Source organism: Trifolium pratense, linkage group LG6, assembly GCF_020283565.1.
Source record: "Trifolium pratense cultivar HEN17-A07 linkage group LG6, ARS_RC_1.1, whole genome shotgun sequence".
NCBI lineage: Eukaryota > Viridiplantae > Streptophyta > Magnoliopsida > Fabales > Fabaceae > Trifolium > Trifolium pratense.
Window position 1 is genome coordinate 39,433,525 of NC_060064.1, and position 72,089 is coordinate 39,505,613.

Consider the following 72,089-nt stretch of genomic DNA (forward strand, 5'->3'; position numbering starts at 1 on the left):
TATATATATATATATATATATATATATATATATATATATATATATATATATTGTGTTTTTAATAGGGTCTATTCTTAATATTCGAACAGGGTCTCGAAATAGTCAGGGACACCCCTATATATATAATTGATATTAGATATCAATGTAAAATTTTACACTGTCGGTGCATGTCCCATTTTTTCTAAATCGTAACACATCAAAGCTTAAAAGAAAACTCTAAAACAAGATTGTACATGATAGTGGCTTTACTTTTTTACCGGAGCTAGTTGATCGTTTAAGATGTGATGTATTTGAGAGATTTGGTGCTAATGCAGTATATTCTAGCTGCTGCGAATTTATTCAGCCATAAACTACGTTGCTATGGCACAATTTGTACCAAAGTTTCTAGATTTTATGTTACGAAATTTCTACTGCTGATTAATTTCCTTCGGCATACAAAATGAGTTCGTTTTTCCCAACCGATTTTTTATTTTATGTGTAAGTTAGAAATTAAACTTTGATTACCTGCTTAAGAAGCCCAAAACCCATATCATCCTGATCAATTTATGAAAAAATTCACCCATACTTAAGAACACTAATTAACACTAATTTTTTATTTCTGACTTTGTGTTTAATCCACCCGTGCGAAGCACGAGTTCCACACTAGTATGAAATACGAAGTTGAATGATAAGTGACAGTATGATTAATTGTTAACAATTCATATGCAGCACACTGAAAATTTCATCACTATATACAATTTTTTAAACGAAATCGGCTAGGACAAGGCAACAAGAGAGGTGCACCAATGGACCCAAAAACAAAGAGACTGTATTAGGGGCTTCCTTTATTTTCCCGTTAAAAAATTGGTGAGATAATATTTTTTTTTTTTGCAAACTTGATTTTTTATAACACTTGATCTTATTTTTCTTTTATAACAAATCATTTTATTGGTAAAAAAACCATTTTACAGATTTTTTAACGTTTTTTATTTTTAATTTTTTTTAGGGTTAATTATGTTTTTTGTTTCCTATAGTTTTTCCATAATTTTCGTTTTAGTCCCTGAAGATTTTTTTCGGACTTTTTAGTCCCTGAAATTTTTTCCGTCAAGGTTTTTAGTCTCTACTTTTAATCAAACTATTGTATATTTTCACATTTTTTAATGATCTTTTATATTCATGTTTATAATATTATAGGAACATCTCCGATAAAAAATTAGATTTTTTTAACATAAGATGAATTATTTATGTGCAAAAAACTAAAAAATTTATATTTAATTCATGTTAAAAAAATTAAACTTTTGTAAGATAGATTCATATAATGTACTAAACATGACCACAGAAAAAATTAATTAATTTTGAATGATACGCACGAGTTGAATGAAAAGTATGAATGAAAAGTAAGGACTGAAAACTTTGACGAAAAAAACTTCAAGTACTAAAAAGTATAAAAAAAAAATTTCAGGGACTAAAACGAATCTTCAGACACTTTGCATATTTAACCATTTTTTATAAAAAAAAAAAATTGTTTTAAACATTGACCCAAACACCCAATAATATAATTGGTCCCAAAATATAAGGGAAAATTAGTCAAAAAAAACTAATGTATTTGGTTAAAAATTTAAACTAAATACATCAATTTTATTTGACCAATTTTTCATTATATTTTATATTTTGGGACGAAATAACTGAAAGAAATACATACCGTAAATTTGTTTTAAACATTGACCGATTTCCATTTCCGTCCCACATGTCATAATTAATATATGCTCAGTGCTGTCTCTTTCCGATGATTAATTAATTAAGTTTCTCGCTCAGCTTAATTAGCAACTACTACTAAACTATGCATTGCGTGTAAAGAAACTAACTCGAGTTGAGTTAGTCAACGAATAAAATACAGTATCAAAGTAAAGTTAACGTTAGTACTAAATAAATATCTTCCTATATTTCTATTACCAAACACCAAATTAAAACAAAAACGAACGTCGACGATGATGATGTCTTCATCAGGTGGTGGTGCATTCAGGCTTCGTTGGGATGTGTTTTTAAGTTTCAGAGGAGAAGATACACGTCACTGTTTCACAAAAAAACTGTACGAATCTCTTCACCGTGAAGGAATTCGTGCTTTCATGGACGACGAGGGTTTGGATCGTGGTGATCACATACAAACAAGTTTGCTTCAAGCCATTGATGACTCTGCTGCTTCCATTGTTATTATTTCTCCTAACTATGCTGATTCTCATTGGTGTCTTGATGAACTCGCCAGGATTTGTGATTCTGGGAGGCTTGTTATTCCTGTTTTCTATAAGGTTGATCCTTCTCATGTTAGGAAACAGTTGGGTCCTTTTAAAAATGGTTTTGATTATCTTGAAGACAGATTTCAAGATCAGAAAGATAAGGTTTTCAAGTGGAGAGATTCTATGCTTAAACTTGGTGGATTTGCTGGCTTCGTTGTAAAAACTACTAATAGGTATCTCTCTCTCTCTCTCTCTCTCTCTCTCTCTCTCTTGTGTGTTCTTTTTTTGTCATTTGTTAATCACCAATTTTTACAGTAGTAGTTGAGAACTATGGATCACATAAGCTCTAACTTTGAATGGATCCCTCGCTAGTGGACGGTCCGATTGGTGTTCCTTAGACGGGGTGTCAATTTTATCCATTATCTATACAAATCCATCAATTTTAAATATGAGTTATTATGCATAAGGAATAAACTTATGTATGGTGCATAAACAAATCTCCACCATCAAATTCAATCTAACAAATCTCCAAACGCACCATTTCCCACCCCCAAATCAACAACAACAATCCATGAACGTCATCAAATTGCTTCGTAGTTAGTTTTAAACTAAAATCATGCCAAAACCATTTTTGCTGTGGAATGATTTCACATTAGATGTACTTAATCATGCCAAAACCATTTTTACTGTGAAATGGTTTCAGAGGGTTGTAATCCAAAACCATTTTGCTGTGGAATGGTTTTGTGTGTTATTTATGCAGGGTGCATAAGGAATTCGCTTATACACCATAACCGTTCCCTTTTAAATCCATCTATTAGACAATAAACTTGTTAATGGATTGGAATCAATCCATCCATCTAACTAAATGGATGGATTTGATCATCCAACAATTTTTACAAACCCAATGGATCATTCCTTCGTAAAATAAAAAATAATCCAATAGATCAATTTCGCTATAGTATACTCTCAAGGATTGTTCTTTTGACTCTGCTATACTCTTTTTTTGTTTTTGTTGCTCAGTGATGATGGCGAACATAAGAATCTGATACGGCGATTGGTACAAAGGGTTTTGAAGGAGTTAAGTAATACTCCAATGGTTGTGTCTGAGTTTGCAGTGGGGATCAACAAACGTGTTGACAAGGTGATGGATTTATTACAAGTTCGATCCAACGGTGTCAAGGTTTTGGGGTTGTATGGGATGGGTGGTGTTGGTAAGACAACCCTAGCCAAGGCTCTTTTCAATAGTCTCGTTGGTCGTTTCGAGCGTAGATGCTTCATTTCCAATGTGAGACAATTTTCTTCTAAAGAAGATGGTTTGGTTTCTCTTCAAAGCAATGTCATTAAAGATCTTTCTTCTGAAGAAGGTGCTCGGAGTTTTACCGGTGATGTCAATGCTGGTATATCTGTTATCAAAAGAATAGTTCGTGAAAATCGAGTTCTGCTAGTGTTGGATGATGTTGATAATGTAAATCAGCTTGATGCTTTGATTGGTAAAAGGGAGTGGTTTTATGAAGGAAGCTGCATAATAATTACAGCAAGGGATACAACTGTTTTGCCTGAAAAACATGTCAATAAGTTGTATGAAGTTACAGAATTGGATACCGAAGAAGCTCTGGAGTTATTCAGTCACCATGCACTAAGGAAAAAGGAACCTCCACAAAATTTTTTGGATTTTTCAAATAAAATTGTGTCTCTTACAGGAAGAATGCCATTGGCTTTGGAAGTTTTTGGTTGCTTGCTGTTTGGTAAGAGGAAGGTGGAGGAATGGGAGGATGCTGTTGAGAAGCTGAAAACAATTCGGCCTGGGAGTCTTCATGATGTGTTGAAGATAAGTTATGATGGGTTGGATGAACAAGAAAAGTGTATATTCCTTGATATTGCTTGTTTCTTTGTTCAAATGGGAACGAAGCGCGATGATGTGATTGATATATTTAGAGGTTGTGGTTTTAGTGGAGAGATAGCTATGACAACCCTTGTAGAGAAATGCTTAATCAAAATAAGACAGGACGACAATACTTTGTGGATGCATGATCAGATTAGAGATATGGGAAGACAGATTGTTCTTAATGAAAACCATGTCGATCCTGGGATGCGTAGTAGATTGTGGGATCGTGCTGAAATCATGTCTGTTTTGAAGAGTAAGAAGGTAAAGATTCAGAAACATTGCAAAATACATCTTGTGTAGGATGTGAAGTGCTTCAGCAGCCATAAGATGCTTTAAGCTGCAAAGCCTTAAATATAATTCAAAAAGTTTCCAAAATCTTTCATTGATATTGTATTCAAAAATGGTTTTTTATTTATGCTGGTGCTCTTGTGCAGCCAACAGCAGGTAGTGGAGAATTGGCTAGACAAAATAAAATATTAGACAAACAGACAAAATTGGCCTTTGAGACCATTTTTTATTAAATGCAGAAACACAAGAGACTAATTAATTATATTACTAACACTGTTGGGTTTAGTGTTGTGCTAAGGTGACTTCTTTTGGATAATATATAACATTGCATGCTGTTGTTTTATAGATTATAACAATTCAACTGTCAATTTTGATAAGCATACAAATACTTCTATCTATTTTGTTTTGTTTTTGGAAAACAATTGTTATAAGGAAAGGTTGAACAACGATAGTCAACCAACAAATATGATTGGTTCATTTTAATTTTATCCCTTTGATTTTTGCCATAGAAGGAAGTAACTAAATTTGGATTGCTTGCAGTCACAAATCCCATGCATTGACACAATCACCACATCGGTCACCCTTAAATCAAGATCAGACCGTCAAAATTTCATGTTTAGTATTTTAGGGTTAAAATAATAATACTGTCTGATATCGATCTAACAGCCACTCTTATGTGCTGACAACAGGATTGCGTGAAGTAACTATATATGTAACAGGAAATATAAGTATTAAGTATTAGGTTATTAGTATTTTATTTTAAATATTAGTTTTATTATATTATGTCAATTTACCTTGGTAGCCCTTGTGGTTGTATGCATTGTGCCTGATTCGAAACTTAGTCAATCAAACATTTCAACAAACACCTCCCTTAAAAACTCTCATTCAATACTATGCATACTATGTTTGCATAATCTCTCCTTGGTAACAGATTTTATTCTAAATCATTAGAATCCCTACTATTGAGACTTGGATTTTATCGGTTCGTCCCTAGAATCCCTAATTTATCCGTTACACTATATGATGATTCTTTAATATACATATACATGTCAGTATTTTGTGAAATTTGTGAGAATAATTCTTCGTGATATTCAGCCCTCTTCTTTGTTTTCTAATGTAGGGAACAAGATGCGTACAAGGAATTGTACTGGACTTTAAGGAAGGACCGAGTTATCCTCATCAACATCAAGCAGAGAAATATAACAAAGTTATACTTGATACAAAATCCTTTGAACCAATGGTTAGCTTGAGATTGCTTCAGATCAATAATTTGAGTTTGGAAGGCAAGTTTCTTCCAGATGAACTGAAGTGGCTTCAATGGCGAGGATGTCCTTTAGAAGGCATACCTTTGGATACTTTGCCACGTGAACTGGCTGTCCTCGATCTCTCAAATGGCTGGAAAATTAAAAGCTTGCCGGGATTGGAAAGACACAAGGTATATGCTTCAGCTATATTATTCACATTTAATTCCGTTAGTGAATAAGAATATATGTTAAACCAGTTTTGAAACATCAAAGTTGACTTCAAAATAATTTTTTAGAAACACAGTTGTTACAAATACTTCATAACAAGGCGGCTTCAAGATCCTCTCCATTTCTCACAAGAAATGAAGCGCTTAGATAGACACACATGAGAGATTGATGGAACCAAATTCAAATTATTTTTAAAAATGAGTTCTGCCAATATCTCATTTGTGTCTTTGGGAAATGGATTAGGTGCAGTCACCTTTTCCGTGCAGTCACGACATTTCTGACTATCCGATCAAGATCGGACGGTTAAAACAAATGTATATTTTATGTTTATTTAATAATATTAAATATACTGAGCTTGATCGGACGGATGGTCTGTGACGCCTGACTGCTTCACTGCAGTGAATTTACAACTGCACCAAATCCTGGTTTTGTGTCTAAGTTGTTCTAAATGAATCCCACCGTTTCTTTCCCGAATGACACCAATATTTTGAATGTACCATATAGTAATAAAGGTAATGTAGAGTATATTGAGATATATCTCAGGATTTATTTCATATTACTCTAAATTTCATGATATCCTATTTTTGTTGTTACCATGTTCATAATATCCTTATTTAATAAAGGTCTTTTGCTTACAACAAGTTCTTTTGCATATTTCTCTTTGCTATGTGTGTAAAGGACTGAAACCCTATGATTTTGACATCTATACATAACACGACATTGTTTAGCAGGTACCAGAGAACCTAATGGTTATGAACCTCTCCGACTGCTACCAACTTGCAGCAATCCCTGATTTATCTTGGTGTCTCAGGCTAGAGAAAATTAATTTGGAGAGCTGCATTAATCTAAAAAGGATTCATGAATCAATTGGCAGTTTAACTACCTTGCGTAATTTGAATTTGACGCGTTGTGAAAAGCTTATTGAACTTCCTAGCGATGTCTCTGGACTGAAACATTTGGAGAGCCTCCTTCTTTCTAGGTGCTACAAGTTGAAAGCATTACCAGAAAACATAGGCATTCTTAAATCTCTGAAAACACTTTTTGCGGATGACACTGCTATAGTAGAGTTGCCAGAGTCCACTTTCCGCCTGACCAAACTCGAACGACTTGTTTTGAATCGTTGCTCGTATTTGATAAGACTACCAAACGACATTGGAAAACTATGTTCTTTGCAAGAATTATCTCTTAATGAATCAGGTTTACAAGAATTACCCAACACTGTTGGATCCTTGAAAAATCTTGAGAAATTAAGTTTGATTTTGTGTAAATCTCTCACTCGAATGCCTGATTCTATAGGAAATCTTGAATCGTTGACAGAACTTTTGGCTTACAACAGTGGAATTAAAGAACTTCCTTCCACCATTGGTTCTTTATCCTATCTGAGGACGTTATCGGTCGGAAAGTGTGAACTTCTCAGTAAATTGCCCTACTCATTTAAAACTATGGCCTCAATTACTGAACTTGATTTAGATGGAACCTCTATCAGATATCTTCCAGATGAAATTGGAGAAATGAAACAACTGAGGAAACTTGAGATTGGGAATTGTAGTAATCTTGAATCATTACCAGAATCCATTGGCCACCTAGCATCTCTTACTACATTGAACATAATCAATGGAAATATAAGAGAATTGCCAGCGTCGATTGGATTACTAGACAATCTTGTTAACTTAACATTGAACAAATGTAGAATGCTTAAACAGCTTCCAGCTTCTATAGGAAACTTGAAATCTCTTTGTCACTTAAAGATGGAGGAAACAGCTATGAAAGACTTGCCTGAAAGTTTCGGTATGCTCTCAAGCTTGAGAACACTGAGAATGGCAAAGAGGCCTCATTTAGTTCCCATATCAGTGGAGAACACTGGCTCTTTTGTGCTACCATCTTCTTTTTGTAATCTGACCTTGCTATATGAGTTGGATGCTCGTGCCTGGAGACTATCTGGGAAAGTTCCAGATGATTTTGAGAAGCTATCCTTATTAGAGACTTTAAATTTGGGCCAAAACAATTTTCACAGCCTTCCTTCCAGTTTGGAAGGTCTTTCTTTTCTCAAGAAGCTCTCACTGCCAAATTGCACAGAGCTGATTTCTCTCCCTTCACTTCCTTCAAGCTTAATCGAGCTAAACGCTGATAATTGTTATGCCTTAGAAACTATACATGACATGTCAAATTTAGAGAGTTTGGAGGAGCTGAAACTCACAAATTGTGACAAAGTGGTAGATATTCCAGGTCTTGAATGCTTGAAGTCCTTGAAAAGATTGTACTTGAGTGGTTGCAATGCATGCTCCTCTAAAGTATGCAAAAGACTTTCAAAGGTTGTATCTCCTTCCCTTTGCCTATAAATTCTGATTCAACTAAGGGCCATTATTTACACATTGTTTTTCTATTTTCATTTCCACAAATAAAGCATTATGGTAGATTCTGAAAATTTTGGTTATTACTTGTAACTAAAGGACTATTTGTATGACAGGTTGCACTGAGAAATTTTCAGAACTTGAGCATGCCAGGAACCAAGTTACCTGAATGGTTTTCAGCAGGAACTGTAAGCTTTTCGAAGCGCAAAAATCTCGATTTAACAAGTGTAGTTGTAGGTGCTATTGTTTCAATTAACCACAACATTGACATGCCTATAAAGAGAGAAGAAATGCCTTGTATCATTGATGTTGAAGCAAATGTTTTCAAACTCGGGAAACGAATATTTAATAGAACTTTAAACATACATGGGATGCCAAGGACAAATGTAGATCACATACACTTGTGTAGGTTCCAGAATTACGATCAACTGGTAGCCTTTTTAAAAGATGCCGATACATTTTGTGTGACCACGAGAAGTCCTCCTTTTGATAAAGGATTGAAGTTGAAGAAATGCGGAGTTCATTTAATCTTTGAAGGGGATGATGATTATGAGGGAGAAGAAGAATCGTTAGACATACGCCTACAATCTGTCTCGGAAAGGCTGACCAGGTTTTTTAACACTTGTGATGAAGGTGTTGATGATACTGAGAGTGAAGATGATCGGTGTCAACATGAATTGGAGCAAGAAAAAGAAGAGACTGGAACTAGATTACTTGGTTTAAATTTTAAAGGTAGTTCCATTATTTCCTTCCTGCTTAGTCTATTCTTTGTGCTGTTGGGTTGGTTTTGGTTTAAGTTTATGTCTAGTGCTGTAAAAAGAGATTGACTTGTACAAGCACCAAAATAGCTTTGATTAAAACAACATTCCCCTTGATAATTTGCTACTATTTTTTTTATAATCAAGAATAAGTTACTCTCTCTCAAAATACATGACCCAAATAGAATAAAAATTTGTTGCAAGATGTTTGACATAATGAATTTTGAATGCAATATTTTTTTTACGAATATATTCTGTAATCGTTACTACTTTCACGACTCCTAAGTAAGTGATTAATATTTTTAAGGACAATTAAGTAAAAGTTATATTTTCTCTCTTTAATTATTACATTTTGCTTAAACTATGTGAAATAATCAAACAGACCATTTAAATTAGGACGGAGAGAGTAACTTCTTGTGACCTCTTAGACTTCACCTATACTTTTTGTGTATTGTCAAATACTAAATCTACCGTGAAAAACTCTCCATACCACTCTCTATCCGCCCCTTTTCTGTTCTAGGAATTTTAGGGTTTGAAAAGAAGAAAGGAAACAATTGTGTTGACACAAATGGTTAGACTTTCAGCCGACACCAACAATTGTGACTTGAGTAAAATAATGTATATGTAAACTAATTTTACACCGACGGTGTATATAAATTAAACTCTTAATATATTCAAGTGAGAGGGTCGACGTACAATTTTTTAAACAATACCAGCTAGTGCAAGTTAACAAGAGAGGTCCATCGGTGGACCCAAGAATAAAGGGACCATATTATATTAGGGGCTTTCTTTATTTTTACCGTTTAAACATCGGTGAGATAATATTTTTTTTCTTTTACAAATTTGTTTTTTTATAACACTCGATCATAATTTGATTTTTTTAAAACAAATAACTTTATCGGCAAAAAAACCATTTTACAGATTTTTTTATACTTTTTCAATTCTGAGGCATTCTCTTTTTCATGCGATTTCATGCTTGTTTGCGATTTCAATCGTTGGTAAATGTAATCTAAGTTAAATGTTTACATGAACTGCTAACGTAACACGTACCTATAAAATAGACTTCAAATCATACCTAAATTGAGTTTATTAACATAAGTAAACTCAGTTTGCATGACCTTCTGTAAATTCAGTTCATACTCACACTCGGTTTAAGGGATTCACGTTAATTCAGTTTATATAAATGTATGTTAACTCGGTTTAGTCAATTGTGTAAACAGGTTATTTTGGGGGGTAATTAGAAAAAGATTATTAAGTTACGACATATACTAGTGTCTATATCTGTGTTATGCACGCCTATAAAGTTCTTGTTATCTACTATATTTAATAAATAATAATGAAAGGTGCAAGTATCTGTGCCATTAAAATTTTATTTGCATAATAATGCTGTGAGTCTGGAGTGTCAAGGTAAAAAACTGGGGCACGACACCACTGGAAATGACAAATGAACAAAGCAATTTTGTTTTGATGGAATGAGCAAGGAAATATAATAATATAATTTGGTTTGAAGGATGAGTTCATTATCTTCTGCTTGAATAGAAATTAACCTGCTTAAAGGTGGAATGAATAAATCTTTATTTTAATAAAAAAAAAGAAAAAGTGAATGCTTATTTAATACTCCTTCCGTCCAAAATTGAGTGACACAATTGACTAAATTGTACTATTCACATATATTGTTTTGACCATATTTCTACTAATAAATAAAAATAAATATTAGCATATAAGATGTTGTTGGATTCGTCTTGATGAGTATTTTCAAAATATCAAATTTTTATAATTTTTACTATAATATAATTAAAAATATTAATCGTCAAAGTTATGCATCGACATGTGTGAAACAGTCAACTCAATTTGGAACTGAGGGAGTAATATTTATAAACTTGTTATGCACAAGACACCAAGCCCGATAGAAGCATTACTCTGCAATGAGTCATTAGCAAGAAAGTAGGTTAAAATTTTATTATACTTTATATATTATTATATTGTGTTGTTGTGATTGTTACTTGCGAGCAACTAGAAAAGAAAGAAAGCTCTAATGAATTAGATGATCATTATATAATAATATCATATGCTTTAAATATTGTAATTATGCATGAACTACTACCGGAATCATTAGTTGTTTTTGTAAAAGGGGGGGTCAGGGTCAGGTATGTGGGTCAACTGAATAATGCAAGTCCAGAACGAACAGACAGAACAACCCAAACAACTGAGATTTTCTATGCGTAAGGAAGGTTTAATTAGTATATGAATGAAAAATAAATTCAATAAACAAATTAAAGCTGCTGAACCTGTATATATATATTATAATGTTTGAATTGTTGTCCCTGGCTTTTGGAATTTTACATTTGTTTTAGTTATTTTCTATTGATTTTTTTTGTACAATACATGGATCCTATACGATACTAATATATTAAAGATAATTAATACTATTTGGATTAATTTACTAAAAGTTCACATTTTTAAGATGAATGAGTGGATGTATAAGATTCAAATTCCAGTACATGCATATTATATATAATATTCTTACTAACTGAGTTATGTTCACATGGATCGGTGGATCATTTCTTATTCACCGACTTTATAAATTTAATTTAATCTCTGTATAACAACTTTTATATAATTCTAGTCATTAAGTTGTTTTTTTTAATATATAGTGGATCATTTATGTTTACTGCATGACATTCTCTAATAGTTGTAGGAATCTCATTCCAAACTCTAAGTGAATGCTGACCCCAAGCTATTTAAGCTTAGTGTATGTTATATTTTGCGGTGAAAAAAAAAAATGTAAAAATTGTAAAATTAATTTTGATTAAAATTGAGTTGAAGTCAAGTGATTTTTGTTTTTCTTATTATTAATCTAGAGTTAGTCCGTGAGGTTAGAAACGTCTGACAAAAAATTATTTCCACTATAAATCAAATTCGAATTCTTTCGAATGATCTGTCATCGAGGCAACTCATTAACCACTTGAGTCAAATATTTTAGTTTAAGTGATTTATTTTTAGATCATTAAAATGAGTTAAGCAATAAATTTTGAGGGTAAAATATCAATTATAAAATCAATTTTAGAGATAGAATTAATTTTTGCTTTAAAGAAACAAGATCAATTCTATAGTTTATACATATTGAGTGTATGTTTGATATGCTAAAAATAAAAATAAAGGACCGAAGTTGCACCGTATTTGGATTTAAAAATTATTTTTGGACTGGACAATCTTAGAACAAGTTATCTAATATAATAAAAAAATATTTGGCTAGAAATTGTACCCTTAAGGTGAATAAATAGTGCTCAGGGTTCGAATTTCAACTCTTACTTATAATACAATGGTTATACCAACTGAGTTAAGCTCACAAGACTGTATAATTCTACAACATATGTCCTTAAATATAAGATTGCTTTGAAAAATTACGGAGACTAAGAAAGTTGATTGTGAATTGTCGATAAATATAATTAGTATTACATTTACAATTTTATCCTTCAAAAAAAATAATGAGTTTATTATATATCGTAGAAAAATAAACATTACAACAAGGGTGCGTTAATAAAAAAATAATTAATGCTCTTGAAAATTTGAAAGAGATTCAATAAAAAAGACAAAGAATTTTTTTAAGAGGGTCTTATATTTAAGAACAATCGTATGTCAGTATCAATTCCTTACTTTTTACAAATCTAAAAGTGAAATCAAACGTTAGTTGGTCAAAAGATGATTGATGATGAACTTTATAGGAAGGGAGGACTGCAGTTCGATCTCCACAACTTCGATCGGGTGGAAGTTGTAAGCACTTGTTGTCATATTAGATTGAATATTAGTGGTAAAATAAATAAATAAATAAAAGTGAAACCAAATATACTCGCATATAAGTCACTAGATTTGGTCCAGAGATGAGAAATTTAAATAGTTTATATGAGGTCTAGATTCAATCCTCGTTACCATATACTCCACTCGGTCATTAACATAACAAGAGATTAACTTTTTAAATACATAAAAAAATTAATGTATTTATACTATATTATATTATAGACTAAATATATGTATTTTACTTCTTCTTATATTAATGGAGTATAAAAAAAATATTGTACTTGCATATATGCACGAGTGGTCTAATGAACGGAATCTATGAGAAAAACAAAAATAAAATCATAAATGTGATAAATAATGGAAGGAATATCAATATCATCATCATACTCTTATTTCTAGTGGTGGTAGTGTTTCACAATTCCAGATTTCATCAAAAACGATAAAAACTCCAACCATCATCTTCTTCTTCTTCTCTTATTATCATTATCATTATTATCATCACACGCGACTCTCGTGAATGAAGAAACTAACCAACCAACCAACCAACCCTACCTCTCTCTAAATTCGCGCTAAAACCGAATTAAAAACCACTAAAACTCATTATTAAATTAAACCATACTTAATTAACTCATAATAATTACTCCCTAGTCAATTAGTAAAAAGATTTGTCTTAAATTTACGCTAGTCCCACCATAGTCCACAAGTCAACAACACCTCGTGGTTTCTCTGTCTTCTTCACAGTTTCGTACCATCGCGTCAATTTCACGAACATAATTATCATTCATAATCACAACACTAATAAAGTTTAGTAGTATTCTTAAACACTGTTTCTTCAATTCAATTAAGGCATTCCATCACCATCGTTCATCGCTTCCAAGCCAAGGCAAAAATAACACCTCTCTCTCTCTCTCTCTAAGAAAAAGATTCTTTCTATATTCTTTTTCTTTCTTCTTCTCTTACTCACTGAACTCTAACTAACTTCAACTTCTTCACACTTTCCCTTTCTGGATCTGTTTCATTCTTCTCTTTCAACGCGATCTTCTCCTTTTTCTCAACAATGCGTCTCTGATTCTTTCTCTTCAGGTCAATTTTTCATTCTTATCTTATCTTCATATTCTTCACGCATTCAACTTTTCACCGAAGAATCAATTCAATTATCGTTTCAATTTCATGATTACGCATTTGATTATCGTTGAATTGAATGAAATTAGACTTAATCGTTTTGTTTTAGGTTTGACGAGAAGTGGTAATGGCAACGAAACAAGGACTGAAATCAAAACGATTTGGATCGATTGGTGTGACGAAAGGTGTGAATTCGCCTTCGTCTTCAACAACATCTTCTTCTAAACAGTTTCATGAAACCTCCAATGATGCTCAGAGTTCGCCGGCGTCTTCGTCAGTGAGAAGTAAGCCGCAGCTTTTTCATCCGGAAGTTGTGCCTTTGGAAGAGAAAAAAGTTAAAGAAAATGTTACTGTGACTGTTCGGTTTCGGCCTTTGAAGTGAGTGTTTTTGTTTTTAGAGTTATGTATAGTTGTTGTGAATTGTGATTGTGTTGTGTTATTGGCTGTTTATGTTAATTTGATTGAGGTGTGGTTTATGTGTGTGACAGTCCAAGGGAAATTCGTCATGGCGAGGAGATTGCTTGGTATGCAGATGGAGATACTGTAGTGCGAAATGAGTATAATCCGTCCATCGCATTTGCTTACGGTAAAATATGCAAAACTGATATTTTGGATAGGATTTTTGTTGTTTAAATTTATTCATTTGGTATTTAGGGTGAAGTATTGAGTGGTTTTGTTTTGAGGTTGAATGAATGTACATAATAGAATAGAATACTTATACAATGTTAGTTCACTTTGAAGTGATGAAGAGTTTCATGTTTACTTTTGAGAGTAAAATGTCATTGTCATGATAGATGCCCTATAAAATAGAGTTAAGAAATTATCACTTTCACATTGATTTAATTGATGAAGTTAGAACTTGGAAACATAATATTTCTTTGAGGAGGGGGGTTATGAAAGAAATTTTGTGTTGAGTGTCTCATAATGCATGGTGATATGATCTGAATATTAATTATAATTGGTGGACAACTTTCACCTTGCAAGTCAGTTTTATGTTGTGGCATTAGGCTAAACACAAATTTTAAGATGGTATGTGTGTTGGTAGTCCTGTCATGAGAGTGTGTTGAGAATCCCTTATTGCATAGCTGTATAACCTGGATAGTGGTTATAAGTGGGAGGAACTCTGACCTTTCAAATCGATTTTTTAGGGATGAGTTAGATCCAATCCAAATTTTAAGATTTTGTTAGAATGAATCTATCTAAAACAAAACTAATAAGAAATCGACTCATCAAACAGAAACAAATCAAATCTGCGTAGGGATCCATGTGCTGAACACACCCAAGAGAAGCAAAGTGAAAAGTCAATGCACCACTTAGAATAGATACTTCTTGTAAAATTCCGAGCTTTCCGTATTCTGACAAAAGGCTGCAACGTACAGCATTTTCTCTGCCAAATAACTTTTACATCATTGCTTCTGCTGAAGTGAAACATTTGAAATCAATAATCAGAAAATGCTCAAAGTTTTGAGGACACGGCCAAGGATCACCAAATAGTCTTAAAGCATGGCACCCTAAAATGTAACATGCTTCTGGACAAGGTAGAAACTAATGCACAACTATTTGAGTGTAAACAATAGGGAGGCTGATTCACAAGTAACATTAGTACTAATTATCTTGTTTAGCACAGATGCCCAAATGAAAGAATATCCTTACCCATACATAGTCCACACAATTTAATGCACGCCCCTATCACCTATTTTGAAGTGAGTTAGACTTAGTGGTCCAAACAAAATGAGAATTGTTCCTCCTTATTCCTTGATGAGACGTCGTGATTTCTGGATTGGCAATTTGGAAACCTCTTTTGAGGTAAATCGTAATGCCATAAGGAGGAAATCTCAATGGAAATATTGTAATACTTTTACTATCAGATTTTCCAGCTGACCAAATGATCCTTCCTTTTTTTTTTTTGACAAAATGATCCTTCTTTTATCTCCCATACCTGATCAAAAATTGTGTTACGATGCATCATCTAGGCTGAGGAAAGATTTTAGTTAGTTATCCCATTAGTTAAGAGACTAGTTAGGTAAATAGGGGAATTCATATTGGCGAGGGGTCATTTTATACAATTAATAGTGTCAGTGAAAATGTGGATCCTTTGTGAAGGATATATCCTTGGGGGGGAACTCTGTTCTCCATTTTCTGTTATTAGAGACTCAGAGTTCAATAATACAGCTCCAATCCTTTGGTTATTTCTCCCTAGTTTTCCATATAGTTTTCTTGGAGTTCCTACAATAATTTTGGAATCTTCTCAGTCATGTGAGTGATCCCTGTGTGGAATTCTGTTAGAGATGGATGGTGGGCAAAGATGCAAGCCTGGATCAGCAAATCTGACCCCCTAATGAAGCAAGTCACTTGAGGATATTAACATAGAAGGTTACCAAACCAAGAAAATGCCTTTCTTTGTGGATTCAGGTCAACCCACTTTTTTTTTTGACAAAAGGTCAACCCACTTTTTGTTATGTTAATTTTCAAGCAAAAAACACACAATCAAGTCGCATCCTTTTAAGTGCAGTCAATTTCATGGATCAGTAGTAGATTGTCTTTACTAACTGTAGGAAATAGTGAAGCAAATACTATTATGCTTATATATATGTGTGTGTGTGTGTAGAGAGAGAGATTATATAGAGAGCGAAAATCAGAATACACACACATAAATCAGAAACTTTATTTGTTATTCCTAATTATTTATCATTTTTAATGTTGTACATTAGATTATTAATTTTTCTTCTTTTTCCAGATCGTGTCTTTGGTCCCACGACCACAACTCGTCATGTCTATGATGTTGCCGCTCAGCATGTTGTTAGTGGTGCTATGGAGGGCATCAACGGTAATTAGCAGATTGAACTAAGTTTTTGAGATCGATTCAGCACGGACAAATCTTTTTTTTACTATTGCTTTGATTAAATCAGCGTTTTATTTTCTTCAATACATTACATTTTGGATTTCTGATCTGAAATATACTAAATCCAATTCTTAGGTATTGATAATAGGGTAAATAATCATTTACCCCCCTGCAAAATAAGCAAATTTTCGTTTACCCCCCCTATGCAGATTTTTTTTCTGTTTACCCCCCTGCAAAAAATAGATTCCCTCATTTTGCCCCCTGGTGTACAGCAGGACATGTGACTGTGCAAATTTGCTGACGTGGCTTGTACACGTGGAAAAAATCATTTATATTTATTTTTTAAATTCCATGTCACATAATATATATTTTTTTAAAAAAATTCCTACAAAAAAAAACGAATTTTTTTTTCCCAAAATTAAAAATAAAATTTCCTACAAATAATTTTTTTCCTACAAAATAAAAAAAATAAGATTTCGTACAAAAATAACTTTTTTTGCCTAAAATAAAAAATTAAATTTTCTTATTTTGTCCCCAAAATAAATAATTTAACGATTTATTTTCAAATATCTTTTAATTAAAAAAAATAGAATCTTTATTTTTGTCTGCATAATTTAGTGCTGCAGATATAGTGCAAGCTAAGGTTGCTGCACAATTTAATATCACATAAGAATTGAAGCATAATTTTGCTTTATTTTTTTTGCTGCATAATTTAATATATCACATATAATTTTGGTAGAAGAGGAAAACACAAATAAAACTTCTTCTTCTATTTTTTTTTTAATTCAAAGAGATTAACAAAAAAAAATAAAGTTTTGTTTTTAAAAATTAAAGATTATGTTTTTTTTGTTAATTCAAAGAGATTTGAAAATAAATCTTTAAAATATTTAATTTGGAAATAAACTTTATTTCGGAGTAAATTTTTATTTTGGGAGTAAAATAAGAAAATTCATTTTTTTTATTTTGGGAGGAATTTTTTTTTTTTAAATTCGTTTGTAGGAAAACAAATATAATTTTTAAAATTTTGTAGGAAAAAAATTTATTTGTAGGAATTTTTTTTTAATTTTGGGAAAAGAAAATAAGAAAATTGGTTTTTTTATTTTGTAGGAAAAAAAATTATTTTTTATAAAAAAAAATCTGACGTGGAATTTTTTAAAAAAATATAAATGATTTTTTCCATGTGTACAAGCCACGTCAGCAGATTTGCACAGTCACATGTCCTGCTATACAACCAGGGGGCAAAATGAGAGACTTTATTTTTTGCAGGGGTGTAAACAGAAAAAAAATATGCACAGGGGGGTAAACGAAAATTTGCTTATTTTGCAGGGGGGTAAATGATCATTTACCCTTGATAATATAATTCTGCATGGTTTGATGTTGCTTATTAGCTCTTAAATGGATACTATGTACATTCAAAATTATAGCTGTTGTTTTGACACTGGTAGATCCATTAAAAGATTTAAGTGCACTACGTGTGTAGTAAAAATATGCATAGTTTTGCAGCCAGGATATTGAAGACAATTTATAAAATTTCTGAAGGACTGCCATTTTGATACAGTTTGGATCCTTTTGTGTAAAAGTTATATGCTTTTGACTTTGTTGATCAGTCCTCGTCTTCTTATAATTGTCCGCAAAATAAGGTTGCAAACCTTGTATTGATAGGTAGTCAGATCATGATATAACCTAATTGGTTTGAGATTTGACATCTTAGCAATTAGTTCACATAATTGTCTTAGTCTAAAGAATACAGTAGGTTCAGACCTTTGTAGATTTCACGAGAAAAGAAACCTAGGTAACTTGATAGTTGTGGTGGAGGGGCTAAGGAGTGGAGTGATTAGGAGGTCAAGAATTTGATTTCAACTTCCAGCATAATATTAATAACAATACTAACATTTTCCGCTAAAAAAAACTTATGATTCAGACCATGGAATATTTTAGTAGTCTCGTGCTATACTTCACCTCTCAAATAGAATATAGTCAGTCATGCAATTTCTTTGATGTAGAAATCTGTTAGTTTAACTCTTTTCTCCTTGAAGTTGGCCATTCCAATTAAAAGTCATTGTGCGCGGAGAAATATTTGGCTGATGGACTTCTAGATTATTTTTCATTTGCCTGACATATTGGGTAATTAACAAATGAGCTTCTCTCTGGTTTTCATACAGGTACAGTATTTGCATATGGAGTAACAAGCAGTGGGAAGACTCATACAATGCATGTGAGCCCACTTATTTTCCGTCTGCATCTTGTTGATCTGTCTAATTTGTTACTTGTCTTGAATTTGGTAATTTAAGGTTGTTATTTAGAATATTTATCACTTCCCATCTCCTCTGAGAGGTACACAAGGAGTATTGGTATTTTGTTTAGATTATTAACAAGTGCACAGTAGCATTGAACTGAGGAAGCTAGGGATTTTAGCTAGTTAATTGTTATATTGTATTCGATCAAAATCTGCACGGTCTGCATAAAGCTCAAAATAATTTGTTCAAATCCACAACTTAACAGCTATTGACCTATAATGATAGTCTTGAATATAGAGTAACAACTTAACAGCTATGCTGAACAAGTTTAAGATTTTAAGTCCATGCTTACTTCTTTTGATCAGTTTTTCATATGACTGGAGACCATCGTGTTATGCAATGTTACCACATAAAAATTAATTGATACTATCAGTTATTGCGACAAGTTATGATAATATTGAGTTAACCTATGAATTTGGATTACTTGCTGATAATGTTAAGAGGTATTCTTGCTCATAAATTCATAATTGCAGGGTGATCAAAGATCTCCTGGAATCATACCTCTTGCTGTGAAGGATGCTTTTAGCATTATCCAAGAGGTATGGAAAATACTGGTCTGTTTCTTGCACTTTTATTTTAGGAATTATGCAATCTGATGTTTCTTCACACCAGACTCCAAACCGAGAGTTTCTCCTTCGAGTTTCGTACTTGGAAATCTACAATGAGGTATGCTTCTTCCTGATTTGTAGCTTTTTTCCTGTGTCGCTATGTTGATGTCTTCTACAAACATGAAAAGAAATTTTATTAATGCTGCTTTGTTCTTCACACTGTTATTCTCAAAACTACCTTTTAGGTGGTTAATGACTTATTAAATCCAGCAGGACAGAACTTAAGAATCAGAGAGGATGCTCAGGTACTGATCATACCTTTTCTCATCTCTTTTATTGTATCTTAGTTTTATATTACTTAATTAATAGTCAAGATTGTCTGCTCTGGATTACTTTAGTTGCCAAGTGCTAAAATGTTATTTTTAGTCAATTAAGCCAAGTAACATTTGATGCACAAAAGAAAAATTGGGTTCTAGATGATTTAGAGATATGCCAATATCTTGTAATATCTTGATATTGGTGAGTATTTTTGTTTATCTCACAGGATTAAGGTATTTTTTTTAACCATTAGAGTATCTAGAAAGATAAGTTTTGAATTTTCTTATGTCAAAAAGGTTATTATTTTGAAGGAAAGTCTGTATCATTTGTATATTGATTGACATGCAGGGCACCTTTGTTGAGGGAATAAAGGAAGAGGTTGTACTCTCCCCTGCTCATGCACTCTCTCTTATTGCAGCTGGAGAAGGTAAATGTTCCAGCTAGTTTTTTTCTAATTGATCAATTTAATTTTCTGGTCTGGTGTACTATCAAAGTGTTGGATATTTTTATTCCGTCTTGCGTCTTTTGTAATTAAGTAATGATGTTTATGTATTATAAAATTGGGAGTTACTATGAAAAGTGACACAATATTAGGTTATCTTTATGCACTAAAATAACAGGTATATTGTTTGACTACTTTTAATATGACATTGTCAAACAGTAGCTCCATATATAATATTTTTTGGCTGTTATTAAAAAGACTGTTTTTCTGGGTTTTACAATTCTGCTGGATGCCTCCAAGACTTTCTGTTCTTTCTTTGATGTGTTTGTTCTTGATAAAATTTTAATTTGACAACAGAGCACAGACATGTTGGGTCCACAAACCTCAACTTACTCAGCAGCAGGAGCCATACAATATTTACCCTGGTGGGTCTATACTATCTTAATGGACTACTCATATTGTTTCAACACATTGTTATTGTATTCTGTACTAAATATATCATACATGCTATATATTATACAATCATAAAAAAAATCATATGAAAGTTTATCCTCAAGGTCTATATATAGGCTAACTATCCAATAGAGCCAATCTTAATAGCTAACAAACCGGCTTAATGATCAAGTAATTAACCCTATTCTAAGACTGAAAAATATAATCCAAAAATAGAATAAAGCTCCCAAAGTAAATAATGGTTTAAATATCTTTTTCATCCCTACAAATATACCACTGTTGTGCTTTTGGTACTTGGTTTGTTTTAGTCTCTGTAATATGTCGGCCATATTGATTTTAGTCCTTATACAGTCTATATTTGAGGGACTAAAATGAATATGGTCGTCCATGTATTATGAGGACCAATTCCAATATAAACAAATGTTACGGAGACTCAAAAACAAAACAAGAAGGGTGAAAAGTGTATATTTGTAAAGACTAAAAACAAAAAGCGATATATTTATAGGGCCGAAAACATTCCTTTTATTCTTTTTAATTTGTTTTTATTTTATAACAGACCATAGAAAGCAGCCCATGTGGTGAATATATTGAAGGAGAAGCGGTAACACTGTCACAATTGGTAATTATTTTAAACTTAATGGCCGAACTTCATTTGCTTTGTACACATGATCTCTACTTACAAGCTTTAACATGGGTAATGATTTCAAGTGTTTTTGTTTATATTGTATATGTACATGCAGAACCTCATTGATCTAGCAGGTTCAGAGAGTTCAAAAGCTGAAACAATTGGCATGAGAAGGAGAGAAGGATCTTATATCAACAAAAGTCTTCTAACTCTTGGAACTGTGAGGTCTCAAACCTTTCTTCTGAGTATAATTTAGAGATGTGATATATTATGTATTCCTTACCGAACTGCTTGGTCCTTGATGTGATATTAGTGCCTTTATGACGCGATGATCTAGATTTTGATCCTTGCCACTCCACTTTTTGTGGTAAGAACTATAAAGTTGAATTTTAGCACATGATAGGTGGGCCTATGCGTTCACCCTTCAAGCCCAAAGGGCTCTTGCATGAGAGGGTGTGTGTGTTAGTGATGTATTATGATGAATAAAATTATTCACGTTTCTTTACCTAAAATCTTAAGCTTTTGTAATAATTGTTTATTGACAGTTAGGGCTACCAAGTGGATTGGTTGTATATTGGACACTAATAAATGGCTCAAAACAAATCAGTTTTTATATTTGTTTTAGACTTTTATTAAGTCCTCATTTATTCATGTACCAAAAAAAAAAAAAAGTCCTCATTTATTCTGTTGTATTCAGTGGACCTGTGTGCTTATACCTGAGAATATGAGATTAAGTGTAATTATCTTTGTTGCACAGGTTATTTCAAAATTGACCGAAGCTAAAGCTAGTCACATACCATATAGGGACTCCAAATTGACTAGAGTGCTTCAGTCTTCTCTTAGTGGTCATGGGCGTGTATCTGTAAGGCTTCCATGTGTAGATTTTTGTCTTCACATTAATTTGTGAAAAACAAATTTAATAATACAAATCTTTGTGGTAGACCTGCTATATAAGTAGGCAAGTATGATAGTTTGTTGTCATCTAAATGCAGCTCATTTGCACAGTAACCCCTTCATCAAGTAGCAGTGAAGAGACACATAATACATTGAAGTTTGCTCACCGAGCAAAGCATATTGAAATACAAGCAGCACAAAACAAGGTAAGTTAAAACTACTTTTGGTTAAATCAGAATTTTGTTATTGCAAAATAAAAGAGTATAACTGGCACAAAGTACAAAGTATATGATTCAACTCCAAATCGTCTTTTACATAATATCATCCCACAGCTACATAAGATACAATTTTCTGATCAACAAGTACCTCAATTTCTGTAAATAGTAAAACTAGGGTTTTGAGTGTGCATCACTCAACTGCTTAGAATATATACATAAGAGGTACATGCTGCATACATTAACATAGTCGTTGTACACTAATTACATGCACTATTTCGTAAGCACAGATTTCTATGTGCTATATATTAGAATATATTTCGTAAGCACAGTATTAAATATCTTAGAATATTTTGATACTATTATATTGGAGTATTTTAGTTTACGTCTAGGATAATATTACTTAGTTATGATCATGATTTGTTTCCGTATTTTCTTATATATTAAAGTGTAGGGCTCTTGCATGTCCTTATTTCTGTAGTGTTTAGTCTTTTGTATCAAGTTAATATCAAGCTAGTATCCAATTATTATCAATAACATTCAAAATTCTATTCTTATTATTTCTCTCCCTTTTATCTAAACTCATATCTTTGACATGGTATCATAATTTGGTTCTATCCTTTGGGTGAGGTTCAATATGAAGGTGACTGGTTTTACCTCAAGATACAAACTTAAGCCCCTTGATGAAGCTGAATGAGAAACCAAGTCCTCAATATTACCTTTTCAGATTATAAAGAAGATTGATGTCTGATGAGGTTGCTTAGAAATTAAAACTACCCTAGATTCAGTTGCTGTGATTCGTTTCCTTATGTTTCTTGAGCATTTCTGCTTGTAGATATTTTAGCATGCTGATGACTGATGTTTTTCTTGTTTGTGATCCCTTTTATTATATATGATTCTATCCTTTATGTTCCCTTTCTAATTGTTTTGAATATATACTAAATCTGCAGATAATTGATGAGAAGTCACTTATCAAGAAATACCAACAAGAGATTCAATGCTTAAAGGAAGAATTGGAACAATTAAAGAGAGGCATTGTCACAGTTCAGCCGAAAGACACTGGGGATGATGACATTGTGCTCCTAAAACAAAAGGTAGGTATTGCTATATATAAATCACAGCCTTCTATGTTGTTTGTTTCTTGGGACATTTTTTTATTAAAAAATTCTGGATTAAAGTTAGAACTCAAAATGTGAATACTTATTATTAGAATTTGGGTTGGGCCTCACTCAACCCTATAGAACCGGCTTGTATGGTGAGGATTGCCTCTACTTATAAACTCATGTTTAGGCCATCTCATATCTGATGTGGGACTCTTAACACTTATATCATGCGTCCAAAAAGTTGGTCATAAATAGAAGTTCACTTTGTTATGCCCTCCAGAGAAGGGAGTACTGCAGTGTACTAGTATTTTTAAACATTTTACAAGTTGAGCACTAATAAAAATTGCAGAGTAACACAAATATGTAACTTTTGTATATAATTTTTGTTATTGACTTTCTAGCCTTCATTACTGGTCTGTAACCACTGGCAGTACCGAAATGAGCCCGCATATATATCAAAGGCAAACAGTTAATTAGTGTTTTTTTTTTGTTAGAAAAAACTCTAATAATGTACGGATTTGGAAACAAGATTTATTTAGAATTGTGTAGTAAATTTACTGGTTTGAGTTTATTGTAATTCTGATTTGAATGCTTTTCAATTGTTACTGTTTAAAGTTAGAAGATGGTCAAGTTAAGTTGCAATCCAGATTGGAACAAGAAGAAGACGCCAAAGCTGCTTTGTTAGGCAGAATTCAACGATTGACTAAGTTGATTTTGGTCTCCACAAAAGCATCACAGTCAACGAGATTTCCTAACAGGCATGGTCCTCGTAGAAGACATTCCTTTGGAGAAGAAGAGGTATTTTTCATTTTACTGTTTACCACCACCCCCTACATTTCTAGTTTTATATACGTTTTTCGTTATAAATTCTTGTTTGCAGCTGGCATATCTTCCATACAAAAGGCGGGATTTAATCTTAGAAGAGGAAAATATTGACTTGTATGTTAATCTGGAGGGAAATGCTGCATCAGCTGATGATTCTCCAAAAGAGGAGAAAAAGGCAAAGAAACATGGACTACTAAATTGGTTGAAATTACGTGTAAGTTGTCCATTGCTGTTTGCTATTTCTAATGATAGGGAATTACGATTTATGAGAATATGATTGAAATGCATGCTACTTTTCCAAGTTGTATAGCTCGCATATTTATTGATTAAGAAGATTGATTTGAATTGTTCCCCTTTCATCTTTTATTATTATTAAACCTATCAGACTTATGTGACTGATCATCTTAGCTGTTGTGTGCTTCTCCCATTCTTTACCATCCTACTTTTTTTGGTAATTAAGAACCTAAAATCTTCTTTTAGATCATTATATTAAAAATAATGTAACAAGTTGGTTCAGCAATGTTTTTTTTTATGTATTCATTGGTATTATTCGGCAATTCTAATGAAAATTTCAGAAATTGCAACGAATTTTGGTTCTTTATTAGGAATTATTTTGATTATGTTATAGGGAAAATTGACATTTCAGAGTTTTAAAACTTATTTGACAGTATTTAACTACATAAAATTTCAAGCTTTCTCTAGGACATGCATTTGTTACTGGATTATACTTTTTGTAAGTTATTAATAATCTTTTAGCTCAAGTAACATTTTGATGCATGCTGGGTATGTGTGCATGGTTTGGTACCTTGTTGAACATCTTACATAACCCTAATAATTTCATTATAGTTACTCACAATGTGAATTTTTATTTCTTTAAGTTCGTGTGTTCACTATTTTTATCAGAAACGCGAAAGTGCCTTAACAGGCACCAGTGATAAATCCAGTGGAGCAAAATCTACTAGCACACCGTCTACACCTCAAGCAGACAATGGTAACCATGTGGAGTCGAGACTTTCCCATTCTCTGGCTGCAGAAAGCTCTCCATCTGCTGATCATATATCCGAGGCAAGAGAGGATAAAGATATTCACGAGGATAGTTTATTGGGACAAGAGACACCTTTGGTATTTAATGAACTTCTGTTTTATGTTTTTTGTTGCTGGTTTGGAGAAAAATTCGAAGTTATAATATTTGTAAAATGCTATTCACTTTAATATTAAATTAATCAGGACAAAAAACATACTGTACTTTCTATACATATGTTTTGACGAAAACTGGTGAAGTGATTATTGCCTCAACCCATAAGTCACCCGAATTCTTTCAACAAACAACTTCAATTATGCTAGTAACTCATGTATTCTTTAGCATCCAGTGTTGTCCTCAAGTGTAGTTCCGTGCATAAATGTTCCCTTTCTTACCATAGAAATTTCTCAGTGTCCAACGTTGTGTGTTTGTATGTGTCAAATTATTAATTGCTTCTTTTTTTTTTAATATCAACTATTACTATTACATATCATCTGATAGTCATTAGACCGAAAAGAGTTGCCACGCATTATCTTCAGTTAGAGAAATATGTATCAAATCTTTGTAAATTGTGAAGATATAACTTTTCTAATCTAAAAACGGAGAAATGTAACCGATATGTGGACTGTATATTATGTGTTTATCTATATTTTTACCTTATTAGATGTCACTTTTGTTTTTTGATTTCTAGACAAGTATGAAATCGGTTGATCAAATTGATCTTCTGAGGGAGCAGCATAAAATTTTATTGGGAGAAGTAGCTCTTCATTCCAGTGCATTAAAGAGGCTGTCGGAGGAAACAAGAAAAAATCCTCAAAATAGTCAGATTCATGTTGGTTACTATCACTTTTCTTTTATTTGAATTATCATTGTAGCTGTTTTGCCTGAGTTTTTTTTTTTTTTTTTTGCAATAATAAAGGTGGAGATGAAAAGGTTGAACGATGAAATTAAGGAAAAGAGTGAACAAATAGATTTGCTGGAAAAGCAAATGTCTAATTATTTCATAGCTTCAGAGCAGACAGATCAATCAGGAGTATCACAGGTATGCTGACTTGACATCCTTGTTGCTTTGTTTCACTTGTTTGCAATCCAACTCAATACTCTGGTTGTTTTGTACCACAGGCTGTTGCTGAGCTAATGGAACAATTAAACGATAAATCCTTTGAACTTGAGGTAACAGTTATTTTCCCTTTGAACTTGATCAAATTAAACGATAAATGCCGGATGGAATTCAATGTCTTATTTTACAAATGGAAGGCCAAGTCCATTTTATTAGACTTGAATAAAACATTTTTTAATGTTATTTCTTGATAAATACTCCATATTTTACTGGCAATGAACCTTTCCTAATACTAAAAGAAAGTAAAGCAACAAATTTCTTGATATAATTGATATTTTGAAAGCTATGCCTCTAATCATGCAATATAGTAATGTTCTTAGGCATCTTATCTGTTTCAAAAGCTAAAATTACTAGCACACGAACATGTGGCCTTACTAAGGATTATTTTCTGAGGAGCCCGATATTAACTAAGGCACAATATTCTGCTAATTCAGGTCAAAGCAGCAGACAACCGTGTAATTCAAGAACAGCTTAATCAGAAGGTTTGTCTAGCTTTATTTTTTATGAGAAATCCTATTCTTTTTATCATGTTTTAGCTAAGTGTGAAATATGACATTATCAGATCTGTGAATGCAAAAGCCTGCAAGAAACAGTTGCCTCTTTGAAACAGCAACTGGCAGATGCAATAGAATTGGGGAACATCAGCCCTGCAGCCAATCATTCACAACGTTTCCCTGTAACCAAGGACTCTGATGGGGAACTCCACTTTGATAAAGGAAACATGAACAGTACCAATGAAGGGATTCTTTTGCAAGCACAGGTATACTTTTTCACCTTGTGCTATCCTAATCAGGTGCTCTTTAAGTACTTAATCTCTCTTTCCTCTCTAGAGGAGTGGCTACGATTAGTCAATAACTTTCCAGCAATTTCCCTTAAAGGCTGCCTACAATGTACTTATGATACAACAGTCATGGCAAACTACTTGCTATAATAACTTCATTATTACGGTGCAAGGCTAATAACACTCTCCTTCCAACACTCACTCTATGATGAGGTGAAATTTATGTTGATCCCACCACTGTATGATAAGGTGCAATCTGACATTGTTTATATCTCTAACTCCCATTTGGGAATGTTTTCTCCCAAGTTCTTTTCATTTGTGAAGCAAACCTTTTAAATTTTGAATAGTAATTAAGTTGCAAGTTTTACAAACTAAAAGTGATGACGAGAAATGACCAATTGGTGATGTTTCTACTTGCATTATGTTGTACCGTTAGTTAACAACATCTTCAAATGGCATAAAGTGTTTCGTATATAGCTAAATTATCATTCCATCTAATATAGTGCACTTTTTAATTAGGTAAATGAGATAGAACAGCTGAAGCAGAAGGTGACAGAACTAACAGCGTCAAAGGACCAGCTTGAAGTTAGGAATCAGAAACTAGCAGAAGAGAGTTCATATGCTAAAGGGCTGGCTTCAGCTGCTGCTGTTGAGCTTAAGGCACTGTCAGAAGAAGTCGCCAAACTCATGAACGATAATGAGAGATTAGCTGCTGAGCTAGCTGCGTCCAAGAATTCACCTACTCCACGTAGAACTAGTGGAACAGTCCAAAATGGGAGAAGAGATAGTCATGGTAGACTTAGACGAAATGATCAGGGTGGTTCAAACTCAGATGTCAAGAGAGAACTAGCCTTGAGTAAAGACAGGGAACTTTCATATGAAGCCGCTCTTTTAGATAAAGATCAGAAAGAGGCCGAGCTTCAAAGAAAGATTGAAGAGTCAAAACAAAGAGAAGCATATCTGGAAAATGAACTTGCCAACATGTGGGTTCTTGTGGCAAAGCTAAAAAAGTCACAAGGAGCAGAAAATGAGGTTTCAGGGTCTACTAATGATAGTTTGCAATTGGATGGTTTTGATATTTGATGTGATTTTGTATAGTGCCTTTTGAGTTGATCAATTATTACAATTTGCTTAAAGTAGGAGTGGCTTGAGGGAAAGATGTGTGAAGATTGTTAGCAGGAAAGTTTGTTTTTCTCTTCCCCCTCCATCACAATCCTTTTTGGTCCATAGCTAGGGATTCTCATTTGTACATCCAAAGTTTCAAAGAACTCGCTTATCGCTTCCTTTTCCTGGCCTTCTTTCTTTCTAGCGCTCCTTCAAATGTTGTGCTGATTTGGTCCCTTTTATGAGCATAGCTAATTTGGTTTAAGCAGAGTGTTTAAAACATTGAAAGTAAGGCATCAAATTTAAATGTGCATTCACACGGAATTTCCGTTTTCCCCGTTATGCCTCTGATAAGTGGACATCGTGATTATTAATTTAACTAAAATTAAGAGATTTAGCTTATGTGGATAATAATAAATTTCATTAGCAATTGTTTGGAAGAACTTAAAATTCGAATTCTGAATGAAAATTTGTTGACTTGAACCACTGGACAACTCTTTGTCCTCTGCACAAGTAGTCTAAAATACCAAAATAACATTTTGCCTACCTAATATCGTACAACACAAAATTTATTCAATACTTTAAACGTTTGTACTGTCTTGTACTGTTCTGTTTTTTCGGTATTTATATTTTGCAGATCAAACGGACCCAAGTTTGAGTTAGATGATTTTTTATCAAAAAAATTGTTTAAATTAGAAAAACACCTAAACTAATCCTTTGAAACAAAAACTTATATTCTTGCGAAGTTTTTTTTTTTGTTTCTTTATATTCTTGCAAAGTTATAATCATTCTAACCAATAATGTAACTAGTAGCAGTATACTCTTCATATTTCCACACACCAATCTCATGTGAAGTATGTATTGAAACTTCGTAGCAAATCATTTTGGTATATTTTTACGAATTCACCATGAGTCCATGTCATATAACCATGCGTGACTGAAGCGACTGCCTTTCTTCTCATCCGTTATCCTTGCAATTTGTCCCCCAAAGATCAAACCTCAAATGCACTTCAACTTTATTATATTTTTCTAATCGTGTTTCTTTCTCCTTTAGTTTCTAGACAAAAATTTAACGTGTATTTTACAACATCATTGATGGAGAGCCCTTCCATATTAACCATAAATTAGTAGTTTTATCATTTGTTTTACTTAACCATGTGCAACAACATTTGTCGAATACTCTTCATCTTCTTTACCACACACCAATCTCACATGACATGTGTATTGAAACTCCCTAGCAAATAATTTGGCTATATTCTAGGGATGACAATGGGTAGGGTATGATACTATAGTATCCATCCCCATACCAGCGGATTGAAAAAAATATCCGTACCAATCCCCATATCCGCGTGGGTAACAACTTTTGCCCCCGTCCTCATATCCTATGGGTACCTAGGTACCCATACCCGTTACCCGCATTTTTACTAAAAATAAATTGATCAATTATAAAATATCATATAATTTTAATAGAATTAAATTTTTTTTTAAAGATTTTAATATTGACTAATGAAAATTATAAACAAAATTATTACTAACCTTATGTTAAAGTTCATATTTATGTTAAATATTCACATTATTTTTATATTATGTTATAAATAAACATTTTTATTAAAAATATGTAATAGTTTAGTAGAGTTGTATTGTTTTAAATTGATTTACATATATTATAATATACTAATATAAATAAAATAAATAAATAAATATATATTATGCGGGTATGGGACGGGGTGGGTACTAAGGTACTCGTACTCATACCCGTTCATTTTTGCGGGTAATTACCCATACATGTGCCCGTACCCAAAATGCGAGTTTTTACCCTACCTGTTGTTGATAATTTTTGCGGGTACCCTATGAATATGGGTCAAATTAGTATATTCTTACAAATCTACCATGAGTCGAGGTTATATAACCATGCGTGAAGCTTTTGCCTTTCTTCTCATATGTTATCCATGCAATTTGTTCCTCAAAGATCAAATCTCAAATCTCAAATACACTTCTTCAACTTTATTATATTTCTTGTTTTTGTTTTAAACCAAATGTATCATCTGCGCGCAACTATAGAGACTAATCTCTCAAGGTAACTGAGATCTTGACGTCTCCCAACAAATTTTTTTCATACGCACCGGTCAAAGATCAAACCCAAAACCAAATTGTTAAGGGACTCAAATATCTATCACTTGTTCCACACTATGTTAGTAACCTTGTGATATTTTTAATCATGTCTTTTCTAATATGTTATCCATACAATTTGTCCCCAAAATATTAAAGAATTTAATTTATATGCACGTCATTATAAAATTATTTTACACATGCATCCAATAATATACTGACACATCATGTATGGTATTTAAAAACACATGATATTTCACATTCATTAAATGATATGGCAACGCATCATTAAATGTATATGTAAAGAATCTTTACACCAACAATGCACAACAATTAGACTCAATATTAAATCTCAAATACACTTCTTTACAAATTTGTTTCGATAACCCCAACCCAAGTAAAAATACAAATCTCCCCTTTCTTTCTAGCAAGAAACCATTCCCAAGAGATGAAAATAATAGCTTCAACTACCTCCTCCACCACCGGATCTTTTTTGACGAAAACAAATAATGTCATTTCTATCCTTCCCATGTCTTTTATATTCTAAGCTTGTTCCATCAAGCTAGCCCTAAACCTAATTTTTTTTCCCGCTATTTTTAATGCAGTTTTATATTAAAAAAAAAAAATACAAATTTGTCAAACATGGGAATTGAACCCACCACCCTTGCTTACAACAAAGTCTTTTAACCACTATAGCATCCGCTTAAATTGTGATTAAATTTATGAATCTCATCTCTTAACCCTCTTAACCACTAGACCTAATAAGAAATTACTATTAAAAATAAAGTTTGATAATATATATAGTAACGTTACTATAAAAGATACTATTTGTATTAGAATATATAGATAGATTAATAATATATAGTAACATTACACGTTGATATATATACTATTAGAATAGATGAGAAATCACAAAAATTATTTTTTTTAACCGGATATATTAATTCTTACTATATATTATTAATTCTTATTATCTCTTATATTCTAAGTTTGTTCCGAAATGCTAACCATAAACCTAATTTTTTTTCCCTCTCTTTTTAGAGCAACTTTATATTAAAAAAAATACAAATTTGTCTAACATGGGAATCAAACCTGCCTCCCTTGCGTACAATAAAGTCTTTCAACCACTAAAGCATATTCTTCAATTGTGATTAACATTAGGAATCTCATCTCTTAACCCTCACATATATGACATAAATTTATTTGACATCATTATCATTTTTTCCCTCTTTTATTGAGTGACCCACATTCTTAATTTTGCTATCAATTAACTTTAATCTATGCGTATCAATTGATGTTTGGTTGCTAAAAAATTTTTATTTGCGTCTATAATAAGCTAGCTCACATTTTTAATTTTGCTATCAATTAATCTTAATCTATGTGTATCAATCAATGTTTGGTTGCTAAATTTTTTTTATTTGCACCTATAATAAGCCAACTCACATTCTTAATTTATGCGTGTGTCAATCAACGTTTGGCTACTATAAAAAATTGTTTTGCGCCTATAATAAGCATAATTTTTGCACCGCACATGTTGGAAAATTTTACATTAGAAAATTCTTAGTTAACTAATTTTGGTCAATTAAAGGAAAATTTGTTTATTAGTTTTGTAATTTTTTTTTATAATATTTTTTTCAACCCATTACCTAATTTTCAACCCTATTTTTTTGGGACACCTTTCATTTTTCACATTAAACTAAATAAATTTTCACCAGAAACTTTCACTATTTAATTCAATTCCAAATATTTCAAATATACAATTCCAAAATAAATTTAGAAAGATACGAATAAAACTCTCATTGTAGACTATAAGAACGTATTTCGTAATATAACATAATTTTAGTTGTATAAATTTTATCCAAGTATTTTTAATTGTTACATATTACGACTGATTAGGCCCGTGTGTGCACGGGTTTCAAACGATTATATCATATGTCAAGTCACCCCGATTCATCCCAATTTTTTTACATGGAATGAAAAATTAAACTATTCTGGTTCAATATAATTCTGGAATTAATTTACGTGCACAATGTGTATCCATTAAATTAAAAAAAAAAAAAAAATAATGGAAGGAGTGTGTATTTTTTAAATATTTCCTCGAAAAAATATTTTGAAGATAAGATACTAATTTGACAACAACAAATAAAAATATGAAAGATAGTTTAGAAAGTGTACCATTTTCTGCACCATCCTCTTCTTCTCCCACCAGCACTCTCATAACATAATGCAAATCACTCTTCAATCTTCAACAACCTTTAACAGCTTAACTTCTACTTCAATTAACACTTCCAAAAATTAGGGTTTTTCTTTCCCAATCCCTAATCTTTGAAAACCACATTCACTGTAAAACCCTGTTATTTCAACCATGAATTCATCTTCTTTAGCTTCCTTCATCCTCACACCACCACCACCATGCAAATTCCACCACCCCATTTTTCAAACCAAACCACAATTCAGTTTCCACTATCCCCATTTCAACAATTCCATTTCCCTGAAATCAAAATCCAATTTTTTCACTTCACTTCAATCCACCAAATCATCATCAAATACCAACACCCCAGTTTCAATCCCTGAAGAAAATGTATCTTATGTTCCAGTTGAAGAATTCATCGACAAAGATTGGTCTTTGCTTGATTATAGTGGACCAAACATTGACCGCATTATATCATTTGGGAAAATTGATGAGAATTCTAGGGTTTTAGTTTCAACTGGTTCTGAAGAATTTGTTGATTGTTTAGTTGGTAATTCAAAATTCAAGTCTATGCTTGTTTTGCATGATTCACTTTTGATATTGGCTCTTCTTATTGAGAAATATGATAATATTAAGTGTTGGCAAGGAGAAGTTACAATTGTTCCAGAAAAATGGTCTCCTTTTGATGTTGTTTTTCTTTATTTTTTGCCTGCTTTGCCATTCAAACTTGAAGATGTTCTTGGTTCTTTGGCTCCAAAATGTTTACCAGGTTAGTTTTGATTTTTTGCTTTAGAAAGTATGAAGCACGGACACTCCTGGGATTAGCCATTAGTTATGCCCCGGTCAGACACAGTGTCTGATGATTACCCTAAATTATGTCATTTTCTCAAATTATTATCGGTGTCGACGTGTCGGTGTCGGTGTCATTTCTGGTGTCCATGTTTGTGTCCGTGCTTCATAGAAACATTGATATCTGTTTACTCTTGGAATAGGCAATTGTTCTTTCATGTTTATGTTAGTTTCATTGCATATTGAAACTGTACAGCGTTGTCAACTGTTGATTGGGAAAATAGAAATTTGTTTAAAGTCCACTATGGAGCAGTGCCATATAGTATTAGTAGTGCCGCTATAACTGCTATTTGACAATATTTCATAATGAATTGTGAAGCAATTGGGATTTGTTAAAATCCGCTATGCATTAGGCCAACTATAGCAGCTATTTTAACAACATTTGCCGGGTAGAGAAAGTAATAAAGCTTGTTTGCAAATTTATATCTTAGGCCGGTTTGGATAGTAATTTTGATGAGAGGCTATAAAGAATGAAGTAATGATTGAAAGATTTTGAAGTGAACTTTTTTAACTAAAGGTATTCGTTGAAATTAGTTCCTTCATTGAACTTCTTGGTAGACTTATTTTAATAGAGTCTATCATAGACTAGAAAATCAATCTTAACACAAGATTTTAAATCACTGTTGTAGTCACATTGTAATGAGAGTTGTGGTTAATGTGCCCCTCAGTAACAATCGCAGAAACAATAGAAACCTTGATGTCGCATTAGTTCCGACCTTTATTTAACACAGTCTAAAATGGATCATTGTGTTGCCTTATTAATATTTACTTTGACTATGATGCCACCAAATTTGCAATAAGTGCTCTCAAGATTATACCTTCTTTTAATTTTGGTTTTGACATGTAGGCGGAAGGGTGATTATCAGTCATCCTCAAGGGAGAGAAATACTGAAACAGCAACGACAACAGTACCCTGAAGTAGTAGTTTCTGACCTTCCTGACAAAACACATTTACAAAGTGTTGCAGCTGCTCATTTCTTTGATGTCGCTGAGTTTGTGGATGAACCTGGCTTTTATTTAGCTGTTTTGATCAAATCTAGGACTTAAACATTAGCGTGGATCTTTTAAATATGCAGTTTGATTGCACTTTCATGTGGTTTAGTACTTTATGATTGTTAGCTAGAGTTTTTTTTTTTTTTTTTTTTTTTTTTTATGAAAACAAATTTTAATTTGTACTTTATGAAAACAAATTATAAATGAATTAATTTTATTGGCATCTCAGGTTTCTCGTGTAAAATCCATTGTGGGTGTTATTTTTCTTGTAATGTTGAATTTTGGGATTGTATATTTTCTGATATAATATGTTGCCTTACATGTATATTCTGTTTAAAATGGAAGGGTAAAAATATCAGTCCATCATGTAAGACATACAGATTTTATCATATTTCATTCACATAAGTACTCTCACTCTCACTTTCTATCTCGCCGCATCACCGCTGTGACTGTTTCAAAACACTGTCTTTATTGTTCATCATTTCTAGTTCTGTGAGAATGATACTCTTAAGCTCCATACTATTAATCAATGGCGTTTGTCCCACACAAGGGATCACATAGTTCATAGTTTTACCTCTTCATCTGTATTTGAGTATATTTGCATCCATGTTGTTTCCTCAAATTTATTACCTTTCTGTTCAAAAGAATATCACATGTAATTTTCCTCAAATTAACTCCCTTGTTTGGTTTGATAGAGTTTTTCTATCCTTTAAATCTTTCAACAAAATCTTGAAGTTCTTCTTAAGTATTCAATTTGTTTCCTTTATTCTTCATTAATGCAGCACCCAGGTAAGGTTAGTTTGCACACAACATTGAGACGGTGGAAGCATGTCCGGAGATATGTGGTGGTGGAGTGGCGAGCGGGCTTGGCCGGAGTTTTGGAAATGGGTTTTCAAATTGGTCTCCTTAAACGAATGAGACAGTATTTAACAACCTGTTTTAGGTTGTGACGAATCCAAAGACTAAAAACTTAGAGAATTTATCGTCTATCATGGATCAATACTTCCATCAGGCAAGACATCGTTTAGTAGTTTTTTCTTTCTTTCTGAAATTAAAAAAGTTTATGGTAATGTACAAAAAAAAAAGTTTGGGGTATTATTATATTTATTGACAAAAAGAACTATACCATTTGATCCCGCAAATGAAAAAAACGCGGGGGGGGGGGGGGGTTATTATGAATCCATCAATTTAGATGACACCCCTTTTGAGGGATGGATCGAAGGGTTATTTTTTTTTACTTCACAAAAGAGCATGCTGATATTGTTTTACAAATTTATTTTTTAGAAAAAGGAAAATGGATTTATATTTTGATTATAGTATTTCATGTTGCACAAACTTATATAACATAATTAGGAATATTTTGATTATATTATTTAGAATTAAATATATTTTTTGTCCGTATAAAATTAGAGAATTTTAGTTTTCATTCCTATTCCTATAAAAAATATCACTATTATGTTGGTGTAATTATTGTTGCAATATATTAATTCAAAAAAAAAAAATATTGTTGCAATATATTGGTGTGACCGGCAAAAGTTATGGTGCATAAGTAACCAACTTATGCATAGTGCATAAGTGAATGTCCATCATCAGATCCAAATAACACATGTAATAATCCCCCTTCTTAGCTCACACTCTCTCAGGTCTAAGCATCACGCATCATCTCGCCAAATTCATTGCTACTTGTTTATGCAATTCTTCATCCATTTCCCCAAATTCTAGGTTTGCGATTTCAATTTTAAATCTGAACCCTTTTTTTTCATCTTTAATTTTCGTTTTTCATCTTTGAACGAACGAAGGAACTCGATTGCGACTCGATTGACAGGAATGCCACCGATGTTAAGACGATGCTTGGTTTCCAAAGCTCGTGAGAGTAAACTGCCACAGTAAGGAAATAAGCCTTTACCAGTACATCCCATGTAATTGAAACGTGTGATTGAATCAGGGATAAAATGAGTTGGGAGCATAAAAAGTTCTATTGCGTTAACAAACGCGAATGATGAATTTTGAGGTGTGAAACTGATTTTGAATCTTTTTCGGGTTATTTTAACGAAATAATCTTTTATTAAACCAGTGTGTTTCGGTGTCTTTGGGGTTGAAATTTTGTAACAGAGTAAAATTGAGAACGGAAACGTTGAATTTTGCAGTGTAAAGCTTCCATCACAGTTTTGGTGGTGGTCTGTGTTGTTTCTGCTCTACCAGTGTTTTGGCTCCCTTTAGTTTTTATTGATTGCTTTGTTGTAATACTATGTTTGATCTACCACCTGAACATGCCTTATGTTTTTGGTTGGTTTTAATAAAAGTCTCATCTTTTGCTGCTCAAAAAAATAAAAATTAGAATTTATGGGTTTTGGTAATATGAACAATTTAGCGTTGGTTGTCTAGAAATTAGATGCAATTATGAATTGTTGATCGGTGGACTTGATGTGTCCCTATTTACTGTAAGACATCCTTATGTTGCTAGTAACAAAGCGAACCAGAAAAAAAAGTATTGAAAAACATTGAACCAGGTTTCATAGCGTTATACACCGAAACCATTAGTCTAGTTAAATGGTTTCATGGCGTTAAACACCGAAACCATTATTATAGTTAAATGGTTTTATATGAGCATTAGTGTCAATATGTTATACACTGAAACCATTAGTCTTGTTAATTGGTTTCAAGATGTTATACACTGAAACCATTTGTCTAGTTAAATGGTTTCATACTGTTATACACTGAAACCATTAGTCTAGTTAAAAAGTTTCATAGCGTTATACACTGAAACCATTATTCTAGTTAAATGGTTTCATAGCGTTATACACTGAAACCATTAGTCTTGTTATTTGGTTTTAAGATGTTATACACTGAAACCATTAGTCTAGTTAAATGGTTTCATAGCATTATACACTGAAACCATTATTTTAGTTAGATGGTATCATATGGGCATTAGTGCCAAGCTGTTATACACTGAAACCATTGTTATTAAGTAAAACATCACATAACCATTTTACAAAACCATGCTACATAAAGCAAAAAATCATATAAAGCAATTAGGGTTAGTTTAGTTGAGAAAAATTTGGATAGGATGCATGAGATATTGGATTCGATCATTTTTTTATTGTAAAGAAAAATCGATATATATATATATATATATATGTAATTAATGTATGAGATTTTATTTATACTGTGATTATGATTAATAAAACTTAAAATTAAATTGTATGTTTGACAAGTATGCTTTATACATGAACCATTCGTTATTATGTTGGGCTTCAAAGGAATAAAAGTTATTATTTAATTGGAAACGGGGGGCGCGCTAGAAATTTGGGGGGTGCGCTAGAAGTTTGGAGGAGGGAAAAAAATTGGGGGCGCGCTAGAAATCTAGGGGAGGAAAAAAATTTGGGGGCTCACAAGAAATCTAGGAGAAAAAGGAAAAAAAACTGGGGGGTGCGCTAAGCAAATGGGGGCGCGCAAGTAATGGGGTAGTATATGGGGGCGCGCGAGTAATGGATTGCCTAATTTTGGACTTGGGCTGACTTTTGATGTAGGAAACAAATATGTTGGGTGTAGGAAGCAAGTTTATGCATGATGCATAAGTTTGGGCTTATGCACCATAACCACACCCGGTGTGACCAATCCATCGTAGCTCCGTGTAATCAAATGGGTCTTAGAGGGATCATTGTCAACATGACAGATATCTCTTGTGAGATTTCCAAATTAGAATCACATGCATACTTTTAAGAGGGGATTAATCGATGGGGGTTTCGATGGTGAAATTCTTCTTCACGTATGAGTTCAAATGGGTATAAAAAAAATAATCTCAACCTTACTAGGTTTTCAACGTTTATAATTTTCTTACCACAAATTATGGAATTTCTCTTTTATAATGTTAAACATTAGGTGACATTTTATTTTTTTAATAAGAAAAGAACGAAGGAAATGTGTTTATTGAGAGTAAACGTAAGCAAGTACGAGGAGTACAAGAAAATATCCAAGAAGGGTCCAGAAAGATAGAGAACCGATCATACATTCCACACCCAATTTAACAAATTCATTCCCTATGTATTGATATTTTGGGTTTGGTTTCCTCATGCGCGTGCCTCTCCATACTTCCGCAATTTGTGTAGAGATGAGGCCACGTTGCCCGGATCATGATTAATCATTATTGGCTCATCATTGTGTCAGCATTATTAATGATCACATCATCATTCCTTACGATGCGCCCTATTTTCGGCCCTCACTCCCTTAGTGTTTTGGGGTACAGTTATACCTTCAATGGGCCATTTGTCTTGATCTAATAGATTTGGCCCATATGGGTGGAATGGCCCATTCGGGCGTTATTGGGCTCGGGCGAAGAGTACCATGATATTCCGCCTGGTACAACATGAAACCCTAAATTGATACAAATTCTTTCATCTATATATAAGTTTAATCGCACAATTCTATCGTAACCTAACACATGGTCATAATATCTCCTTAGAATAAAGTTGTTAAAATATCGTCTTAAATCTTAAACTCATTCTACGATTTTAGGTATGATTTTTGTGTTAAATCATAACTAAAATAATTTTGAGTAAAATCAAAAGTCAAAATGTATAAGTATGTTTTGACCTAAAATTAATAAAATCACTTAAACTCGCATGTTTTGACCTAATGATTCAACAACTTAATTTTTTTAGTCAATTAAAATGTTCAATTTTATCACAGTAGTAATAAACCACAATATCATATCTAGAAAGATCATAACTAGAAAGACTTAATTTTTTATAATAGTATATGTTAATAATTATAGGAGTAACAATTATTTACGCTTGTGATTATTTTTTATAATAGTATTCTCTCTATTCTTTTTTAATAAGCAAACACTCATTTTGAATAATTGATTAGTTAGTCTATGGACTGGGCAATGGGCTTAAAGGCAAAATCAAACTAGCCCGATTAATATGAGAAAGGAAACAGGCCCAAAACAATTAAATTCTAAACGTCCATTTGGCGATATAAGGCCTGGGCGAGGTGGGCAATGACGGATAACGCCCATAAGACGGATTTACACACGATAACAAAATATCTTCATCCTTCCCTGCCTTAGCGATTAACTTGGGAATGAAGAAACCAACTCCTTGAAACTGCCATGGCTTGGAGACCAAGGTTTTATTCCTACCTTCACGCTGCATCACCGGAAAAGGCGCTGAAGACCGGATTTGTAGGAACCCTAGCTTGGAGAAGAAGGCTTTAATGGTCTATAAATAGTTTCATATTTTCATCTGTAAAGAGATCGAATTCTGACTTATAAAACTCCCAGGGTTGTTGGGATTGAACTGAGTGTATTCACACCATTTAATCAAAAATACAAACCCCCTTGTTTTTTACCAGAACATTTTGGCGCCCACCGTGGGGCTGCGGTAAAATCATTTGATCCCAGCCTATCACAGCAACTAGACGAAAAATCAAACATCTTCACATGGCTGGAGAGCATGGAAACAACGATAACTCTAGCGTTAACACCTTGCAAGCCGCCGTCGTAGAAATACGGCGCTTACAAACTCAGATCGCGGCTATCGAAGCCGAAAGAACTAATGAGAAAGAGAAAGCGAAATTGATTTCGGAGGAGGAGGAGGGAGAGGGCGTCATGGACGTACAGCCTTTAGCACAACACTTGTGGGATGCCCAAGTGGTGGAAACAATCAAGGTTCCTCACCTTCCTACCTTCGACGGAAAGACGGATCCAAGGGAGCATCTGATGGCAATCGGAACACAAACCGCCATAATCAACGCTCCGGAACATCTAAAGTGTAAACTACTAGCCGGCACCTTCAAGGATGTCGCCCTACGTTGGTACATGAACCTTCCTAAGAACTCAATCGAGAGTTATGCGGACTTTCATAAAAAATTCATCCACCAGTTCGCTGGATCGAAACATGTGAAAGTTACATCAACAAGTCTTTTTTCCATCCGCCAAAACCATGGTGAGTCGTTGCGTAGTTTCCTAGCCAGATTCAGCGAAGCCACCATCAAGGTCTCAAACCCAAACCAGGAGATGTTTGTGGCAGCCTTCCACAATGGGCTAAGAGCAGGACATTTCAATGAGTCCTTAGCCCAAAAGCCAGCCTCATCAATGCAAGAGGTGAATAAGAGGGCGGAGTGTTATATAAAGGGCGAAGAAAGTAACGCCGAAAAAAGACAAAGAGACGTTAAGGAGAAAGAATACGTGGGCCGTGCCCCTAGAGCGCCTGAACACCCACGACTAAAAGCGGGAGGCCATCAAGGAGACCCATGGCAAAGGCATCACGGTAAGCCCTACCGCCAACCGCCCAGAAGAGAATTCAGGAACCATCCCACCAGTGAGGACCTCACGCCATTGAATGCCTCAAAGGTTTACGTCTTAAATGAAATTCTGGCCACTGGTTTGGCAAGCCTCCCCCCGAGGAGAACCAGTAACATTCCCATGGGGCTTGACGATAATGCCTGGTGCGCATACCACAGGTGTAGAGGTCATTCCACAGAAAAATGCTTCCGCTTGAGAGATTTAATCGAAGAGCTGATAAAAAGCGGACACCTCCGCAAATTTATTGACGATGCCGCCCAAGGGCGAGTTGTCGTACCAAAAGTCCCCCGACAGGAGCCACGGGACCCCCCAGGGCCAAATAGGGAGCCTCCCAAGGGAAGAATCTCCGTAAATACAATAGCGGGAGGATTCTCAGGCGGGGGTGAATCAAGCTCAGCAAGGAAAAGGTATGTACGCCGAGCCATCTCGGAAATATACCTCGTAAGACAGCCCCAACCGTTAGACGTACCAGATTTGGCGTTCACTGCAAAGGATGGGCTGGAGGTAGCGCCTCATGACGATGATCCTTTAGTGATACAAGTCCAAATTTTGAACTGTGACGTAAAAAGAGTGCTGATAGACTCAGGAAGTTCAGCGGATATTATGTACTGGGAAGCTTTCAAGGCCATGCAATTGGCGGAAGAGCAGTTGCAACCCTACTCAGGAACCCTGGTTGGGTTCTCTGGCGAACAAGTGGATGTAATGGGCTACGCCTCCCTTCTTACCACGTTTGGAGAAGGCAGCAACGCCAAAACTATCAAGGTGCGATACCTGGTAGTTAAAACTCCTTTTACCTCCTATAATATTATTATAGGAAGGCCCGCCTTTAACACATTGGGGGCGGCCATGTCCACCCTATACCTAGCAATAAAATACCCCCTGGATAATGGGGGAGTAGGAACAGTAAGGGGCGATCAGATTCTCGCCAAGAAATGCTACGAATCTAGCTTAAAGATACGACACCGAACTTCCAGCGCAAGCGGAAAATTCGAGAGAGGACAAGCCGCAATTCCAGGCGGCATAAACATCATAGAAAACGCAGATATGGATCCAAGGGAAGAATTTCAAGATCGAAGGGTAAGCCCTATAGAAGACCTGGAGCAGGTTCAAATTGGCGACCACCCACACCAGACAACCAGCTTGGGAACAGCGTTGCCTAGCGAGGAGAGGAGACGAATCATCAAAATCTTGAAGGATAATGCTGATCTATTCGCATGGAAGCCTTCGGATATGCCAGGGATTGACGAAGGGGTGATAACACATAAACTTTCAATATCACCCAGCACAAAACCAGTCTCCCAAAGAAAAAGAAAGGTGGGAGAAGAAAGACGAGTCGCTATAGCGGAAGAAGTAGAGAAGCTAAAGGAGGCCGGGTTCATCGAAGAAATCAAATACCCCTCATGGTTGGCAAACGTCGTCATGGTGAAAAAGGCCAACGGAAAGTGGAGAATGTGTGTGGACTTCACAGATTTAAACAAGGCGTGTCCCAAAGATCCATACCCCCTGCCCAACATAGACAGGTTAATTGATGGCGCCTCGGGGTGCAAGATGCTAAGCTTCATGGACGCCTACTCCGGATACAATCAAATAAAGATGAACCCCTCAGACGCCTGCCATACAGCCTTTATGTCGAACACCTGCAATTATTTTTACAACGTCATGCCCTTTGGATTGAAGAATGCGGGAGCAACATACCAAAGGTTGATGGACAGGGTTTTTGCCGAGCAAATAGGGAAGAACTTAGAGGTATATATCGATGACATGGTAGTAAAAACTTCCGAGGAAAGTCGCCATGATGACGATCTGTTGGACATCATGGGATCAGTAAGAAAGTACAACATGAGACTAAACCCAGCAAAGTGTTCCTTTGGAGTACAAGCCGGAAAATTCTTAGGTTTTATGCTCACCAGCAGAGGAATAGAGGTTAACCCCGAAAAATGCCAAGCCATCATAGACATGAGGAGCCCTACATCCGTGAAAGAAATACAGACTTTGACAGGTAGAATAGCGGCACTATCCAGATTTCTGTCATGTGCGGGCGAAAAGGGTTTCCACTTTTTCGCATCCCTTAGAAAAAATGAGAGATTCTCCTGGACACCAGAATGTGAGGAAGCCTTCAGACAACTAAAAGAGTTCCTAGCATCACCGCCCATCTTGACACGCCCGTTACCAGGTAACACCCTTTACCTATATCTTGCAGTTTCAGATAGAGCTTTGAGTTCAGCTCTAGTTCAGGAAATAGAGGGTGAAGAAAAACCTATATATTTTGTAAGTAGAACCCTAAGGGGAGCAGAAACAAGGTATCAAAGAATAGAGAGGTTATCTTTCGCGGTAGTTGTCACAGCCAGAAAATTAAGACAGTACTTTCAAAGCCACAAGGTAGTTGTTAAAACAGATTACCCTATCAAGAACGTCCTCCGAAAGCCAGACTTGGCAGGAAGGATGGTAGCGTGGTCCGTTGAATTATCAGAATTCGACATCACCTTCTCACCTAGAGGGGCCATTAAGTCACAAAGACTAGCTGATTTTGTATTGGAAATGTCTACTCCGCCAACAACAGAGAAAACGGCGTCTTGGACACTCTCAGTTGACGGAGCCTCCAACGTGCGAGGAAGTGGAGCCGGAATAGTACTGGAAGGACCAGATGGCGTTATGATAGAACAATCACTACGTTTCGCCTTCAAAGCCAGCAACAACCAAGCGGAATACGAAGCTTTGATAGCAGGAATGAAGTTAGCAAGCGATATGGAGGTAAAAGAGTTAAAGGCCATGAGTGATTCCCAACTGGTAACCAACCAAGTATCAGGGAAGTTTCAAACAAAGGAGCCGCAGTTAATCAAATACGTGGAAAGAGTTCAAAACCTAGCTAAGCATTTTGATTCTTTCGAATTAGTTTACGTTCCCCGCGAACAAAACATGAGAGCAGATCTATTGTCAAAGCTGGTGAGCACCAAAAAACCAGGAAGCCACAGAACCGTTATCCAAGAGACTATAAAAACTCCCAGCATCAGCGGGGAAGAGGTGACGATGGTAATAGAGAAAGAAGACTGGAGGTCGCCCATTATCCGGTACCTCCAAAAGGACGAGCTCCCGAAAGAAAGGGAAAAGGCTTTTAAATTAAAGAAAATGGCGGCATGGTATTCAATGGTAGGGGATAAGCTATACAAGAGGGGATTTGCGTCCCCCCTCCTTTTATGCGTCAGTACCGAAGAAGCCAAGCGCATCATGTCAGAAGTACACGAGGGATCGTGTGGTAGTCATATCGGTTCAAGAGCATTAGCAGGAAAGATATTAAGAGCAGGATTTTATTGGCCAGATATACATGATGATACCGCCATGTATGTAAGAAACTGTGACAAATGCCAAAGACACGCCAACCTGCATCACGTTCCGGGGGAGCCACTAAAGTCAGTATTATCCCTCATGGCCCTTTTTCATGTGGGGTGTAGATATCGTTGGTCCATTTCCAGTTGGCTATAAACAAGCGCGATGGATCATCGTCGCCGTGGACTACTTCACAAAATGGATTGAAGCAGAACCGGTATCCAGCATCTCGGCGGAACAGGTAAAAATCTTTTATTGGAAGAAAATCATCTGCAGATTTGGACTGCCCAAGTATATCGTATCCGACAACGGCACACAGTTCGCCAGCGAAAAGGTCGTAGAGTTCTGTCGAAGCAAAGGAATCAAAAACACCTTTATATCGGTAGAGCATCCACAAGCTAACGGACAAGCAGAGTCAGCAAATAAGGTGATACTAAGAGCCTTAAAAAGGAGACTAGATAGCAAAGGCGAAGCTTGGGTAGCCCACATCTCACCCATCCTCTGGTCGTATCACACCACTCCCCAATCCTCGACAGGAGAAGCGCCATTTACGATGGTCTATGGTTCAGACGCGATGATCCCGGTGGAAATAAATCCTCCTAGTTGGCGCAGAGAGACCACGACGCAGGAAGAGAACGACAGAGCTTTGGAAGAAAACCTAGACATGATCGAAGAAAGAAGAGAAAGAGCGCATTTCAGAGAATTCACCATAAAGCAAAGGGCCGCTAGGCGTTATAATACGAGAGTCAAACAAAGGAGTTTTCAAGAAGGCGATCTAGTGTTGAAGAGACCTATGGGGAAAGATAAAGGAGGAAAGTTCGCGGCAAACTGGGAAGGCCCTTTCCGGGTGCAAGAAGCTTTCGAGGGAGGAGCATATCGTCTAGAGACCATGGATGGAAGAACCCTCCCCAGGACGTGGAACGTAGCAAACCTAAAGTTCTACTACAGCTAGTCGCGGAGCATCCCGTTTCCGGTGAAAGAATAAGTAAAACCATTCCTTTATTTTAGCAATATTTTTAGTGATGTATAAGAACCATTTTCATAAATGAATAAAAAGACAATGAGACACTCTTTTCCCCTATTTCAACGGGGGTTTTTATCGAGGCTCATTGAATTTCAAAATTCCAGTAGTTTATATCTTCTTGCATATGTCAAAATATTTGCATCAACCTGATTAAGTTACGGGCTCTGAACCAACAAAAATGGTTAACTCAAACTTGAGCTCTGAATCTTTATTAAAGATCAACTCAGATGTGAGCGCTGAACCATAAATCAAGGTTGCAAGGCCTTGGCGTTACCTGTAAGTCTTACGAGTTGGGTACGTCAGAAAAAGAAAAATTAAACAAGGTTGCAAGGCCTTGGCGTTACCTGTAAGTCTTACGAGTTGGGTACGTCAGAAAAAGAAAAATTAAACAAGGTTGCAAGGCCTTGGCGTTACCTGTAAGTCTTACGAGTTGGGTACGTCAGAAAAAGAAAAATTAAACAAGGTTGCAAGGCCTTGGCGTTACCTGTAAGTCTTACGAGTTGGGTACGTCAGAAAAAGAAAAATTAAACAAGGTTGCAAGGCCTTGGCGTTACCTGTAAGTCTTACGAGTTGGGTACGTCAGAAAAAGAAAAATTAAACAAGGTTGCAAGGCCTTGGCGTTACCTGTAAGTCTTACGAGTTGGGTACGTCAGAAAAAGAAAAATTAAACAAGGTTGCAAGGCCTTGGCGTTACCTGTAAGTCTTACGAGTTGGGTACGTCAGAAAAAGAAACAGCTGAGAAAGGCGAGATTATCAACACCGCCAGAAGAAGCTTATACACAACCAAAGCAGGCGATTCATTATAACGCCAAAAGACAACAGGTATAAAGTTATTTGTATCAATTTACAATCATTATAGAAAGTCGAAGATGTCGCAGGTGCAAGGACAAAGTTTCCTAGACGAGAACGACAGAAGGCGTTACCTCACAACGTAATGCAAAATTCATCCGCAAAATTATGAAGAAAGAAGATCATTGCAGATAAAGAAAATTAATAGAAACCCGTTAAAGGGTAAATTGTTCAAGCCACGAAGGGGCATACAAATAGTTACAAAAGCCACATAAGGGCAGAATTAAATTCATTACAAACAAGGTCAAATCATTCACTGGGAGGTACATAGGGAACGAGCTTTCCATCAATGATCTGGTTCATCGCATCAGCTTCAGCTAAGCGCTTGGCGTCGAGGTCTGGGAAAAGAAGCTTGACTTGCTCAAGGGCATAGGCGAAGCCTTCCTCGTACTGGTTGGCAGCATACAGTTGAAGCTCCTTCACGTCAGTTTCCAACCTCTCCTTCTCTTCGCCCAAGGTCCCCACGGAGAACACCGCTGCATCTTTCTCTTTAGAAAGCTTAGAAATCATCTCATCCTGAGCAGCAGCATTCTCTTTGAGCTTGGTCTCGGAGGCGGCATAACTTTCCTTAACCTTCGCCAGCTTATCCTCATACTCCTTCTTCAACCTCTCCGCCTCGCCCTCCTGGCTCTCCTTCAGCTTCCTGATATCCTCCTCCAGCTTGGTCTTGGTCTCGGAATATTTCTTCTCAATATCAGCAAGATGGTCATCAACGACCTTCACCTTCCGTTTTGCCTCTTGGACCTCCTGCTCCTGCCGATTCGTCAGCAAATAGTTGAGAAGAGTACCTTTTACCTCATACTCCAGGGCTTTTCTCCTCAAGTCTTCAGTAGGAGTGTTAGTAAATCGAGTCATATCGCCAACCATAGTCACCCGCCTCTCAATAAACTCGAGGGGATCGAAGGAAGCCCAAGAAAGAGAAGCAGCGGCTTCAGTATCTTCAGATGAAGGCTGAGTAGAACTGGAAGCTTTGCTTTTGCCTTTGTCAGCATCTCCAGCTGGTTGGCTAGTCTTCTCAGTTTTTTGTTTTTTAGGAGGCGGGACGACACCCTCGGATCTCGTCACTTTAGCAGCAGCCTTTCCTGGGATCTCAACAGGGATGCGCCCATCATGCTTTTTCTTGCTCCGTCCCTCTTTAACTCCAGCCTCTTCCACTTGTAGCTGCTTCAGAGGGTCGGTAACGCCAGCAGCAGGATTGGCTTTTTGTTGACGAGCTTTTGCCAAGAACGCCAGTCTTTCTTCATTTGAAATGGTCCTCATTCTTTCTGAAAAATAAAGGAATCAGAAAAACACAGGTTAGTAATAAGGCGAGATCAACATTAAACAAAAAATAAAAAGAAATATGCATATATGCCAAGTTCATCACTTACGTAAATACTCTGTCAAAGCTTCACTATTACCCTCACATCTAAGGATATCAGCAGTATCCATAAGAGCAAAAGAATCAAGAAAGTGGACAATGTCCTGCTCAAAGTCACTCAAAGTCTCAAAGATGGTCCCCTTGATAAGCCTAGGGTTGTCAGTCCAGTAGAAAGGGAATAAGGGATCTCCTATCTCATCATACATTAGGTCTGGAAGTTGGTCGCTACTGCGAACCCTAAAGAAGGAGTCCTTGAAGCCTTTGAAGTTGGAGGCATACAGACTCATGAGGCGATGATTGGGTTGACTACTAAGAGAAACCATAGTCTGGGGTTTTAGGTTCTTGATATGGTAAAAACAGAAGAAAACACCAATCGAGGGTACCAGTTCAAAACCTAGGCACATCACCTCGAAGGCTTTTACGAAGGCCCAGCTGTTAGGATGAAGTTGAGTGGGGGCGACATTGAGAACCCTCAACATCTCCGCCTCGAAAGAAGTAAAAGGAAGCCAGAGGTTTAGAGGTTGGATCACGCCAGTGTAGAGATAAAAGTAATCCGGCGGGATGTCGTTCTTGAAAAAGACAAACTCATCTTCTCGGACAGGCTCAGTGATGATAGACTCCTCATGTTTGGACTCTGTAAGTCTGACGGCTTTCCTAAAGCTCATCACCATCTCCGCACTAGTGTATTTTGAAGGAACTTCCATGGTGACGGGAGTATAGCCAGCAACCACCAAATCTCGGCAAGGGTTTTTCCGCTTTCCTGTGAAAGAGGAAGGGGAAATTATGACACAATCACTATCACTACCGCTACTACTATCGCTATCACTGTCACTATCGCTACTGCTTCCAACATCAAAACCCCACAACTCCGAATAAAATCCCCGGCTATTGAGAACGCCGTTTGCCCTAGTATAATGGGCGCGAACTTGTCGCGCCCACTCAAGGTAACCAGGAGAAGAGGCCGAGATTCTCCCCTCATTCTCATCTAACTCCCTCAGGATAACCATTCTCTAAACCTATGAATTAGGGTTTTTCTCCTTTGAGCGAAACTAAATCAAGAAAAAGAGTAAAGGTACGAAATAAAATACCTTACGGGTAACACTTCAAAGCCGAGAGGAACAGATGTCTTTAAATGAAGACGATTGAGAAGCTCTACCGAAGGTTGGAGAGGAAGAAAAGAAGCTCTACCGAAGTTACGAAAAGAAAGACAAGTGGGTAGAACTAGGTTAGAAGTTGCAAAAGGAATAGAAGAAAAGAAAAGAGCAAAACTCCCTATTTATAAACCTCAGTCCTAACGTCGATTCGAAGTTATAAGGTTCGAACGAGTAGTGTCATACGAGTCGTCGGATCGCGTACGTGTCAAAGCGCACATCCCAAGAGTAAATCATAGAAGATTTATCGTCAGATATTTAATTACAACGCCTTTAAAGGAAGGGCCACGCCAGGACAAATTACCTCGCCGAAAAAAGTTTGATTCGCCCGTGGGGCGCGGCGAAGATATCCAAAACAACGCCCAACGAGAAGAAGCCAAAAAATCAAGAAAAAATAAAAGTAATGCATTCTACTCAAAGCAAGAAAGAAAATCTTTATTATTAGCAGCAAATAAAAAGTACAACGAGGAGAAACCAAGGCTACATGGAAAAATCCTAAAATCCTATCAATCAGACTCCGAATCCTTCTGCGCAGGCTCAGCAAAGGTCAACTTGGACTCGGCAGTAGCGTAGGAGCTTTCTTCCCCACTTGACGAGGAAGCACGAAGCTCAGGAGGGATGTAGGTCTCCAAGAACGAAGCATAATCCCTGTCGGTGCTACCAGAATCAGAAGTATCCGAAGAAAGGACGATAACCTCCACCTCCTTGACCTCTTTCGATCGACGGGAGCGAGTGGAGTTAGAGGTTGAAACCTCAACTCTTTTCTTCCTCCGCTGAGGCGGAGTGCTTCTGGCAACAGGTTTTTTCGCATTGTTATTTTCCATCATAAAGATTCAAAACAAATTGATGAAAATTCGAGTTTTTAGCAGGTGATATTTATAGTCAATGCTTAACCTTAACATCGTTATTAACGGTAGTAATAAATGCGTGGACGGTTGTAACCACCAAGTTTTGACTGTCTCGAGAAATGCCACTTTTATATTTCCAAGAAGTCAAAGTTTGACACATTTTAGTTATCGAAGATCGCAAAGGGAGGCGGTACTAAAAAGAGCAGAAGAGCAATACATAAGGAAAGGAAATTGCTTAATACTCAAATTCTTATAAAGGAAAGACAACGGAAGCAAAGAAACAGAATGAAAATAACAAAGATCCCAAAATGCGGAAGCAAATTACAAATACTTGAAAGAAAAGCATAAAACGGAAAGATGAGCAAACAAAAGACGTCATGGCATGGTAGAGCTCCCCAATTCACCAGCATCGGCAACGGCGATACGGTGCATTTCCTCCAATGCCCGTTTCACCCTCTTCGCCTTCACCATGTTTTCTTCAATGGGCTTCAGATCCTCTCTTAGTTCGCTCTGCTTGTCCAAAAGGTCCACCAAAGAGTGGCGCCTGGAAATCAACTTAGCAACATCATCCCTAATCTCGCCTTGAAGAGCCCTCTTCCTCTTCACAAGCGGCTTCATCTCCTTGTTCAGCAGCGCCAAAAGATCGTCCACTCTCCGCTCCTCGTTGAAGCATATTCCTAAGATCTCCTCCTGCACACCCATGGTCTCTTTCGTGATCTCTATCTGGCTGTCGACAGCTTCGGTAACTTCGGCATGGCATTCTTTGACATTCTCCACAGCAATCACAAAGGATGCACTATCCTTCAACTCTTTCTCTAGACGCAGCACACTGTCAAGAAAACGCTTCTCTTCCTTGGTCAGCCTCCAGCAATAGTCATGAAGCTCTTTGACAAATTCCGAGAACTCACCAAAATCGTCCATTAAGTCCTCCGTACTCAGGGTCAACATACGGCGAAGCCGCTTGATGACGGGGGAAGCAGGGGATTGACCACATTCAAAGGGAGGATTTTTGGGAGACATAACTTTGAAAAGAAGTCTAGAATTTCAGCAAACAACAAGGGATGAATTGATCGGGGCGCTGAATGCTTCATTTATAGATAAAGAAATCTCATCGTGGCAGTAGTTAGTGGAGAGACGGTTGATGAAAATTACACACGAACAGAGGAACGTGCGCCAGGAAGTGGGAGAGGATGTAATTTCGCGCCATAATATTGAGAGGGAAAATTCGAATCACATTTAAGTACTTCACCCCTTTGGACTTCGTACTTGGGGGGCTGTGGACTGGGCAATGGGCTTAAAGGCAAAATCAAACTAGCCCGATTAATATGAGAAAGGAAACAGGCCCAAAACAATTAAATTCTAAACGTCCATTTGGCGATATAAGGCCTGGGCGAGGTGGGCAATGACGGATAACGCCCATAAGACGGATTTACACACGATAACAAAATATCTTCATCCTTCCCTGCCTTAGCGATTAACTTGGGAATGAAGAAACCAACTCCTTGAAACTGCCATGGCTTGGAGACCAAGGTTTTATTCCTACCTTCACGCTGCATCACCGGAAAAGGTGCTGAAGACCGGATTTGTAGGAACCCTAGCTTGGAGAAGAAGGCTTTAATGGTCTATAAATAGTTTCATAATTTCATCTGTAAAGAGATCGAATTCTGACTTATAAAACTCCCAGGGTTGTTGGGATTGAACTGAGTGTATTCACACCATTTAATCAATAATACAAACCCCCTTATTTTTTACCAGAACAGTCTATATTATACACCAAGTATATAAATTATTCAATGATCCTAAAAAGAGAATATTCTCTTATGAAAGGGGACAAAGGAGTAGAGGGAGTACATTAATAGTTAGAAGAATAATATTTTTTTTAGTATTTGTTTGTTTTCAACAATGTCTCATATTTTTATATCGTAAAAAAAAAAAACGTCTCCTATTTTTATGCATGCGTGCAAAAAAAATGTAAAAAAAAATATACAAAAAGAATAGGTGAAAACAAGTGAGAAACAAAACAAATAAGTAATTATTATAATTTGATTTTTTTTTTGACAAATTATTATAATTTGTTTAGATAATATAATATTACAAAATTTTATGCGATTATTTAAATATAATATTTTTTTAGATAGACGAAATGACACTTGACCTAGCAATTTCGACATTTTTTGGCGGTTGAGCTAAGATTTGTTGACATTTAAATATATTTGTGGACATTTAAATATAATAAGTTATATAATAAGTTTTTTTTTAACGGCATATAATAAGTTATTTGATAAATAATAGATATTGTCAAAATAAAGATACATAATATAATAGGGGTTTCGTAAAAATAAAATAAAACAATAGGTCTACGGGTTAAAATATACAATCACTTCGTATTTCAATCATATATAATATTCAATCTCACGTGACATGCATGATTCAAAGAGTGATATTTAATGCATGAAAATAGAAATGAGAGAGATATTATTTTTTTACAAGATATATTGATGTACATGATTATTGTGTTATTTATTTGTTATTGAAATGCATGATTATAGTCATATTTAACTAATGAGAATGAGAGAAAATCAATGAAGTATGAATTATCTAATTGTTTACACCGATTTTTGGTAATGTAAACATAATTATCCATCGTTACTTTAAGACCTGGATAAAAGTCCTTTGCTAACTAAGAATCCTTTTTTTGAAGTGTTTGTTCAAGTCTCGGGATTTATGATGTAATTCATGCGTCTTTAAGAACAAAATCATTGTTCTTTTTAGTGTTAGAATCGCATCCAACAACTTTTAATAACAAGTTGTCTCACGACAACATAATAGAAAAAATACTCAAGTGAGTATTGAAAAGAAAGAAAAATAAAGAAGATGAAAAGGAATGCATAATTGCAAAAGAAAAAGGAAAATAAAGCAAGAACAAAGCAATATATTAAGGGTGTGTTTGGTTCGAGGTAAATGGAGAGGAGGTGAGGGGAAAATTTTAATGAAATATGTTTGGTTCAATTTTTAGGAGGGGAGGGGAGATGAAAGGAGGTGAGCAAAATTCCTCCTAAACCCACTTTTTGCTTCCCCCCAAATTGGGGGGACTTGGAGGGGAGGGGAGGTGAGCTCTTTTAATATTTATTACATTCACCAAATTATCCTCAATACAATTTTAAAATTCCCAAATTACCCTTATTGTATTTTTTAAATTTTATTAGGTAATTTCTTTTTTGTTTTGCTCATTCTCCTACTTAATCGATTACATACCTACAATTTTTTTATTTTTTTTTCGTTCCTGTAGCTCACTTGTTCAATTATTATTGTTAACATGCTCACAATATTTTTCTTTGCTTGTAGTTTATTGATTTCATCACTTAATTTTTTTTCCCGTTCTTGTAGCTCACATTCTATATATTATAATTTATTGTTTTAGTGTATTACATTACATTGTATGATATATATTTGTCTTAATAAATTATTTTATATATTTTTGTAGAATTTAATTTTATAAATGTCTTATTGGATTACATTGATTATCAAGGTTGAAAAATTACTATCAATAAATAGTTTAATTTGTGTCGAAGAGATATAACTCAATTCATGTGTGGTATGCTTTTTATTTTATTTTTTACCAAATTTGTGGTATGATTTATTATTATGATATTGTTTTAATATTATAAGTATAAAAATGTAAATTAGTTATAAAATCTCTCCTCTCCCCTTGTGAACCAAACACATATTTAATTAAAATTCTCTATCTCCCCTCCCCTCTTTTGAACCAAACGTGTATGAGTCAAATTTCATTCCCTCCCCTCCCCTCCCATTCCCTCCCCCTCCCTAAAAATCCCTCCCCTCCCCTCCTTTTCTTTGAACCAAACAGACCCTAAATTGCATGAAATGTAAAAGGTGGTTGGAATTCATTCTTAAGCACTCCTTGAACATGTTTGCTCCGTGGCGTGGGCATTGCAGAGTTTTTAGAAAATAAGATTCAACCCTTTGTACATAGAAATTACAACTATTTATAGAAAATAGAAAATAACTTCCTACATCTTAGATTTTGACAAGTGTCTTATATTTAATAACTTCCTATATCTAAGATTGACACATGTCCCTTTGAATAACTTCCGATAACTTCTTCGTAGGAGTTGTTTGCTTGATCGAAGAACCATGTCAATATTCGACTCTTTGAATGACTTCTTCTGATGTCTTAAAACATATGTCACTTCTTGTTGAAAATGAAACCTTCGACAACAAAATAGTTTAGTCGAATTCCACTTAATATGGCTAACTTCGACAAATCACGTTCCATGCCTAATCGAAATGAGTTTTTCTTCTATTCAAATTATACCACCAAGTCGAAATGAATATTACCAATATTATAATTTTGGTGTCAACACTAATATTTTAAAATTATTTTTATTTAAAATTAATAATATCTTAATTTGTCATATTTTCTTTTAACATTCATAACACTTTAATTTCTAAATTAAAAATAAAATTATTAATTTTCGATTATGTTCAAAATTAAATAAGTTAAAATATATATATATTATATATGTTAATTTTAATATGAGGTAAACTCTACGAAAACTTAGCTTAACACAACACTCCATATGCAAATAAATAAGTTTTCACTAGCAAAAGTTGCATTTTTATAAGCTGATTTTGTTGAGGCAAAATCCACTTTTGATGTTTTAAAGATTACAAACATCTTTAATTATATTTTAAATGATTCTGATCATTTTGTTATCTAACAAGTGTTTTTGAGTGACATAAGTTTAAACAGATTCTAATAATCCACTTGCAAAGTTAAAACCCTGCAAAGCTATTTTAAGATCAATCTAAGAACATTCTTCAGACACAGACTGCAGTTTTGATTATAAGCACGTTTTGAAATATGTGCTTTCTGGTTTTTCAAGTCAACTAAGAACAAAACAAATAAGCATTTTACAATGGAATTATGGACCAAATCTCTACGGAAGATAATCTCTTTTGGGATCAACAACATTTGATGGAATTAAGTATATGCTTTCCTAGTCATATATCATGAAGTAAACCATGAGCTTGATCATTTATGGTATTGATCAACCAATGGAAATATTTGATCATATATCATAGACCAATCAGGATGCAACAACACATTTTGAACTATGAGTTGTATTGTACTTGTGCAAAGTACATAAAAGAAATATTCTTCAATGCAAGTGTCATATAAGTACACTTTTGTCTTACATGCCTTTGTAATCCAGCTGGTTTATTCTCAAGTTAATGCTACTACTGATCGGTCCTTAGAGTTATTGAACAGCTACATCACACTTGCTGATACAGTCAAGACTGGTTCAAGAACGTTCTGCACACAGTTTTGCAAAACCACCTCCAACTGTCAAGATTCTTTTTACTGAGGTTCCAAACGGCTATATCAGACCTCTGACATTAGAAGGAAGCAGGAAACAACTCATTTGTACTTGCCAACAACTCACACATATTTGGCTCTTGTGAATCAAAGCAAAAATCAGTTCAAGACTGTTTCAAGACTGAACAAAGAATTTGTCAAATATGCAGAAGTTGTCGGCTGCTTGTTGTGCACTGAGTAACAGCTCTTTTTTTGCCTTCTAACTGATATACTTGAAGGCCAAGCTTCAACATCAAGCAAGCATCTATAAAAGGCAATCAAATCCAAGAGAAAGAGCAAGAGTTTTCAAGCAATCTAAGTCTTACAATCACATTCAATCTCTCAAGCTCAAAACTCTTTTAAGTCACTCTATTTGTATCATATTCTGAGTATCAATCTCTTTTAGAGTGCATTCATCTAAGCTTCTCTTTTGTATTGAGTCTGAAAATAGCTTAGAACCAAATCAATCACATTGTAATTGCTCAAGTCAATACGTGACTATTGATCGAGTGTTTTTGGTCAAGGTGACTAGGAAAGTATAAAGCTCTAGGAGCTTTGGTAGTTGTTGATCTTAGGTCAATATCAAAGAAGAATTGTAGATCGTGGATCTGTAACCTTTAAGTGATTCTAGTCGATAAACTCACAGATGGTGGGGACTGGACGTAACCCAAAGATTAGGGGTGAACCAGGATAACTTTTTGTATTTATCTTCTTTCCGTTAACTTTTATTTTCTGCAACTGATTTACACTGCACAGATCATTCTTAGAACGATCTCACTGTGCACAGATTTATTTTATTTACTAATATTTTATTTTGTGTCTAAAGGTTAAATTTTAAAAGGGTCACAATTCAAACCCCCATTTCTTGTGAAAAACTTTGCTACTTCAGATTTTTCATAAATACCTTGATAAGTTTATGAATAAGACATAAAAATAAATTATTTTGTATAAGCTAAAAAATAAGTCAATTCAAATAGCCCCTTAAAACATGTTCTATAACAACAATCTTGTCAAAAATAAAAATCATGATGTCAGTCCAATTAATTCTAACAACTTCTCAAAATAACGTTTTAATGAAACATATTAACTTTGGAAAAAAAAAATTATAAGCAAAAATATTTTAACTTTGAAATTGAATACTTTACCGTTAGATTTAGAATCTATTGCTAAATCTAATAATGGTCCCAGCAGGAGTAGAGGATCATGTAAACTTTGGGTCTGTTCACTAAAACATCTATGACACTTCCTTCAAAAACTGGTCTGAAGACACTTATCAATGTTGCTCAAACAATTCCTCTTGAAAATATTTGCTAAGTTCCCTTCAAAAGAAAATCTGAAGCGCATCTATAAGCCTACCTAAATAACTGAACTGGTTCTTCAACACCACGCTAATAAATAACGCTATCTTGTACTATAAACTCCACAGTAAAGTGACATATCACTAAGTTCTCTCACTTAACTAAGCACCTTTATCTGCCATATAGCATTAAATCAACTTCAATCCTTGACTCCATCCTGTGCTCGAGTTTATCGATATGAGCCTAATGTTTCTTCTTCATATTTTTAAGTCCATCCTATTTTCTTTTGTAATTTTACCTTATCTGTTTTTGGCTTTTCTTCAAATTTTCAAAATCCATGTTCATCATTTGAAGTTTTTTCTTTTGTAATTTTACCTTATCTGTTTTCGGCTTTTCTTCAAATTTTCAAAATCCATGTTCATCATTTGAAGTTTTCGCCACCTATTTTAATCGTCGTTAGTCTCAAGACAGGAAATTAAATCACTAATCACTGATCCCTATAAAACCCCTTCACATTTCTGGTGTAAACAAGCCGGACAACCATGTTTTTTGTCCATAATAATGATTGAGATCTTAGAGGGTAGGTGACGTTACATAGCAAACTTTACAAACAGGAGCAAGTATTACTCTAGAAATACCTTAAGTTTCTCCTTAGAAAGCCGAAAGTGCCGAACAAAAGGAAAGACAGCAGACCAAGTATGAGTGAAACACTTCCAATCTACACATCAGCTTCCCGTTGGAAATGTTTGAGATTTAAACTCTCCAGGCATCAGATTTCACAATACTTTGCACACAAAAAATGCATCATGAAAGGATCTAAGTTTGAATTCAATTATCAGAACATTTTTCCATAGGAGAAAAATCATTAACCTGAGTAAAGAAAACATTTCAATCATAATGATAATGTCTGCTCAAAATCTCCAACAGAGCTTTCACTATGAAAATTGCTTTGTTGCAACAGAATAAAAAGAACTGCAAAGTAAACAAATGCTTCATCGAAACTTTCGGGTGATTATATCTTCACACAAAATAGTCAAGAAAAAAACCTTCAAAATCCAACACTCTCAATATTTCTCTATAACTAAAAAAATTCAGCACAAATTGGGCAACAATTAACTAATCAAGCTATATTTTAAAGTTGAAAATTGCTAAAGGAAGCTTATTGTTTACCGAATTACAAAGTATTCAAACCTCAGTTTATCATATATGAAAATAGGGACTGGATTCAGCAACAGCCACCTTATACTTCTCACTTTATCATTTTAGAAAATTGAAAACCTTAAGTTATTACTTGTAGCAAACAAATTGTATTCCTCCATGATGGTGGTCTCCTTTTTATTGCAAGTATGGAGCTTTTCGGCATGATCCACTGAACTTTTCAAGCTAAAATCACCAACAGCATTGCCATTTGAAGATGCCAAAGTCGATTTACAACCTGTTGAGAGGGCTACAGGACCACCAAAATGAAACAAGGAAAAGTCACCGTTATTCTCTTGTGACTTTGCAGAACGATCATGTTTAACTTCTCCACTGAACACTGGTTTTTTCAAATTATTTCCAGATGAAACAGCTCTTTCTGCAAAAGATCCATTAATATGCTCTTGCAAGGAAGCTGGCTTGGAAACTCGTATCCATTCATCTGAATTCAAGACATTAGCTCGGGCAACTGGCTGATAAACTGGAATGGCAGGGTTGAACAAGGGTGTTGGTTGCTGCAAGGAACCATACTGTAAGCAAAAGTGCGGGTCCTCATTTAAGCCATATCCAAGAGGGCCAGCATACAAGTAATGATTTGGGTGCGGGAAGGGCATCAACCCATTTGTTGGAGCTGCTGGCCATGAAACTGGATTTTGATGGAAATAACCCATTGTTGAAGGAGCTTGAAATGTTGGAAATTGAATATTTCGATTTGACACTGGAGGAAGCAGGATTTGAGGTTGAGAACACACATTAGCTGTGGAAAACCCATTATTAAAATTTTGGGCAATTTCCACAAAATTCCGTGATGCATCACTTCTTGTTCCATCCAAGGATTGACCAATCAGTGAACTTGAACTTTTGGACAAACTCTCACCATTTGCATTCTGGTTATTCTCCATGGCAACTTCATGACAATCAGACAGCACGCTTTCCACGCAAGCTGAAATATCTCTAACTTCAGATTGTAGGCTAATGTCTTCAGAATCTGATGTGGTTAAGGATTCTTGATTTTCTTGGTTTGATGAGGTTGTATTATTGTCACCCTCACTTAGACATGACGAGCAATTGTCAGAACTAAAAGTGCTACTTTGAGTAGGATCAGAAGTGTTCAAGGCAGAGTCTCCAGTTACGCATATTTCAGGAGCAACTTCCTTAGAGCTACAAGAACCTTCAATTTTAACTTGAAAATCATCTTCGCAGCCTGCATCCGTTCTACTTAAATTCTTTGAATTACAGTTCTCATGATCATTTTCACCTGAATCAACGCTTTCCCCAATAGATGACTTGATCAATTCAGACTGAGATTCTTGAACTTTAGTGGACCTCAAAATAACATCAGAATCTGAATTGCTATGGTGATATTTCTTCAGAGATTCCGTAGGCTCCCAAACCTTTTTGATTTGAAACAATTCCCTGCTGGGATAGTTCCCCAAAATGATTTTGCTTTTGGGTCTTCCATTATACTCATGCATGTAGTCTACTTGATTATACTTATTACCACGATAAAACTGCTTAGCAGGTTCAGATTGAGTAACAGGTTTTGACTCCCGACTAACTCTTGTCATGGGAGAATGTTGATTATTTGGACTACAGCTGCATGAATGAATATCACATCTGTCATTCATCCGGTTCTTGGAACTGTAAAACTTCTCGCCATACTTTGGACTGCCATTTCGACCATTGGATTTTGCAGGAACACTTGTTCTTGATTGCCTATTCGATCCACTAATTACTCTAGATGACGTCAAAAAACTCTCGCCATAATTTCTAGAATCGGTTTTGCCAACCATTGCACCATTGTCAGAAACAATGGCATATCGGTGCCTGTCAGACCACTTCATAGGCATATCATCCAGCTGAAATTCTTTCTTGCCTCCCAGACTTTGATGAGAAACCATTGATTGTTCAACTGTTGACTGCTGACCTGTCTCATCATTTGTATTGGAATTTTCTTCATCACAATCATCATCAGATAGGTGTTGTGTTCTCAAAGTATCATTCTCACTGGAGAACTCTTTATCTTGGATGTTAGGAGAATCGTCACTCAGAAGATTGACTTCATCTGTTTCAACAACTGAATTCCCGCAACTAATAAGATTATTTTGATCCATATCAGCACCTGCAGGCAATTCTTCTTTGGAGATTTCTGAAGAACCAAGTATATCATTTGATTCAGAAAAAAATTTGTCTTTATCTTTTTCCTTTCCTTTTAGTCTTTCCTTCCTCCGAAGTTTTTTCTCCCTTTCCTTCGCCCTTCTCCTCTCTTTGCGTTCTTCTTCTTCACGTTTTTCTTTTTCTTCTTCTTCAAGAAGTTTCATCTGTAGACAAAACCATTTAATTAGAATTTAGTAAGTGTAATTCAACATATAAACAAGAGTTCTTTTAATTAATCCCCAAAAGTCCTTTTCCAAAAATCATAATAACTAGGACCTGCTTTTCTAATGTAATGATTTCTTTGCAAGCAACATGCACTCGTTCCTCCAGCAGTTTTAATGCAAGACAGACAAATATGCTGTGTGCATTTTGGCGTGCCGTTCCTTCTCTGAAAGCTTTTTCAACCTGAAAGGATAACAGTCAGTGGCCGAACAAGACAGATTGCCTCAAGAAAATTAAATTAATGCTGAACATGCCTGCTCTTTGAAAATAACAGTAGCAGCATCTAGCAGAAATTCTCGAGCCAGTTCAGGGCTTTTTGCATGCTTTTGGGGACGAGAGCATTCTCCGTCAAGCTCGTTTCCGTCCTTGTCAACTGAATCATCATCCTAGAAGCATATATTATTAATAACATGTGAAACTCTTTCTGACAAATTCCTCGTGAATACTTATCAAAATCACACTAGTTATGGATAATTAGTAAGGAAGTTTATTTCCTTACTGAAACATGTATTACCTCTTCCTCCTCAGCCTCTTCAGCATGCTCAAAGAATCTTCGGATACTTTCCCCTTTCGTAATTGTGACATAACCATCTCCTACAATTAATCTGCAATGTACACACTGCTGACCTTTCAATGAGTGAGCCTTAACACAAAGTTCAGTACAGCGTCCATCTAATCTCCAAGCACGGAGACTGATGAAACATGCACTCAAACCACCAAGATCAAGGCTGCTGGCTTTGGCACATCCATTCAATCCAACACTTTTAAATTCCAAAATGTCGGATTTTCCTTCACTTGTACCCACAGCCCACTCAAAGTGATGGTATGTTCCCAAAGCATCTGGAAATGTCTGACGCCAATCAGCTTGAATTGAGTCATCAGTTACCTGATAAAAGATATTTGATGAATGTTGGTGTTAGGTAGAATATCTACTCGAGTTGTCAATGGTAGTTTTATAAAACAATATTTTCATATGAATGATACATGTAGACTGTTCGTCTAAAATCACAATCAAAACTGATTTTACAGGATAGAGCCCCTAAGATCTCAACCAAAACTGACATTACAACAGCATAGAAATATGAAAGTCACACCTCATACTGAAAGGCCGAGTCGGCAACACAAAACCAGCTGCTGCAACGAGGTTCTCTGCGGATGCGTTTCAGTTCTTTTAGTTCCTTGAATTCTCGAATAACATTTCTTCTACAATCTCGGCAAAACCTCTTGCTATCAAACCTGAAAGATAAATAGTAACTTATTAATGAAAGCATAAAACATGCTTAAAACAGGCATTATTATGTTTAAGTACAGAGAAAGATATATCTCAACAGAAATCATAATACTTCCTTGAAGCAAAGTTCCATATCAAGTTTCAAAGGATGAGAAAATAAATTAAATCATTCTTGGCATAAAGGAGTAGCACTGCCTTTATAATTGAATGAAAAATAAAGCAAAGTGATGGGAAAGAGTTGACTAAAGAATCAAAAGAAATTCATTTCTCTAATGGCATGAAGACCCACTATAAGATACTAGTAGGAAGCATCACCAGAGACAATGTTAGAAAATTATGTAAACGTGATAGAATATAAAGCATTGCTTTATTATTCCTTTGAAGTTCTTAACCCCCCAAGGTCCATGAATTAAGAATCCTCACAAAAGTAATCACCAACTGCATCTCAATATCGATAATAGCGTATCTGCTAATTTATCTTCTCAAAACTTGCATAACAACAACTTTTGGATAGCATGGTCCTTTTTATGTAAGTGTCTATGTTTACAGTCGACAAAGTTGTTAAATATGTCAGCGTAAAAAAAAGGTTATTAAATATGTAATTCTCTCCAACAAAATCATCTTTACTTACCCAAACTACTCATGTATCCCGCCCACATGTTCCCCGTTTGTACTATGTCATAAGTGACGGTTGTCATATCACAGTCTGAACCATTTTGGGTAATATTTTCTTATCATGCATTATCTAATCTATCTATCCTAAGAAAAAATTGGGACAAAACCATCATTATCAGATGAGTTCAGGCAAGGAATGTGATCTAGTAGATCCAACCCTTGGACAACAAAGCATACAGAAACAGAAAATAAGTGTATTCAACAAAGAACTGATTGTCAAAAACAAAGAACTGCAGACACATCATTGACAGACATAATACCATCTCTAAAATATTTCTTATACAACTGACAGTATTTTGGAAATATAAACTTCTCCAAACATATTTTACTCTACATTTCATGTATCAGGAGGATAATGTTGCTGATTATTATTTTAGTTCAATGTATATGATAGAGTTCTCTGTTCATCTTTTAGCAACAAACCAGCAGCCTCATTAATCATTATCATATAATCCAACAGATAGTTGATTACAGATCAATTGCATGTGAATGGTAAAAATATCCAGCACAAATAACAGATAACTCGGATCCTAATCATGATAGTGATATTCAGTGTAAGGAATATACAAATAGATACCTGTACATAAGTCTCTCAATAAAATCATCTTCCTTCATCCTTAGAAGAGAAAATCGAGTCTCCTCTCCAAGCGCTGACCAAAAATCTACCAGTGTATCACATGAAAGTCTGGCAGTATGCAAGGCACATGTTTCTCTTGTTCCGTGCCCTCTGCCATAACTCGCTATTCCTTGGCTAATCCAACCACGGCCTGCCCCACCACAGGCATCAGGATAAAGCAGTTCTCTTTCCCGCTCCCTAGCACGTGCCCCATCAAAGACCTAACAAGAGCAAGTGTTTAGCAACCAAAGAGGGAAAAAGAATTGTGTGAGGGTCTAATGTAAATGTGCTTCACTTACAATTTGCAATCCTTTTAGAGACTTTGAATACAAGTAGCAGTTCATAAGTGTTAATGAGCCCTCGCGCGTTATGGTCAGGCCTCCCCAAGGATGGGCAGATGGATCTTGAATTTCATCCTGGTGCCCTTTTATAGCACTTGATCCGCCATTTTTTTGCTTTTTCAAACCTCCAAGTTTGTTGCAAGGAAATTGAGCACCCGACCCTTCTTGCTGCAAAGATTTTGCATACATAACAATCTGCAAAAACCCTTCAAGAAGCAACCCATTGCACCTGGAGCAGTACATATTTTTACGGGCTTGCTCAAAAAGGGATTGCTTGTCAATCCTCAGGAGTTCTTGCCGATCTTGTAGCGACAATTCACTCCAGAACTGTATCAAAATGACATAAAACACCGAATAAGAGACAGCGTAAGTATGTCAAAAGTCGCAATTTGATCAAGAGAATATATGCAACATAGACCAGGTCAGAAACAATTCACTGTTATCTAATATCACTTCTCCAATGGATAAACTTTCCATTTCTCCACCTATATTGCGGCGTCTTCGATAGTTGCTAACAATCATTGATAAGATACGCACAAATATGACAATGACACAATTACAGTGCGAAATAGACAGTGGAATATGACAATTATTCAAACTATAAGACAAAGATGATACCTAGAAGGGATATAACATGAAAAACCAATAAACATTAACAAAAGCACAGCTAAAATTATCATAGACGGAGATGTTTCAATATTCAAAATGTGTCATTGTAAATAAATGAACGAAAAATAACAATATTTATCTGGTTACGTAATATCATATCCATATTGGCATCTAAATATAAAAAAACGGAAAGTTGTAAAACACAAGCCAGTCTATCCAAAGTATCCATCCAACGAAAACACAAGTCCAGCACTGTTACGGCTAACCAGTCTAACGATTGTGTACTTAACTGTATATTAACCACTGAATCGGTTAAATGCATCACTAATGCCAACCCTAATGGGATGAAAGCATTTGCCAAAATGGTAAATATTGAAAGTCCCACATCGAATGTTCGATGGTCAAAACATGTGTTTATAAGCAGAAGCAAACCTCTGCTTGCAAGCCGTTTTGTCAGATTGAGTTAGGCCCAGCCCAAATTCTAAAAGTAAATATGACACCAGGGTTTTTCATTCCATAGCCTTTACCAGGCACTGATATGAAAATTAAACTGAATAACATTAATCAAAACATAAATATGCGTCTATGAATAATAAATACATCAAAACCCCCAGAAAAAAAAATCCAAAAACAGGTTCAACTGTAGGATCCAAAATACAAAGGCAAACAAATCATCACCAATTACACAGTAATCAATACAAAACAGTGATCTAGCAGTAATCTTAAACTAATTAAACTAAAAATATTAAAAAATCCAAAATAAAATAAATAAATTATATTATACCTTCTGAAGCTGATTGAAGCTAACGTCGGTACAATTGTTAGACCAAAATTGATTAACAGAAGAAGCATTAGTAAATTGTTGATTCCCGTTCGGTATTGCTGGCATTTTCATAGTGAGCGATGGTTCATTCAACGATTGTTACACAGTTTTCATATCAATTGAAACAAAGTCTGCAAAATTTGATATCAATCTGATACAAAAAAGTAAACAAGCACAAATAAATTAATAAATCGAAACCGCGAAGTAGATCGAAATGGTTATTGAAACTGAAACTTACGGCGGAAGAGTTGACGGAAACGATGACGGAAACCGATCGAGAAGGTTCGAGAATTGTGTGATGTAAGGGTTTTTGGTGGATGACGGTGACGATGACGGTGACGACGAGATTTGGAGTTGTGAGACTGCGTGTGTGAAGGAATGAATGAATGAATATATATATTGGTAATGGAAATTGAAATGCTTGTGGTTGATCGATTTATGAGGCGCGGTTAAATTTTATGAAGAACAAAATAAAAGCCCATTTATTTTTCTCCTTTACGACAAAAACAAAATAATTAAGTTACGTTGACTTTTTTAAGTTTTAGAAACTATCTGATTGATTTGGTGAATTGCAAACGACTTTGAAGTGAGTTTTAATCCCTTGTAGTATGTAGTTTATAAGGAAAATGATAGATATTATGGAAAGACGAAAAAAATGAAACGCGAAGGGTTAACAACTCATTGGATGTGCTAACCGTATTTTCCGCGCCAAAGCTATATAATCGACATGTTGGCATTTCTTGTCATTTGTTTGTAATATGTTTCGTATGACAAAAATAAGTAATTGAGTTACGTTTGGCTCGACTTTTTTATGTTTTAGAAGCTATTTGATTGATTTGACGAATTGCATTCGACTTTGAAGTGAGTTTGAATCCTATGTAGTATATAGTTTATAAGGAAAATATGATAAATATTATGGAAAGACGTCAAAAATGAAACGTGCAAAGAGTTAACTCATTGGATGTGCTAACCGTATTTTTCGCGCCAAAGGTAACCGACATGCTGGCGGTTGTTGTCATTTGTTTGTAATATGTTTCGTAATATATGGTATTTCTCAATTTATAATCTTATTATTTACATGTGATCAAATGTGATACTTTTTTATTTACGTTTCACACTCAAATAATCTTCTTCCGATGTGTGAATTCTTCTATTCATATGATGATAAAATGATAAATATTATGGAAAGACGACAAAAATGAAATGTGCGAAGGGAAGGGTTAACTCATTGGATGTGCTAACCGTTTTTTCCGCGCCAAAGCTGTATATAACCGACATGTTGGCGGTTCTTGTCATTTGTTTGTAATATGCTTCGTAATATATAATATTTCTCAATTTATAATTTTATTATTTACATGCGATCAAATGTAAAACTTTTCTTATTTACATTAACTCACAACATCAACAAGACACAATGACACGTTGTCTAATCAGCACATTGTCGTAAAGACTTTTAATGCAAATAATGGATTATCTTTGGATTGTGAGGAGAGCTTGAAACACAAGAAAATCACTACATTTAATATACGAGTGTCTCATTATATATTGTTTAACACTATATTTTTGTTCAGTACGAGACTTAGGTACCATTTGGCCTAACTTTTTTATGGTCTAAAAGCTACTTTAAAATAAAGTTTAAAATAAGTGCTTTATAAATAAAGTTAAAGTTGTTTGGTGATTTCATTTTTAAAAAACTTAAAATAAATTATAATTTAAAATTTGTTTGTTAAAATATTTTATGAAATTTATAATAATATTAAAAATTATTATAAACAAATAAAATAATTAAAAAATATAATTAACAAATATTAACATTTTGTGTGCAATAATTTAAAAATATAATAAACAAATATTTTAACGAATAGTATTTTATAAAATCTACCGTTTAATTATAAGTATATATTATTTAGATCATTTATGTAAAAATTTACACAAATCTAAAAAATTTGATAGCAATGTTGTATCCCCTAAAACTATGAATCTTGTTTTTAAGAGAATTAGTTTTGCCATTTAACCGTTTGCGCCTTTTATTCATAATTTCATATGTAATTATCCTATATTTATTAATGAAAATATTATCCTATATTTATTAATGAAAATTCATTTGATACGTTATTGATATTCATAAAAATAAAAAATATTCAATAAAAATGCATAAGTTCTTAATTTTAGATGTCTCAATAACATATAAAATAATTTTAAATTTGTGTAAATTTTATATGAATAAGCTAACAATATAAATTTTAAATTCATTAAATATTTTATAAAATTTATATTTGTTAAAATGTTATTTTTTTATAATGTTAAAATGTTAATATGTGGCCATAACATTATCGGTCTAATTTTATCCATAATATATATATATATATATATATATATATATATATATATATATATATATATATATATATATATATATATATATATATATATATATATATATATATATATATATATTGAAATGAATAATTTTGTAGTTTGAAGAAGAAAAATACTACTATGCATGGTACTACATTTTATTTGATTATTTTAAATAATAGTAGTATATATGTGACTGTGAAAATTAATAAATTGTTCATTTTTCAAAATAATAATATTATAATAATGAGTAAAAAAAATTATAATAATAGTGCACATGACTTGTGAAAATTAATAAATTGTGCATTTTTCAAAATAATAATATTATAATAATATGAGTAAAATAATTATTATAATAATAGTGCACATGACTTGTGATCAAGAAAAGTAAAAATAATGGTGCACTGTGCACATATGAGTGCCGTGAATATCACAAATATATGATTTGCATTTGCTTTTGGTGGGATTCGAAGAGGTGAACCACCGAAAAGCTAATTTTACTCAGAAAAAGTTAAAAATATTAGCTTTGCCAATTGATGTATTTTACACATGAAAATAAGCAACTTTTTTTTATCAAGTACTTTTAAAAAAAATTGTTTGGCCTGACTTCACCTTTTTTGGAGTAAAAAGTCTAAAATAAGCTGGGCCAAACAGTACCTTAATACTCGAACAAGTGTCTTTGAAGTTGCGCGCAGAAGATATTCGATTTACACCAAATACTCGAACAAGTGTCTATTACTTAGATAATCTCCAACACAAGTAATTAAGTGCCTTAAAAATAAACAATGCAATTTAATGTATTTGCCATTAGAGTATAGTGAAGGACCAAGTTGATTCCTTAATTTTATGAAACATAAATTATATAATATACCCTAAAAAGAGGGTTCCTTACGTTAGTCCAATTGGTAAGGAGATGACTTATACTCTACAAGGGTGTGAATATCTTGTTGGTGCTAATTTGTAAGTATCTAAGTCTTGAGACTTGCTCTTACCTTGACGACCCACTGAGATCTGGGTTCACCTTAACTTTGTTGTATAAAACAAAAATTCATCAAATTTTAAACAGTATTTCTAACTTTTTAATTTCGATATTTCACATATCTTTTTATTTTAGGAAATTACTTCTCGTCTTAATATCTCAATTGAAATTAATATTTACCATATTTAGATTTGTTCGTTGGATTCGAGGAGTATCTTTTTTTAATAGGTGTCCTAGCTTTATTAGCAATATTTTACTCGCTGATTTGTTGTTGGAGGTCTCCGTCTCTCGTGTCATTCCGTTATAATTTTTCTTTTTTCGGGCCTAGGCCATCTTTGATATAATAAAAAAAATACTCATTGACTTCGTTGACTAATCTTAGTCAAGGAGTCTAATTGACTATCTTTAGTGGGATCTCACCTCTCAATGATATCACAATTTTTTTCTATTCACAACAAGACCCGAATTCAAACTACTAAAAGATTTGTGTCAAATTTCACTTGAACTAATATAATAGTGATTTCTCATATTTCTCTTTCTTTTTTTTTACAAGTATTGATTTCTCATCATAATTATTATATAATATCATGTAAAAATATAGAAACATTGAATAAATAATTATTTAAAAAATGAAAATTGCAAGCATTGAATAAAGGACAAGCAATACAACGAAAAAAAAATAAAAAAAATAATTATGTGTAATATAGCTGTCAGTGATTAATGTACAATAGTCTATAGAACAAGCTAAGCAAATTAAAAGGACGTTAAGAATATTTTCAACTATGGGCAAGGTCTTTTTTCCAATGATCTTCAATCATGCATTATAGGTACATAGTACTACATACATAGGTGAACTTTATGCACAGAATTGTTATGACACTTGATAATTTAATGACATGACAATGTCAATCAAGCATTAGATTCAGGACCAGCCGGTTTTGCATTGAGAAGTGGCTGGAGAGCTTTAACAACAATTGTCATGTTTGGCCGGAAATCAGCTTCATACTGAACACACAGTGCTGCAACAGCTGCCAACTACATTTTTCACATCAAATGATTAGTCACATAATTAGAGTATCTCTGAAATTAACTTTTCAATTTAAGACATGTTGGTTGAAAAAATTATTTTATGTTTTTATTTTCTATTCTCACTTTAATGCAAAATTGCTATGTGTTAGTATAAGTTTGTTTCATGTTTTTAAATATTTGAGAATTAGTAAATGCATTTTCGAAATTCTAAATTGTCATTTAAAATAGTTTTCTCTACTAGCTTTTGTTATTAGAGACTATGACATGACACGTCAATTGAACATGTTATATTGAATATTGATCTTATATCAGCTCACTAGAGACTAATCTGCATATAAAATTTATGTTATCTTAAGAGACAACTTTTCCAAATTATCGACAAATATGTTCCCTTAAGAGATCTAAATTTTATAGGCAAATTAGTCTTTTGTGTGATGACATTAATATGGAATTAAAGTCCAAGGTCAACATATATTTTGTTAATGTGTCAAATCAAACTAATCTCGAACGATGCAAGTTGATAGAAATACTACACTAATGTACTGTATTTGTCAATTTGCAAAATTCAAAAACTATTTGACCAATGCGCTTATAATTTTGATGACTAATTTGCCTATTTACCGATTTGTACACATTATTTGCACTATTTCCCTTAAAGATATTTGAAAACACAACATAATGAAAACAAGTGAAAATTTTACAATTAGAAGTAAAAATAAAAAACAAAAACAGCACACATTTTCTAAATCCAAACAGACCATTCAAAAAAATGAAGGAGCAAACCTTAGCAATTGCCTTTGGAGGGTATTCATTGTTTAGCTTAGGATCCACACATTGTTTCACTTTGTCCTCACTCAACCTTGGAGTTGCCTAAAATAGTATTTTAGAAAAAAAAAGAAAAAAAAAACTTATTGGCTAAAGAATAGATATTATACTACAACAATTAAACCTGAGAAGAATAATCAAATTGTGAATAATCATACCCATGTCACAAGACTTTGTTGCCCTTTAGGCATTGTGTGGTCTACCGGCTTTCTTCCGGTCAAGAGTTCTAAAAGCACAACTCCAAAACTATAAACATCACTTTTTTGTGTTATCTGTCCGGTCATGGCATACCTGAAGATAAAAGTAAGCATTATTAAAACTAAACAAGAAAACATATTAACCTCAATTATTTCTTAATACAGAAAAATATAGTGTATATAGTATATTTATGTCTACATACCATATTCTTCATTTTGCATACAAGATTATGGCTTTGATTAGTTATGTGACAAATTATAGTATAAGAGTTATATATCATTATTGACCATATAACTTGATCTTAAAAGAAAGTATGAGGAATGTAAAATTAAAAGGTATACTCTGGAGCATGATAGCCAAATGTTCCCAAGACTCTTGTCGAATGTAGACGAGCTGCGGTGTCAGAAGACTGATTTGTCAAGCTGAAATCAGCAATCTTGGCCTCATAGTCATTAAACAGCAAGACATTGCTGGATCGAACATCGCGATGAACAATAGAAGGTTGAACCTTTTCATGAAGAAACTCTAGCCCTTTTGCTGCACCAAATGCAATTTTTGCTCTCTGATTCCAGCTTAAAACTGGACCAGGTTCAGCACCTTGTACACCTTTTCTTCCTGCAAAAATCAAAAGCCTTTGTTTCATTCAAGGAATCAAGAACCTATATCCATAACAAAATAAGCGCTATCAACGCATTTTGTAACACTATTTCCAACACACTCTCGAGAAATGACTTTCGCTAAATCATGTGGATTCCACACAAATTTGGTGGAATCTACATGAATTTTAACCAGACGTGTTTGAAAAAACGTTAAAAGCCGTGTTGGTAGCATTTCTCGATAAAATTATATGGTTATAGGCCTACCATGTAATACATCATGCAAAGAACCCAAACTTGCATATTGATAAACCAAAATTTTGTTGTCTGCTTCTAGACAATATCCAATCAACTCCACAAAATTGTCATGCTTGAGTCTTGAAACAACTGATAACTGCACAATCCAAAGTAACATAACACAATTTAATGTGACAACACCAAGAAGAGACAAAACATTTCTTCAACATATATACAATATGGAAAGGAAAATAAGAAAAAGATTACCTGGGCGGCGAAATCGTCGTTTTCAGGTTCAGAACCAGAACTGGTATCAAGTTTTTTAATTGCAGCTTCAGTATCATCACTTAATTTTGCATAGTAAACCCTTCCATAGGAACCTTCACCAATGAAAGCCTTTGTACCAAAGTTACCCGTTAACCTATTTAACTCATCCAATGATATAGAGGGTATCTCAATTGGTAATACTTTTTGTGGACCACCAGTCTTGGCAATATTGCTCCTTGGTTCTCCTCTATCTATATTCACACAAGACTAATGTAAATTATCACATCACTTTATAAATGATAATTGAATGATGGTTGCTCTTTGCCCTCCTGAATTGCTCACACCAGAAAACACATTACCGGGAGATATCTTCTGGTAAAATTTACAGAAGATACTTCCTGGTAGACGGGTGGACATGGGGGGATTCTGATCAATTTTGGGGAGAGGGGGCGAGAGCAACCATCTAATTGAATAGATAAAAATGAAGACACTACCTCCGCCACCGCCATATGAGTTACCCCCTCTTGATGGTGCAGTGTATTGGTTTGCAGGTGGCCCGCTGGTATCTTCTTCCGCGCCTCCGCAACACAACATACTTCAAATACTCCTAGGTGCACTCTCAATAACCCATTGACAGTAACTAATTAATGAATCACCTGAAAACAAGACAACTTAGTACACCAATTGATAAAAAATAAGACAAAGCACATTGTGCAATTAGGGAAGAATAATATTCATAGCTTTGCATATCAACTATCAAATCACAATAACTTTTCTCTAATTAAAACATAACCATTTAAATATCCCTTATCATTAAGGCACAAACATAGAATTCATACACATTATGCAAAAATGATAGCCACATTTAAGAAATACTAATAAAATTATTGTGTATGGACAAAAATAAAACGGAACTGCATAGTTATAATTGTGTTTTGGCATTATACAAACAAAATTTACATGAAAAATAACTGCATTGAAAATTAAAACCATTGATTAAAAGAAAATGAAAGATATAAAATGATTATATTACCTTTAATTCGTTACCTGATCAAACTGGAAGATCGATGAGACAATAATTTGGCAGAGAAAGATAGGTTGAGAGAATTATATTGTATGCAATTAATGCAATAATAAGAAAAAGAATTTAGGAATAGAAATGCATGCAAAAGAAGGAGTTTAGTTTGGTTTTGGAAGAAAGGAACAAGTTTTGTTGTATTTTCCAGGAATATCGGTTGGTGATGAAAATATGTGACAATAGATGCATGTCATTCGCTAGTTATAATCTATTTTTAGTGCTCTCTTCATGCTTTGCTATTCTCATTCATAGACAGCAAAATACAACATCAAATAATAAAACTATATGCTTTGCACGTTCTATTTTGCTTTGGTTATAATAAAACCATATACAATATATCATCATCAGTGATTGTGATTTACATTTTAATATTAGCTGTTATAAATAAAATCTATGGATCAATATTCTTTACATCATCTTCAATGAACTAAATCACTAATTATGGACCAACTAGTTTTAGTGTAAAAATAAAACTTATAAAATTTTATGTATA

The 72,089-nt window shown here is 34.5% G+C and overlaps 5 protein-coding genes across 6 annotated transcripts; 3 read left to right on the plus strand and 2 right to left on the minus strand.

Annotated features, from left to right (window-relative positions):
- Positions 1–1,808: 1,808 nt before the first annotated feature.
- LOC123889744 (disease resistance protein RPV1) lies at positions 1,809–9,087 on the plus strand. 2 transcript variants are annotated; one of them, XM_045939230.1, is made up of 5 exons: positions 1,809–2,446; positions 3,234–4,359; positions 5,507–5,821; positions 6,590–8,170; positions 8,326–9,087. In XM_045939230.1, the coding sequence occupies exons 1-5, from the start codon at positions 1,968–1,970 to the stop codon at positions 9,034–9,036; spliced, it is 4,212 nt and encodes a 1,403-aa protein (XP_045795186.1). In that variant the 5' UTR covers positions 1,809–1,967; the 3' UTR covers positions 9,037–9,087. The 2 variants fall into 2 exon arrangements, with proteins under 2 accessions (XP_045795186.1, XP_045795185.1); XM_045939229.1 differs by having other exon boundaries at positions 1,842–2,446; positions 6,587–8,170.
- Positions 9,088–13,444: 4,357 nt separating this feature from the next.
- On the plus strand, positions 13,445–28,654 carry LOC123889745 (kinesin-like protein KIN-7K, chloroplastic). The gene is made up of 24 exons (XM_045939231.1): positions 13,445–13,848; positions 13,997–14,265; positions 14,376–14,473; positions 16,625–16,714; positions 18,892–18,944; positions 19,500–19,565; positions 19,639–19,692; positions 19,820–19,879; positions 20,241–20,319; positions 20,692–20,759; positions 21,344–21,406; positions 21,528–21,632; positions 22,170–22,274; positions 22,405–22,512; positions 23,472–23,615; positions 24,240–24,422; positions 24,505–24,663; positions 25,353–25,571; positions 26,162–26,302; positions 26,390–26,512; positions 26,593–26,643; positions 27,025–27,072; positions 27,153–27,350; positions 27,891–28,654. The coding sequence occupies exons 2-24, from the start codon at positions 14,015–14,017 to the stop codon at positions 28,452–28,454; spliced, it is 3,030 nt and encodes a 1,009-aa protein (XP_045795187.1). The 5' UTR covers positions 13,445–13,848; positions 13,997–14,014; the 3' UTR covers positions 28,455–28,654.
- Positions 28,655–32,704: 4,050 nt separating this feature from the next.
- On the plus strand, positions 32,705–34,775 carry LOC123893001. The gene is made up of 2 exons (XM_045942914.1): positions 32,705–33,544; positions 34,472–34,775. Exons 1-2 carry the CDS (start codon positions 32,950–32,952, stop codon positions 34,669–34,671), a joined length of 795 nt encoding a protein of 264 aa, XP_045798870.1. The 5' UTR covers positions 32,705–32,949; the 3' UTR covers positions 34,672–34,775.
- Positions 34,776–57,128: 22,353 nt separating this feature from the next.
- LOC123888641 lies at positions 57,129–64,639 on the minus strand. Its single transcript, XM_045937745.1, has 9 exons — positions 64,268–64,639; positions 63,991–64,180; positions 62,556–62,924; positions 62,218–62,477; positions 60,829–60,970; positions 60,249–60,620; positions 59,989–60,120; positions 59,789–59,917; positions 57,129–59,676 (listed from the first exon to the last, which is right to left on the minus strand). Exons 2-9 carry the CDS (start codon positions 64,099–64,101, stop codon positions 57,421–57,423), a joined length of 3,771 nt encoding a protein of 1,256 aa, XP_045793701.1. The 5' UTR covers positions 64,102–64,180; positions 64,268–64,639; the 3' UTR covers positions 57,129–57,420.
- Positions 64,640–67,984: 3,345 nt separating this feature from the next.
- Positions 67,985–71,786, minus strand: LOC123889974 (probable protein kinase At2g41970). The gene is made up of 8 exons (XM_045939508.1): positions 71,552–71,786; positions 71,013–71,174; positions 70,519–70,769; positions 70,282–70,408; positions 69,760–70,033; positions 69,379–69,511; positions 69,179–69,265; positions 67,985–68,401 (listed from the first exon to the last, which is right to left on the minus strand). The coding sequence occupies exons 2-8, from the start codon at positions 71,110–71,112 to the stop codon at positions 68,276–68,278; spliced, it is 1,098 nt and encodes a 365-aa protein (XP_045795464.1). The 5' UTR covers positions 71,113–71,174; positions 71,552–71,786; the 3' UTR covers positions 67,985–68,275.
- Positions 71,787–72,089: the final 303 nt, after the last annotated feature.

Excerpts from the sequence above, each read along its gene's own strand:
- LOC123889744 (XM_045939229.1), top strand. The coding sequence starts at position 1,968 with ATGATGATGTCTTCATCAGGTGGTGGTGCATTCAGGCTTCGTTGGGAT. Across the intron at positions 4,360-5,506 it reads CTGTTTTGAAGAGTAAGAAG|GGAACAAGATGCGTACAAGG; the intron begins GTAAAGATTCAG and ends TTTCTAATGTAG. Across the intron at positions 5,822-6,586 it reads CGGGATTGGAAAGACACAAG|CAGGTACCAGAGAACCTAAT; the intron begins GTATATGCTTCA and ends GACATTGTTTAG.
- LOC123889745 (XM_045939231.1), top strand. The coding sequence starts at position 14,015 with ATGGCAACGAAACAAGGACTGAAATCAAAACGATTTGGATCGATTGGT. Across the intron at positions 22,275-22,404 it reads GTGGTCATGGGCGTGTATCT|CTCATTTGCACAGTAACCCC; the intron begins GTAAGGCTTCCA and ends ATCTAAATGCAG. Across the intron at positions 24,664-25,352 it reads TAAATTGGTTGAAATTACGT|AAACGCGAAAGTGCCTTAAC; the intron begins GTAAGTTGTCCA and ends TATTTTTATCAG.
- LOC123893001 (XM_045942914.1), top strand. The coding sequence starts at position 32,950 with ATGAATTCATCTTCTTTAGCTTCCTTCATCCTCACACCACCACCACCA. Across the intron at positions 33,545-34,471 it reads GGCTCCAAAATGTTTACCAG|GCGGAAGGGTGATTATCAGT; the intron begins GTTAGTTTTGAT and ends TTTGACATGTAG.
- LOC123888641 (XM_045937745.1), bottom strand. The coding sequence starts at position 64,101 with ATGAAAATGCCAGCAATACCGAACGGGAATCAACAATTTACTAATGCT. Across the intron at positions 62,925-63,990 it reads GCTTCAATCAGCTTCAGAAG|TTCTGGAGTGAATTGTCGCT; the intron begins GTATAATATAAT and ends ATTTTGATACAG. Across the intron at positions 60,971-62,217 it reads ATTGAGAGACTTATGTACAG|GTTTGATAGCAAGAGGTTTT; the intron begins GTATCTATTTGT and ends TTTATCTTTCAG.
- LOC123889974 (XM_045939508.1), bottom strand. The coding sequence starts at position 71,112 with ATGTTGTGTTGCGGAGGCGCGGAAGAAGATACCAGCGGGCCACCTGCA. Across the intron at positions 70,770-71,012 it reads CTCATATGGCGGTGGCGGAG|ATAGAGGAGAACCAAGGAGC; the intron begins GTAGTGTCTTCA and ends GTGTGAATATAG. Across the intron at positions 68,402-69,178 it reads CTCCAAAGGCAATTGCTAAG|TTGGCAGCTGTTGCAGCACT; the intron begins GTTTGCTCCTTC and ends TGAAAAATGTAG.